The sequence below is a fragment of the Zea mays genome, chromosome 10 (assembly GCF_902167145.1).
Source record: "Zea mays cultivar B73 chromosome 10, Zm-B73-REFERENCE-NAM-5.0, whole genome shotgun sequence".
Taxonomy (NCBI): Eukaryota; Viridiplantae; Streptophyta; class Magnoliopsida; order Poales; family Poaceae; genus Zea; species Zea mays.
The window spans coordinates 118125151-118197239 of NC_050105.1; the positions used below are offsets into that span (position 1 = coordinate 118125151).

The window sequence follows — 72089 nt, forward strand, 5'->3', positions numbered from 1 at the left end:
TGTTGCATCACCATGTACAACAATCATTGAGCAAGTTGATTTGCCTTCTGTGCTCCCCGAAGCACAAGAGGACTCAGAACATAGTAATCATGTTGTACCAAGTGATTCACCAATGTAGCAGCCCCAGAACACAGAAACATTAGTAAACCTCATAAGGTCTCAGAGAACTAGAAGATCTGTGATTTCTGATAATTATGAAGTATCTGAGGCAAAAGAAGCAGAAAACAATGAGATATATGTTTGTGAAGATATAGACATCAAAGGGGATCCCACTACGCATGAAGAAACCATGAGGAGTAAAAATTCATCCAAGTGTCTCTCTGATATGAAATATGAATTAGAATTCATAAAAGTGAATCAAATCTGGGACCTAGAAGTCATTCCAAAAGGAGCCAAAATAATAGGATATAAGTGGGTCTACAAAACTAAGTGTGACTCCAAAGGGAACATAGAGAGATACAAGGCCAGACTTGTGGCTAAAGGGTTCACCCAAAGAGAAGGCATTGATTATAATGAAACCTTCTCGCCCGTCTCGACGAAAGATTTGTTTAGAATAATCATGGCTCTAGTGGCTCATTATGATTTAGAACTCCATCAGATGGATGTTAAGACAACTTTTATTAATGGGGAGTTAGAAGAAAAGGTTTTCATGACACAACCAAAGGGTTTTATCATGCAAGGTAAATAAAGTATGGGATGTCACTTAAGGAAGTCCATTTATGCATTAAAGCAAGATTCCAGACAGTGGTGTCTCAAGTTTGATCAGACTATAAAAAATATGGTTTCAAGGAAAACAATGAAGACAATTACATTTATGCAAAGTTTAAGAATGGAAAGCACATCTTCCTTGTCTTGTATGTTGATGACATACTCTGGCTAGTGGTTAAGAATCTACTAGCTGAAACAAAGAAGTTTCTATCCTTTAATTTTGATATGAAAGACATGGGAGAAGCCTCCTATGTTTTTGGAATAGAAATTCACAGAAATAGAAAAGGGGTATTATGACTCTCACATAAGACATACATAAAAAACATACTAAAGAGGTACGGTATGCACCGGTACAAGGTTTTGCCTGCGCCATAGTCAAGGGTGATAAGTTCGAGAATCGTCAGTGTCCCTAGAATTAGTATGAGAAAGATCAGATGAAATAAGTACCATATGCTTCCGCTATCGAAAGCATTATGTATGCTCAAATTTGTACTCAACCTATCATAGCATTTATCATCGGGATGCTTGACAGATACCAGATGAATTCAGGCATAGAACATTGGAAAGCAGTTAAGAAGGCTTCATGCATAGAACATTGGAAATCAGTTAAGAAGGCTTCGTTACCCGTTGGTCTTGATGTGTAAACTTGTCAAAGTATAGAACCTAGAAAAGTTGAGAATGAGAAAAGTATAGAACAAAGGGGAGAATGTTGAAATGTTCTCTACACCATTTGGTTAACAGAAATCGGGGTCGAGGTAATCCTAACCAACTTCCTAACTATGAGCCCTTGATTGGGGGCCACCCTAACCATGGTTGCAGCCCCCGGTTCATCGACCACCACATTAAATAGAGGATTAGGGCAACTAGGTTAAGCTAATGCTAATCGCTTACCCAAAACCCTAATCCTACATCCACACACAGAGGATCTCATTTCCTAGGCATTTGATGTGACTGGAAGAGCTTCGACGCATGGTGTCGGAGGACTCCAGCGGGCCAACGTCGCCCGTCCTCGACCCTCCTCCACTGCAGATGAACGGCGATGGCAAGCAAGACAACGGTGGTGACCACACTAAGGGGCGCAAATGGGTCAGGTATACCCATCGGATACCGGATACAAATAGTTCAAATACTTGTTTTTTTGGATATAGACACAAATACTTTTATATCGGGACGGATATGGGTAGTACTCGGATAGTACAAATTTAGATTTGGGTCGGATTCAAAGCAAGGACTACCCGGTAAATACCTGTATATTCGGGTCAGATACGGGTGCCCGGGTTTCAGATACCCATTTTCTTTTTTTGTACAATATTTTTATAAAATTATAACCTTTACAAATGAACTCGGATGAAGATAAAGTTGATATGAAAATTGTATTGCTCGAAGAGATCTACAAATTTGTAGCACATCACATTTTTGTTTAAACACATATTCATGTCGAAATTATTGAAATTATGTCCAAATATATACCAAAGTAACAAAATATACATCACATGTGTAAATCCAATACTCCATAGCTTATTAATAGAATATATATCACATGTGTTGGACTATCTTGTGTTATATTAGACTATTTTACGTCAATTGAAAACTATCATGTATTGTGTTAGACTATTCTGTGATTCGAATGTTGTCATTATATTCAAACTATTGTGTTAGACTATTGTATGATCTCAACTTATTGCTATAGTGTCATGTTATGCAATGCTCGTGGTGTAACTATCTTATGCGTAAACCAATTCATACATGTATCTGACAAGTATTCAGTATCCACATGTATCCGACTAAATAATATTCGTATTCGTCACCTATCCGTCCAAATAAATATTCGATCCCTATATCTGTATTCGTCTCATTTCTATTTATTCATACATGTATGCATTAACCTTAAATCCGATTGAAATACATTAGGGTAGGATATAGGATTACTTATTATCTGTTTGTATCCATCTAGTTTTTATCCCTAACCACGCTCCTCCACCGTGCCAAGATCAACCCCCACCACTACAAGGCGCAGGAGCAGACGCCGCCCACCTCACAAACCTTGCCCTTAATCAAGGGTAAGATGGTATGCCTTAATCTCTACTACTCCTTATGTCTTTAGTGTAGGCGTCCACACTTTTTTGTTCTGCCATCGCGCCCTCCGCCTCCCTCCCTGTGCCCGCAGTCCCCGCCGCCGCGCCCGCGGTCCCGTAGTCCCCTCCGCGCCGCGCCCGCCCCGACTCGCGATGCGCAAGCCCGCCGCCGCCACGCTATCCTCGCAAACGCTGACCCTGCGCCATCTGGCCCGCTTGCTCACGCTCCACAGTCATCACTGGCCACCCCGCGCCCCTCCCAAGCTCCGTCGCGTCATCCCCTCATTTCCCCCATAACCCTGTCGATCCGTACGCGAGCAGGAGGACAACGGCCCCGAGCCCGTCCTCATTTGCCTGGAACCCTAGCCATAGCAGGCACCAGGTTGTTGTCCTCCCCGCCGCACCACCACCACGGCCACCGTAGCGACTATGACGAGGGCGACCATCGAGGCCTGTCCGCTGCCACCTGACCAGTATGGTCGCGCGCCCGTCGACCCTGATCTGTACGCCTAACTTTCATGACACCGATGCAACACCCGAGGAGGGCGCCTCGTGGGGGACTCGGACCTCCACCTCTTCGTCGTCTTCCCTGGACAACATCTCCCCTGGACAACACCTCTTCGTCGTCTTCCCTGGACAACTACCACTCTGCGTCGCTCGCCCCAAGGTGGAGCCCCACACCCACCTCAACGGCTCCGTCCGCAACTGCACCCTCCTGTCAGTGCTCCACTCCGCACTGCACCACCTCCACCCCATCTCCCATGGCCTCCCGGTTCTTGATTTCTTTCCCCTTTAGTATGGTAGCTTAGCTCCTCCGAGCAGATCAATCGATGACTTTACCGATAGGGTGTATCCCTGGACAACATCTATTCCGTGCCAGTTATGATTCTGTGACAAAAGTTTGCTAGAAAATTGGTGGCTCCAATCTGATCCCGGACAACTCTTGTTTACCAGTAAGTAAATCTGGTTTTTCTTGCAAACAGGGAGATTGCAGGAGTTATAGCTTTTTTAGATGCAGACTGTGGACATGTGGGCTCGTTGCATTGTAGTAGCGTGAGTGTTTCTTTGCCTGTTTTGACAAAAGATATTTTCTGATGGAGCTTTTAGTTCACAAATCATAGATGACTTGACCTCCTCGAAAATGACCTTATTACTTATACGAGATGATTGAAGATAGGAATCAAAATATGCTTGTAGTTCGATGAACCCAATGAATAATCTATTAAATGGCTGGTTAGTTCAACTAAGATATTACATGTTATAGAGATGCTCTTTTCCCCTTTTTTATTTAATTCACAAAATATTCAGATCTATTAGTGAGACAAATGTTAGCTCATGGTTTAGGGTTTTCTTGTTGCAAATAAGTCGTGGCTCATGAGTTAACAGGTTTCTCTCTTTAGTGCTATCTGTGTTAACATGTGTGGTGCACGATGCCTAAATGCTTGTAGTGCTAAAAACGTGATAGTTCTCCTCCTGATGACATATTTGTGGTTTCCAGAATACGTGTAAATTAAATACAAAGTAGTGATGTGGCGCCTCTGTTGCTGCAATTGCCAAGTGGATGAAACAAATCAGTGTGAGAGTGGTCAAGTCAAGGCCACAACCAACAAAATCGACGGTATGTTTATTTCAATGTACTTGTACCATCTGTTCATATGTTCATAACCTGTTGGCAGTTATTAAAAATGTGAAACATCCTTGTGCTGCTGTATTTAAAATTCCATCTTCTAAAGTCTATAGAAAATTTGGTGTCATTGTATCCTTTTCTCTAGGGGCAACGAAGGGTTTGCGGGATTCTGCTACTGCAAAAGTCAAGCCACACGATGATGCTCCCCTTATCGATGTCCCTGTTCTATCCTTGGATGATCTGATAAAAACACTATTGACTTGGTTCAAGAACCTTGGTAGGTGAAGGTATTTATGGTTGGGTGAAGTAGTAGATAAAAAAGATTTGGACACTGGCATAACTGCAATGACATATTTTAAATAAAAACTAGTCTAAATCGAAGGGGAAAACAATTATTTTTCTTGAATTTTCCATTCGACTCTATCACTTTCTAAATCCCACTGGTTATGTACATGAGCAAGATTTTTATACTTAAAGAAATATTGCTTGCTGTTCTTGAATTTTCAGTAGAATTATTTGGTGATTTGTTCCCTACCGGTTCTAATATTGATTCCATTCTTTCTTTCGGGGAAACTATTGGTTGTGTTGTGTGCTTGTGTGTATTTCTCCTACTTCCAATCGCGTTTTCAATAGCCTAGCTAACTGTTGTTTTGGCAGTGTAATAAATCACAGAGGCTACACCAAAGCTCATTCTTCAGTTCATGGGCCATGGGCGCCAGGGGGCTCACCATATCTCATGTCAAGAGTCATCTCCAGGTTAATTGTTTCACTTATTCATCTATTGCCTGGCATGCACCTGTAGGCATTGACTGATTGTTTTCCCGTTGGAGCCAACAATCGCGTGCAAATAGACTCAAAAGCTTCTAAATTACTAATTCCTCGTTCGCTTTTTTCGATAAACAGATGTACAGAGCTCCGAGGCTTGGCGCAGGAAGAAGAGGTGAGAGATGAAACATGCCCTCGTTTGCTGGCTTCTTCCACTACTAAATTCTTGCTTCCTTTCTTTATTCCTTGGTCATATTTTTAATTGATTTACATGTCAACGACGTGCAGTGTCGTTGAATTATTTATTTAGTATTCAGAGACAAACAAATGTCATGCAATAGTGAACTGACGATTCCAAATATTTTTGTATACAAAGAGGTGACATTGGTGAGAGACTTGGCAAGAATTTAGTAGTGGCCGAACCAATAAAGAGAGAGAAAAGTGAATCTCAATTTGAATGAAATTCCATTGCATTAGTTCACGGATATAGCCGAGCATGCAACTTTCTTAAAGGCATTATTCAGCAAGAAGGGCTTCTCGTGAGCTGTCCTTTTTTCTCTCAAATTATATGTACTCCATGCATTCCAGTTCTCAAATTTGGTGTCTTTTATGGAGCTCATCTCGACTGGCTATATCTTAGAAAGGAAGTAGGGAAAGGATTCGGGAGTCCAATTGTTTTGACAACACCTATTTCAAGATGCTGCTTAAGAAGTCTCAGACATCTTTGAGTAAGTGCGTCTTCCTCACCAGTTGCTTTGATGTCTATGCTTACCCGAGCTTACTGTTTAGGCTTGTCATGTTCCTCTCTGTGAAGAAGTTGGCATGCCATGTTCCTCTCTATGAAGAACAACTTAACTAGAACTATCTGTTTCTCTACAATGTTAACAAATCTTCCCCTGTCCCAGTGTCGAACATAGGAGTTGCACTGAAATTTAAAGAAAACAAAGAATTTTATTTGGGGAAGGTTGAGTGGAAAAAATACTTACATTTTAGATTCATTCTATCTGTATTTTCCCTAGCAATGAGTCCACTTGTTCTTGAACAAAACCTATAACCACGGAGTGAAATGAAGATTATTAGTGAACTAAATTCCTAATAAAGCAATCCTTGGTACTAGAATCACCTTGAGTCAAACTATTTTAAAACTATTTTAAGTATGATCGCTTATATATAAAACAATAATGACTACAATATAAACATGTATTTTATGATAGAACAAAAAACTACGTCCTTTTTCAAATCTTTTCAAATGTGCTATCCTCAAACAATCTTCCCACAACATTATTAACATGTTAACATCTTTTAAGAATTTTTCAAACAAGTTTCCTAAGGTTTTTGCGACAGATAGATTTTGCGATGGTTATCTTGTCTTTAGTCTTTACAGCCCACTAGCTACCAACAACGTCCTGAAAAGATCACGCGCGAGCGTGAGTAGACATCAGATTTTCCTGGTGCTATATCTCGATTAGTGCACAAAAATAAGGATGTGTCCGCTTTCTTTCTCTATTTTACTATTCTTGTGTGGTTTGTCTTTACTTAATTCTGGTGGTATTATCTGATCTAAATGACGTTTTATCCTCTCTCTCTCTCAAAAGGACAGGTGGGCCATGGCCAACTTGCACTACATCTGAACGATTGGCCTTTTTCTGTAGAACTCGGGCACACGGTGCTTGCCTCATCGCCAACTCTTCCTTGTTGTGCTTAGCTTAGGCAATTCGTTTGTTTGTGAACAATTAGTCCCGTGGTAGTCAAGGTTTTCTTACCAGAATTTGTGTCATGTTCTCATTGTGTCACCAGGTTCTCGTGGTGAAGGTGGTATCCTTAGAAATAGTGAAGGTGAACGGTTCATGGAACAATATGCCCCTACTGCAAAAGATCTTGCTTCTCGTGATGTTGTTTCAAGATCAATGACAATGGAAATTAGAGAATGACGTGGTGTAGGTATGTATTCGTGCTAGGTGCCTGTTTTTTTCTTCCTCTGTTTGGAACTTATCTTTTGATCTGATTACTACAGGGCCATTGAAGGACCACATTTATTTGCATCTGAACCATCTGCCGCCTGAGGTTCTCAAAGAAAGGCTCCCTGGTATTTCTGAAACTGCTGCTATTTTTGCTGGTGTTGACGTTACAAAGGAGCCCATTCCAGTTTTGCCTACTGTGCACTACAATATGGGTGGTATCCCAACGAACTACCATGGGGAGGTTTGTATTGAGCATGTAGTAAACAAATATGGGTCAAAACCTGCGTATTGTAATAGAAATATATTATGCTATTCTGCATAACAGGTAGTGGATATCAAGGGTGATAATCCAGATGCTGTTATCCCTGGTCTAATGGCTGCTGGTGAAGCAGCCTGTGCATCTGTCCATGGTGCAAATAGGCTAGGCGCAAATTCACTTCTTGACATAGTTGTTTTGGCAGAGCTTGTGCAAACAGGGTAGCAGATATTTCTAAACCAGGTAGGTTCCTTATATTCATGGGGAGGTATCACGGGACGAAGTCCGCACCGAGGAGAGGGTGCAAAAGGTTGTGGAGAAGGAGGGTATCAATGTGAAGTACTTCTGGGTAGCACGTTGTACCATGTGGAAGACCTTCCCTTTCGCCTTGACGACATACCGTCCAACTATGGTGGCTTCAGGGAGGCTATGAAGGGGCTGGACATCAGAAAGGTGTTGGAGGCGCCCAAGGAGGTCAAGTGCGTGCCCATGAAGAATGTGCTCGAGCCCGGAGACATCCCCACGCTTGCTGAGCTCGGTCTCACTACTCCACCAGGCATGGCACAGGTGAGTCGGCTTCAAGACATAGATCACTTTCTTTTCCTGTAGCATGCTTTTAGATCTTTAGCTAGGTTCACCATCTTGACATTTAGGTCCGAGTTCACTTTATAGTCTATACGTGGTGATGGCTTAAAGCATTCAGTACTTCTAAGTAAATTGTACAGGTACAACTAGAAAGGTTTCTGGCATTCAGTACCATGATGCGTTCTGTCGTTGAACCTGTTTGAGCTGCTGAAGAAGTCTGGTTAGCAGGAGGGCATTGGCCTTGAAGCACGGGACCAAGGCCTCGAGCATGACAGAGAGGGTTTGATTCGTTTTCTTGTGTGATTGTTTGCAAAGAATAATTGATTCTTGAATAGATCATTGTCTGAAATATCTATGTCTAGAGTTCCAGTTATTTTTATTGTTCTGTTAACCTTACCAGTCACTTCTACTCTATTGAATATTTTGTTATGTGATTACAACTCATTTTTTGTACGTGACTAATGGCAAGGAATAACTGATTGTTGAATATTTTATTACCTGAAATAAACTTATTGGTCTGTACTTGTTTATTTGCTCGGAGTTTAGTTGGAATTTTAATGGACTTTATTGTCACTTCAAAAATATCAGGTTGCAGTCATTTGTTGACGAAGGTGAAAGAGAATTGATGCATGAGTAACTCATTGTTTTAGAAGATAAGGTATTGCATTGATCACCTCCCCACTCTGTCCATCCCGCCTCCCCCATGCCGCTCACACCTAACGCTGCTCCACCCCTCCTATCCCATCTGCTCCGCCCCTCCCACGCTCCCCATGCCCACCTCACCGTCATCGGCTTCACCATTGACCACTACGACGACGGGTGCCCCCGCCTCCACGCACACGTTGCGGCAATGGTGGTGGTCGCCTCGCATCACCCTCATCTCCTCCCTTTGCTCCACCATCGCCTCCATCACAGTTGGCGCAGCTAAGGCGTGGTCTGGGGCACCGCTCTTCACCTTGGCTCCTTGATCAAGTTGTTGGAACCTGCACAACAAAAGAGAATCGCCAACCGTTGTCTTTCTATATCTAAAGCCAGGAAGAGTAAAAGTCATTACAGTCTACTTTGTTTTGTTAATTCTGACTGCTGATTGGATCCTACAATGGAATGCCATCCACAGAAAGATATTCACCATTAGAAGAGCTATATAGTCTTATACGTCCACCTTATGTTGATTCACCACACCACCAGAAGTCAAATAATCTTTGTATAGAGATTTTGTTGTGTCTCCCTGACCTCTCTACCCCCAGATCACTACATCTCTTCCTTTGGAGAGAGAACCATCCCTCTAAAGGTGCCTCAGTTATTCCTTCCCCAAACCCCACTTATGTAGGAGCCGCTAGCATTGGGTCTGTTATTTCATTCAATCATTATAGGGAATCAGAAAGTGTGTGATTGGTTTGCCATATGAAAGTTTCCATTCATCTCTTTTCCATTTGCACTCAGTCTTCTTGATTTTCATTCTTCCAGATCACCTCTCATAAAGATGCATGGCCATTTCTGGAGCCGGTGGATGTTGTAACTCTACAACTTCCTGACTATCACAACGTAATGGCTAAACCTGCTAATATAATTTTGTCATTTATCGCTGCAGTTGATTCCTAACAAAGTAATAATTTTGGTTACAAGGGGATATTTTTGTAGGTAGGTGAAAATATTTATCACTAATGTTGTTGTATATCTTTAGTGTTATCCTGGATGTATGAGCAATACAAAATCTTGACAAGGTACACTGACTTTTATCTTGATCCAGTTTGGCCTCCGTTTGCATTATATTGCAAGCACATGTATATAAATATAAGTATATAACTACAATAGACATGAGCCATTATAGTTAGTGGCTTTTCCTTTATCAGTGGAACCTTCTCACCCACTTTTGAGAGTTTTACCATTGAATTAATATAACAGTTTATGTTCAGTTTCTTGAAATACAAGGTTGTGTTCTTAACCTCTATTATCTGTTACATGATTGTATCATTTATTATTTTTTATGTATCACTTCAAATTGTGGAATCCTTGACATGTAGTTGTATATGTTTCTCTGTATTTAGCTTTCAGATTCCAATGGCAGTACTTCAAGTGTTTTCTATTTGTTCAACTAGCAAACTTCTTAGTTCTGTTATGTTTTAGTTCTGTACACTATATTCAAATTTGATACCGAAATGTCTGAAAGCATTTACAGTTGTAACTGTAATTATCTTCACTATCCATTTATATGGTTGTCCGTGACACACATATGTTTTCCATGCCTGAATGTTTTTTAATCTAAGCCTTTTCTATCTCAATCAAAATAATATTTACCATTTACATGTTGCCAACCATATGGGGTTGCTAATTCATTTCCTATGTTGTATTACTTTAGAAATTGGCGCAATTTGGGACTAGACAGCTTATCGCAGTTCTTTTAATTGATCAAAAGCTGTTAAAACATGGAGACGTTTTGGATTTGATTTAACCTCCACTTTTGTGAACTAATGGTTTTGTTTTTTACGTAGATGCACATGGAGACGTTTGTAATGATCATAATAAAAAGGCTCAAGGATGCCAACCTTTTCGTGTCACAAGGAGGGCTCATCATTCTAGCACAGGTTAGTCAGTCAAAACTGTTGTGGCAGCCTCTTCTTCTCATGGTTTCCTTTTGGCCTGTATGAACAATGCTCTCGGCCTCCGGATATATACAACCATTTTTATCTTTTATTTTGGCCTGGCCATGGCCTCTTAGTATCTTATTGATTTGATTGAGGTTTTTGACGAATACAGGGTTGCAGCTTAGCATTACTCTATTTTATTCACCACTGCTCCATATTTCATTTTTTAGTTGTATGAAGTCATCAAGTTGATGGTTTGTTCATGCAGGAAGTTGAGGAGTGTTTACTTAAAGTTGAGCAGTCACCTCCTGAAAGCACATCGAATGCTCTTCAAGTAGCAACTGCAGCTCTTGTAAGAAAGAGCTGCTGGCCCATGCTGATTCAAATATTAGACTTGCCGTGGCATCATGCATATCTGAGATCACACGGATCACAGCGCCAGATGCTCCATATGATGACGATGCAATGAAGGTATAGTCTGCCCTGAATAAAAAGATTTCTGCTGTTCTGTACTTACACGTGTTTTTACTTGGTTTTAGGATGTATTCTCTTTAATTGTGGAGGCCTTCAAGCATCTGGATGACATAGAGAGCCCCTTCTTTGGAAGGAGAACTTCAATTTTTGATACAGTCGCAAAAGTTCGGTCCTGTGTGGTGATGCTAGATCTTGAATGTGACGATTTGATAAATGATATGTTCCATCACTTCTTGAGGACTGTTAAGTAAGAACTATCTTAAATATTCTTACCTTCATCTATTTCTCTTCTTTCTGGATTTCTTGATGCACTAAAACTGTTTTTGCTAAGATATATCTTGGATACATTCTCAAGTTCATTTAAATTTGTCTAGCATAGTTTATATGTCTAAGATTTATTAAGTAACATGAGCATTCGATGGCTCCATTTTTTCCTTGGATCTGTTAAATGAAATCACATAATCTACTTTTGGTCTTATTTGTTTCCAATTTAGATACTAAAACTATATGTGTGTAATTTTGCCAGTCTTACTTAACTGCTAATGTTGAAATTTCAATTCTAAACTCGTCATTGCTCCGCAAGACGCCCAATATTTTATTGAATAATGATAAATGAATCTTTTTTTATTTTGTTCTTAATCTTTGGTTTACTATGTCCTGCTGCTAAATTTGTTAAATAGGCCAGATCTCTTGGTTTCAGAAGTATGTTGTATTTTGTATTATTTCTACAAGTTTTGAACTTTACTATGTCTTAATTCAGTTCTGGGCATTCAGAAGCCATCATATGCTGCATGGAAACAATAATAATGAGATTGGTAATTGAGGAGAGTGAGGATGTCCAACCACAGATTGCTTCATGTCTACTCCAAAATGTTAGAAAAGAAGAAAAGGTATCATCCTTAATTTTTCTCACATCAGCAACATAGATTTATTTACAACTAATTAAGTACTTAGTGTAGGTGTCCACATGCGCGTGTTCTGCCTCCAGAAATCTCGGTCTGCAAACTCTCCATCTCACGCCGAAGCTCGTGAGCGGGAGCGACCACGGCAACGGTGTGGACTGGTGGGCCTTTGGCGTCTTCCTCTACGAGCTCGTCTGCGGCCGCACGCCATTCAAGGGCCACACCAAGGAGGCCACCCTCAAGAACATCCTCTCCAAGCAGACCACTTACCTAGGTTTTAGTTTGTCCGGCTTTGCTCGTCATTTTGTACTTGTTCTTCTCACATATTTGTTCGCTTAGAATTTACTTCAAACTCACGTCCTTTTGGCAATATAACACACATGTACATACGTTATCTATACTACTATATGTTTCCGTTGCAACGCACGGGCACTCACCTAGTCCCTTCTATATTCTCGTGTTTACAATATGTAGAAGAGTATACCAGTTTTCCATTTAATCAAATGTTCGAATTACTAAGTGTACACTGTCCAAGATCCTATAATCTATCATGTACATCTATGGCTACTTCCTAGGAGATTGATGTGCGCGATAACTCCAATGTCGTGAGTCATTGCAACATCAAGGATTAAGACCATGAGACCTCTGATTAGAGGAAGGTGCTGCAATGGTCAGTATCCTCTACTATTGAATTTGCTTAAGCAGGCCTTTGCAGTCAATAAACTGTCCATAACACGATGACACGGTCGTCTTGGCCACACGTCAATTCCTACAGTAAAAAAGATATCAGTAGCCCCGATTTACCTTGTTCTACCGAGTCTAATAATAATATTGTATATGATGTTTGTCAAAAAGACAAAAGTCATCAATTGCCTTATTCTAAATCCAACAGTGTTTCGAGTCATTTTATAGAACTATTCTAATGTTTGAGGAATGCTTCTAAATCTATTGGAGATAAATAGTACTATGTGAGCTTCATTGATGATTAGATTAAACTAGTAACTGATGTGCGCCTCGCGCCTTAGAAAACATTTATGATTTAAGTGACAATGGTAGTATTTTTTTAGACAAGCTATTCATAAATATTTTAGATTGTATATGTATATACAAAAGATTGAATACAGATTCATTACTTGGTTTTGGAACAAAAATTGAAAATGAAGTATTATAATCTCAGTCGAAAAACCACCTTGTAGTACATGATTGGGGCATGCATAGTAACTGTTTTATCGTGCGATCCAGAGTGTGTGTCTAGGTGTTCCAGGAAGCATCACGATGACAGAGAACTCGCCAGTCTCGATCCCCTGCACACGAGAGCAGCCGTACTTCAAGGTGAGCAGTAGGTTCAAGTCAAAATTGAAGGTAGCCAATGGGATGCTGATGGAATCCAAGAAGCTCTGTGTCAACACAACCAACTCCAAGACTGTAACGTTCGTGCCGACTGTATAGCGCGAGCCGAGGGACGAAAAGAACGTATGGAAAGACAGGGAGCTGCCTGAAGCAGCATCCATAGTGTTTTGAGACACATTTGTTACAGTCCGCTAGATGGCGCTCAAGATGGTTGATAAAACTAACGAGGCGATGATGATCGTTGAGAGACGAGATGTATTATAAAAGATCATATCAATAAACAGATACCTGGTGTTGAAGCTGGAACTTTGGACAACATGATACAGTGCTCTTGGAAGCAATTACTAGCGCCATCATCGATCTGTTCGACATGTGGAGTGAGAGTGTCAAGAGGCCTTTGATACGAAGGGCAAAGGAAATCTCTTTTTTGTTTTTGCAGGAAGGAAGAGAAGAAACACCTCCTGTTCCACTATGTACCCATCCTTGTGCAATCGAAGATAAGACCATGTGCCAGCCAGAGTAATCCTATCAGCAGAACTATATTGGATTAATAATGGCTATAGAGTAATGCAATGCAGATGCAAGAGTGTTTTATTCCTTAGAGAATTAACAACAACTTCAATCAAGAGATCAAGTTATTATGAAACTAAATCAATAGAGTTCATTACCTAACAATGTCAGGAAGCCGAAGGCGAAGGCCAAGAAACACCCCGACTTTATTTTGTTCATAGAACTATGTCACATGTAAAACATACAATAGTTTTAAGTGAAATATTTGTAATATAAGTGGCAACAACAGTATTTTTTCAAACAAGCTATTCATATATACTGTAGATTGTATATGTATATACAAAAGATAGAACAACTGGATAAATGCATTAATTGACTCTGGAATAAACAAGATCATCTAAAATAGAGCTTGGTGAATTATGACAAGCACTAGTTGTCCCTGTTTGAATATTTGGAATTGGATTGTTATATTTACGCAAACTTTCTCCAAAGTATTGTTATATATACATACAATTTAGATCTCAGGTGAAGAGCTATTTAAGAAAAAAATGATTGTGAAATAAACTTAGAGAGCATCAACTTCAGCTGCATTAGATAATGTCTTAGGTAGATATAGGCTCTATTGTCCACAATATCATCCAACAAAAATGATAGTTAATGATGTACATGTATGGATTTATGTTGCTATTTTTGTTCCTCATTATTGTTGCAAGCTTAACAATCATTTTCTCAATATTAGGTAGGAACTTTAATTTATGATAGTTAACTCTTCATTTTAGTCGGTTAATCTCCATTGAGTATTGAAGTTTCACATTAGCTTCAGATTGTTCTACTGAGAGCATAATAATGCGAAAAGATATGGCCATTACACAGGACAAAGAACAAAAGAAAAGAATAATGCTCCCTTCACCATAGCATTTAAGTTGACATTAATCTTTACATTGGTTTCGCAAGAAGTTCATAAATAATTGTCTTAACTATTGAATTTTGGATAAGCAGTGCATGACCAAAAAATATTTCCATATATATATTTCGCCTCATCTAGTTATACCTGGTAACATCGTTCAATTGGCCAGATTTTAAACAGGATTGCACAGATGACATCACACCTACACGAGACTATAGAAGGTAAGGAATGAGGACAGGCTTACTGTAGGATCTAGAACACCGGCTAGAGGGGGGGTGAATAGGCGGTTTTGACTAAAATCAAAAACACTAGGTAAATTTAATCAATATAACAAGAGGAATAAATTCCCTAGTGACAATAAGTAAACAATGTATGAGAAACAACTACGGTGATTGAGTACTTGAGGAACAATATGCAAAACACAAATTACTTGCAAGGCAATAAGTAATGCAAGAAGGTAGAGACACCGAAATTTATCCCGTGGTATCGGTGATTTGCCGATCACCCCTAATCCACGTTGAGGTGGACTTCAAGCTCTCACTTGCTCCTCTATCAAGTCACGGCTTGATCTTTGAGCCAAGTGGATAAGAAATCACTCAATACCTCGATTCCACTAATGTCACCTTTGCCGCTCCGGCGAGGTAGGCGCAAACCCCTCACAATCAACACCGCGGCTTCTCCACAATCTTCTTGGAGAGCTCGACGGAGACAATCACCCGAGCCGTCTAGGAGGCGGCAACCTCCAAGAGTAACAAGCCAATGACGCTTGCTCGGTGTACCACCTAGTGCCTCAAGAATCACCAAATGATGCAAATGCACTAGGAACCCTCAATCTCTCACTAGAATGCAATCTCAAGCAAAGAGTGTGAGAGAGTGAGTTGGAGGATCACAAATGAGCTCAATGTGTGCAAGGAATGGCCAAGAGAGCTCTCTCACACGAGCTACCCTTCTATTTATACCCCTCCATCAAAATCCAACCGTTATGTGCAAAAAGCACATGTTCTACGCACACGCGGACGGTCCGTGCCCTAGGGCCGGACGGTCCGCCGTACATATAACGGCTATAATTCCCGTTTGAAAACTGTCAGAACTGTCAGAAAAGGTGGGTCCGGACAGTCCGCCCTCCAAGGCCGGACCGTCCGCGACCTGGCAGCAAGAGGCACCTGAGCCTCGGACCAAGAACAGTTAACACGCGCGGACCGTCCGCCTATAAATCCGGACGGTCCGAGACCTGAGATAGTACTGTCCGGACTAGTCCCCCGGACAGCCCGAAGTACAAATCTACAAAAACACACAGTCCCTGTCCAAAACATGTTTGACACTTGCGGACGGTCCGCCCATCACAGCCGGACGGTCCGCTATAATTCAGGGACTGGCCCGAAACCAGCCTTCTCTGGTCATGACTGCGGACGGTCCGGCCCAAAGGCCCGGACGGTCCGCAGTGCAAAAGAACAAAGTGGCTGCCTAAGTGGTTAGACTTCGGACCCCTCTGGTGGATCGCGGACGGTCCGCCCTCAAGGCCCGGACGGTCTGCGCATCCAACACTTTGCAATTTTCAAACTTGCTTTTGAAAGAACTTTTAACTCACGAAATTTTAAGCGCTGTTAGTCCTCATGCAAATGCAACTACTTGATGCTCTATGAGGCACTAAGCTTTACACAGATCAAAGACATTGACCCCTCTTAATAGTACGGCTATCTAGCCTACTAATCCGGTCAGGTATCTTCTCTAAACTCCTCAAGACCGGCAAAAACAAAACTTATATTATACCTTTGCTTCCATCTGATCCACAACCAATGCTTATGATTCTCCAACATTTGCTGTTCTATGTGGTCCAACCCTGCATTCTTATGTCTCCAAGAACCGTTAGTCCACAAGCAGTTATCATTAATTACCAAAACATCACCAAAGGGGCCTAGATGATTCACAATCTCCCCCTTTTTGGTAATTGATGACAACACTACATAATATATTAAAGAGAAGTTTAGTTTTTCCAAATCTCTCTCATACCTAAGGTATAGGATAGATTTTTGGAGATGAGTTTCATAGGACTTATCTAGATTTGAAGTTCTGTCCGAGAGATAGATAAGTCCCAATAAAAACTCAGTATGTAAGAAAGGCTCCCCCTAAGTGTGTGCAGGATTATTTGAAGCTGAAGATATAACACACATAATATATCGGAGTTTGATGGAGAGTTTCCTACAATCATGGTTATCAAAGCATACAAGAGATGCTCCGTAGATTAAGCGCAGCAATATCCTCGATCAACCACACACAGAGTAATTTGAACTAAAACATAGTTCAACCCACAGAATATTACAGATAATAGTCCACAGACATACAACATAGAGTTAATAGTTCAAGCCAGTTCCAAATGCGTAAGACATAAACTAATGCATGCGACATAAAAAGGTAAATATGCATATGCATGGTCTTAATGTCCACATAGACCACCAACTCCCCCTGAAGCAGACACCTGACAACTTCTCTTCTCATCACTTCTCTCCCCCTTTGGCATCAATTGCCACAAAGGAGAGGCCTCACTGATCACTGGGCGGAGGATGCATGTTGTAGTAGTGAGTGCTGAAAGTGTCAAATAGAGAGGAGAACTGGCCAAAATCCTGCTGGAGTTGCTGCTGCCTCTGACTGATATCATGCATGCTGTCTCTCCAAACCTCCTGGGTATTCCTAGCCTGGCTGGCTCATAGAATTGCACAAAATCCTCAAAGTTATCCTCAGTATAGAGATCCAGCCCAGCAGAAATGGTGCCATAGTTCAGACTGTTGGCAGTGGCAAAGTCAGCAAAAGAGGCAGAATAGCGCTTGAAGCCAGTCATCCAAGTGATAGATTCTTCTTCTATATCAATCTCTGAGGTAGCCAGGAATTGCTTAACAGCCATTTCATTGAAGTCTGTGCGTTGCCCCATGAACTGATACAATCCACACGTTTCAAACTTAGGGATCAGACCCTCCATTACTGATTGACTTAGCAAGAAGGACCAATCAATCACCTGATGCTTATGAAAATTTGTATCCACCAAGGTGCCCCAAAAGACATCAAACTGTAGCTGAGTGTGGAAAAATTGAATATTGGTGTCAGATGGCAGAGTGTACTGGTTCACAGTCCACCTTGAGCAGTACTCAACCATAGAAAACCTTCGCTTTGGATAGGTCCATCCAGAGGTGTCAATGGGATAATCAGGATGGACATGGGGAAAGTCTTCAGTATCCATAGATTCAGTGCCCCCAGCTGAGGATTGGGCCTCTGAATCAGTGGTCGGTGTATAGTCATCATCATCTCCACGAGGGCGCTTTGATTTAAAGCGACCTGCAAGTTTATTGCGGAGACCACCAAAACCACGTGATGAAGACATGTTGATCGAACGTTGCCACAAGCTGTCGGACTGTCCGGGCGCAACGTCACTTCTTCGTCCGCGCACAATCGACAAAGGAGACTATTTGGCAAGTGGAGAGCAAGAGAGAAGGAGCAAGTAACACAAATGACAAGTCTGCGGTCTCTGCCTGTTTTTACTGCCTGTCGCGGACGGTCCGCGCAGGGGCAGCGGACGGTCCGCGCCCTGATGAGTTCAGACGGTCTGCATTGCTGATCGGACTGTCCAGTTCCTGATTCCGCGGACGGTCCGCGGTCCATGGGCGAACGGTCCGCGGCCTGATACTCAGTTTTCCAATGTCTGTCCACTTTCTGATTTTGAATTTCAAATCTGAATTGGTGCTCATAAATGGACATTTCGACCAATCCAAGAGTTAGTGTGCATGCATATTCATATTATGTAATTGAGTTATGCAAATTTTTGCATTAAACTATCTAGAGCAATTTAGAATGAAAAATGCATCAATAATATCAAATAAAAAGCATAAAGAGCATATGTAGAACCGAGATGCAACATGACACATGCGTAATCAACTTCAAGCCACATTTGAGAGATCAATCACATTCATTTCACTTCTTAGAGAACAAAATCTTGTTTCATCCAAAGGCTTTGTAAAAATGTCTGCTAATTGATCATCCGTGCCAATGGAATAAATAGAGATATCTCCCTTGCCAACATGATCTCTTAAGAAGTGATGTCGTATATCAATATGCTTAGTTCTTGAGTGTTGGACCGGATTGGTAGCCAATTTTACCGCACTCTCATTATCACACATGAGAGGCACATTCTTGAAAATAATTCCATAATCTAATAAGGTTTGTTTCATCCATAATAGTTGAGCACAACAATTTCCGGCCGATATATATTCCGCTTCGGCGGTAGAGAGAGCAACCGAATTTTGTTTTTTAGAAGACCATGAAACAAGAGATCTACCAAGAAATTGACAACAACCGGAGGTGCTTTTTCTATCAACTTTGCACCCCGCATAGTCCGAATCCGAATATCCAATTAATTCAAATTGAGCACCTTTGGGGTACCATAGACCAATATTGGGAGTGTACTTCAAATATCTTAGAATTCTTTTAGCGGCTTTCAAGTGAATCTCTCTAGGTGAAGCTTGAAATCGAGCACACATGCATACACTAAACATAACATCGGGCCTAGATGCGGTAATATAAAGCAAACTACCAATTATTGAACGATAAAGTTTTTGATCAACCATAGTACCTCCTTCATCTAAGTCTAGATGACCATTTGTTGCCATTGGAGTCTTGATAGGCTTTGCATTTTCTAATCCAAACTTCTTGAGCATGTCCTTCAAATATTTTGATTGACTTATAAAAATTCCATCTTTCAATTGTTTGATTTGAAGGCTAAGAAAGAAGCTCAATTCTCCTATCATAGACATTTCAAATTCTTTTGACATCATTTTTCCGAATTCCTCGTAAAATAATTCATTAGTAGATCCAAAAATAATATCATCAACATAGATTTGACAAACAAATAAGTCTTTGCCAATTCTTTTAGTGAATAGAGTAGTGTCAACCTTCCCAATTTTGAAGTCTTTGGAAAGCAAGAAATCCCTAAGCCTTTCATACCACGCGCATGGAGCTTGCTTAAGCCCATAAAGAGCTTTAGAAAGCTTGAACACATGGTTAGGTCTTTTGGGGTCCTCAAAACTGGGAGGTTGTTCAACATACACTAGTTCACTAATCTTACCATTTAGAAAAGCACTCTTTACATCCATTTGGTAGAGCTTGATATTATGTGCACAAGCATAAGCAAGAAGAATCTGGATTGCTTCTAATCTTGCCACGGGAGCAAATGTCTCCCCAAAATCCAATCCCTCAATTTGAGTATATCCTTGTGCAACTAATCTTGCCTTGTTTCTTACTACCACACCATCTTCATTGTGCTTGTTGCGAAACACCCATTTTGTACCAATAACATTGTGGTTCTTTGGTCTCTCAACAAGCTCCCAAACTTCATTTCGAGCGAAGTTATTTAATTCTTCATGCATTGCATTCACCCAATCAACATCAAGTAGAGCTTCATCTACACGGTTAGGTTCCATATAAGATACAAAAGAGAAATGTTCACAAAACGAAGCTATGCGAGAGCGAGTTTGAACACCCTTACTAATATCACCCACAATTTGATCAACCGGGTGATCCTTCACAATGGAATGATGAATTCTTGATACCGTTTGATAATTGCTAGTTGAAGCATTAGGAGGAACCGAAAGTCTTGAAGTACCTTGATCATGAGTATCCATGGTTTCATTATGTTGTTGGCTTTGGTGATCTTCCTCATTTAGAGTTGAGGATGAAGGAATGACAACCACACTATTTTCATCATCATCTTCCTTTGGTTTTATTTCACCAATGGCCATTGTTTTCATTGCATTTATCAATTGAGTTCCCCCAACATCATCGAGATTATCACTCTCATCTTGAGACCCATTTGTTTCATCGAATTCAACATCATATGCTTCCTCAATAATACCATGAGTTTTGTTGAAGACTCTATAAGCTTTACTATTTGATGAATATCCAAGAAGAAAACCCTCATCACATTTCTTCTCAAATTTAGAAAGTCGGTTTCCCTTTTTCAAAATATAACATTTGCAACCGAATACTCTAAAATAAGAGATATTTGGCTTTCTACCAATGAGCAATTCATATGGAGTTTTCTTCAAAAGCTTATGACAATATAGTCTATTTGATGAATGACAAGCGGTATTTATTGCCTCGGCCCAATAAGAATCCGATATACTATATTCCGCTAACATAGACCTAGTCATATCAATGAGAGTTCTATTCTTTCTTTCAACAATACCGTTTTGTTCCGGGGTATATTTGGAAGAGAATTCATGTTTAATACCCTTGTCATCACAATATTCATTAATTCTCGCATTTTTGAATTCCGACCCATTATCACTTCTAACCTTTTTGATGTCGAAATCAAATTGATTTTGAGCCAATATAGCAAATGACTTGAATGTTTCAAACACATTAGATTTGTCTCGAAGAAAATAAACCCAAGTAAATCTTGAATAGTCATCCACAATCACAAGACAATAAGAATTACCACCAATACTTACAAAAGATGTGGGCCCAAATAAATCCATGTGAAGTAATTCCAAAGGTCGATGGGTGGACATTTGACTTTTATTTGGATGAGTGTTTGCCACTTGCTTCCCGGCTTGACAAGAGCTACACAATTTGTTCTTCTCAAACTTCACATCTTTTAAGCCGCGAACTAAGTCATGCTTGGTTAACCGATTGAGTTGCTTCATTCCAACATGACCAAGTCTTCTATGCCATAACCAACCTAGTGAAGCTTTTGAGAATAGGCAAGTTGTGAGCTTTGCCTCATTAGATGAGAAATCAACAAGATAAAGATTTTCATGTCTAAAACCTTTAAACTTAAGATTGCTACCATCAACACTAGAGATAATAACATCTTCAACCGTGAAATTGCAACGAAATCCTAAATCACATAATTGAGCTACGGAAAGTAAATTAAAATTCAAAGACTCAACCAAGAGCACATTTGATATAGAATGATCATTTGAAATAGCAATTTTACCCAAACCTTTAACCTTTCCTTTGCAATTATCTCCAAATATGATACTATCATAATTTGAGCAATCTTCCTCACTCATTTGGGTAAACATTTTCATATCTCCGGTCATGTGTTGAGTGCATCCACTATCTAACACCCAATGATTCCCTCCCGCCTTGTAGTTTACCTACAAAAGGAAATCAATCTCTTTTAGGTACCCAAACTTGCTTGGGTCCTTGGATGTTAGTGACCAAGGTCTTTGGCACCCAAATAGCTTTCTTTTTGTTTCCAACAATTGAAGTACCAACAAATTTAGCATGAACACCTTTTGCATTATGAGAAAGGACATAACAATGCTCAAAACAAGTGGAGGATACTTTTTTGAACTTGGGACAATTTTTCCTAACATGTCCCTTTTTGTGACACTTCTGACACACTTTGTCACATTCTTTCACAAACAATGTCTTTTGCTTTACAAAAGCATTCTTTCCTTTCTTGGGAACATATCCAAGACCTTCACGGTTAAGAGAGCATCGTTGACTTCCCAATATGAAATTCAATTTGGCCTTACCACCATATGCCTTTTCTAGATCATGAGTTAGAGTGTTTACTCTATCTACTAACACTTCATTCTCAACAATAATTTTTGATTCATCAAGAGCAATGTTATCATTGAGAGAAATTTTGCATTTATCACAAATAGGGTTAGTAGATAGTGGTTCACTTGTAAGACTATCAAGTAAGTCACAAGTGACTCCAATATCCTTAGTGACCACCTTAACTTCATGCACAATAGATGATTTTTGAGCATCCGCAAGCTTCTCACAATTTTCTTTTAGGTCATTGTGAGAGGTCTTGAGCTCCTCAAAAGACACTTGGAGGTTTTTATACAATTCCTTCAAGGTCTTAAATTTTTCTTTTTCTTTGTGCATGTAGTCATCGGCCTCACCTAACATTCTAACAAGATCATCATATGAATAGCCATCATCATCAACATCATCGATATCATCATCATCTTTTATATCATTTAAATCGGTGATGATTTTTACCTTAGCATCTCCCTTTGCCATGAGACAATGGGGGGATGAGAAGAGTGAGGGAGCTTCCTTTATGGCAATTCCGGCATTAAGCTTGGATGAGGTGTCATCATCAACATCATCCGAGCTATCATCTGAGTCCCATTCAACTAAGTAGGCTTTGCCATCTTTCTTCTTGTTAAAGTATTTCTTTTTCTTCTTGTCACTTTCATCTTTGCCCTTCTTCTTCTTGCTTGGGCAATTCATGGCAATGTGACCTGGTTCCCCACACTCAAAACACTTTCTATCATTGAAAGCATTTCTTCTAGATGTTTGACCTCTTCTAGGTTGACCTCTCTTCATCTTCATGAATTTATTGAATTTCCTTACAAATAGAGCCATATCACCATCACTCTCACTTTCATTTTCTTCATCATTACTATCTTCCTTTTCAATTGCCTTTGAGGCCTTAGCTTTGAGAGCAATTGATTCATTTTTCACCTTCTTTGCCAAACTTAAAGCATCGGCTTGCGACTTCTTAAATATATCTTGAGTGAGAATTTCTCCCAATACTTCGGTTGGAGAAGTTGTAGATAGATCACTCCTTACTAATATTGTCACAATGGTCTCATATTTCTCCGGAAGTGATCTAAGGAACTTGTGAGTGAAATCCACATCCGGTACATTAAAACCAAGTCCCTTGAGTTCATTTACTATCTCATTTAACCGATTGAACATATCGGATACACTCTCATCTTCTTTCATAATAAATTGCTCAAACTTCCCTTTGCACACATATAGTTTGGCACTCTTCACAATTGTAGTTCCTTCATGAATTTCCATTAGCTTAATCCAAATCTCATGAGCGGTTGTGAGATTCTTGATACGATTGAACTCATTTATATCAAGAGCATCATAAAAGAAATTCATGGCTTGATCATTTGTGAGGATATTCTCATTATCACTAACGGATGGTTCATCTTCTTTCAACACAACAAATCCATCCCTGACAATTGGCCAAATTTTTCCACCCATTGCTCTAAGATGCATTGACATTCTTATTTTCCAACAGTCATAATTATTCCCATCAAAATGTGGTGGCTTCCCAATGTGCACATTGTTGTTACTAGCCATTTTGTTCCACTCCGGGATGATTAGATCCACAAACAATGGAGTCCTCGGCTCTGATACCACTTGTAGGATCTAGAACACCGGCTAGAGGGGGGGTGAATAGGCGGTTTTGACTAAAATCAAAAACACTGGGTAAATTTAATCAATATAACAAGAGGAATAAATTCCCTAGTGACAATAAGTAAACAATGTATGAGAAACAACTACGGTGACTGAATACTTGAGAAACAATATGCAAAACACTAATTACTTGCAAGGCAATAAGTAATGCAAGAAGGTAGAGACACCGAAATTTATCCCGTGGTATCGGTGATTTGCCGATCACCCCTAATCCATGTTGAGGTGGACTTCAAGCTCTCACTTGCTCCTCTATCAAGTCATGGCTTGATCTTTGAGCCAAGTGGACAAGAAATCACTCAATACCTCGATTCCACTAATGTCACCTTTGCCGCTCCGGCGAGGTAGGCGCAAACCCCTCACAATCAACATCGCGGCTTCTCCACAATCTTCTTGGAGAGCTCGACGGAGACAATCACCCGAGCCGTCTAGGAGGCGGCAACCTCCAAGAGTAACAAGCCAATGACGCTTGCTCGGTGTACCACCTAGTGCCTCAAGAATCACCAAATGATGCAAATGCACTAGGAACCCTCAATCTCTCACTAGAATGCAATCTCAAGCAAAGAGTGTGAGAGAGTGAGTTGGAGGATCACAAATGAGCTCAATGTGTGCAAGGAATGGCCAAGAGAACTCTCTCACACGAGCTACCCTTCTATTTATACCCCTCCATCAAAATCCAACCGTTATGTGCAAAAAGCACATGTTCTACGCACATGCGGACGGTCCGCGCCCTATGGCCGGACGGTCCGCCGTACATATAACGGCTATAATTCCCATTTGAAAACTGTCAGAACTGTCAGAAAAGGTGGGTCCGGACAGTCCGCCCTCCAAGGCCGGACCGTCCGCGACCTGGCAGCAAGAGACACCTGAGCCTCGGACCAAGAACAGTTAACACGCGCGGACCGTCCGCCTATAAATCCAGACGGTCCGAGACCTGAGATAGTACTGTCCGGACTAGTCCCCCGGACAGTCCGAAGTACAAATCTACAAAAACACATAGTCTTTGTCCAAAACATGTTTGACACTTGCGGATGGTCCGCCCATCACAGCCGGACGGTCCGCGCTATAATTCAGGGACTGGCCCGAAACCAGCCTTCTCTGGTCATGACTGCGGACGGTCCGGCCCAAAGGCCCGGACGGTCCGCAGTGCAAAAGAACAAAGTGGCTGCCTAAGTGGTTAGACTTCGAACCCCTCTGGTGGATCGCGGACGGTCCGCCCTCAAGGCCCGGACGGTCCGCGCATCCAACACTTTGCAATTTTCAAACTTGCTTTTGAAAGAACTTTTAACTCACGAAATTTTAAGCGCTGTTAGTCCTCATGCAAATGCAACTACTTGATGCTCTATGAGGCACTAAGCTTTACACAGATCAAAGACATTGACCCCTCTTAATAGTACGGCTATCTAGCCTACTAATCCGGTCAGGTATCTTCTCTAAACTCCTCAAGACCGGCAAAAACAAAACTTATATTATACCTTTGCTTCCATCTGATCCACAACCAATGCTTATGATTCTCCAACATTTGCTGTTCTATGTGGTCCAACCCTGCATTCTTATGTCTCCAAGAACCGTTAGTCCACAAGCAGTTATCATTAATTACCAAAACATCACCAAAGGGGCCTAGATGATTCACACTTACTTCACTTTTTTTGTAAGGGGAGCTGACTTGAGGCGATGGAGATGTGTGCGACACTACCTCATAGACCTGCAGAGAGAAGAGGTGAGGACAGAGAGGATTAGTGTGATTATAATATCAAGTTCAATCAGGTTCAGACTGTCACTTATACTTGTTTGACCTGGATTCCTGATCAATTCCTAATTGTCCAAAGTCTAAAGTTTGAAACTGAGGGTACAAAATCGTTAATTAAATTAACTTTAAACTTTGAAGGAAAACAAAGGGAACATGATATAGACATGTGTATACCTGCGATTCAGCAAATGGAGACCGGCGACTAATGTCGAAGACGTTCATGGTTGCGCCGCCAGAGCAAGGACAAGGAGAGGGGAGGAGCGGTGATATACTTTTGTGGACGATGTAGACCTCGCCGCTCGAATCCATGAATCGCGTCAGTCCGATAAGGGATCCGGACGTGGGATGAGGCGATGCACGTAGACTCATCAGGAACAGAAGTGGCTCACCGGAGAGGCGCCAGAGGAGCCGGTGAGGTTCGTGGCATCTACAGGCGGAGCAATGCAGCCTCAGGATGTTTTCCCCCTTGCTCGTTCGTCTTCCGGACATCACAGGTTGGGGTGGAGCGGGGTGGACGAAAGGAACCTAAGAGAGTGCACACCAGCAAGATCAGCCTCATCAATTGTGCCGCAATGGAGGAAAGTCGCGTCCTCGAAGAGGGGGCAGCATGGACGAGCGCTTCGGCGACATCCGTGTCAGCCTCGTCAATTTAGAGACCTCGCACCACTGGGGCTTCTTGGTGAGGAAGGAGATAGGAAGGGCGGCGATATGGGCGGGGCACCTCTGGAGGTTGCCGGTGACCCTGTGCTTGAAGCCCGAGGGCGGGTTGACCTGCCACCCCGCTACCTCCTTCTGCAGGACGCGGCGTAGAGCTGTGCCGGCACGCGGCTGAGAGCACCGGACACCAGAGCGCTGGAGCCAGAAGCAGGAAGGACACGGCGACGCGGCATGAAGATTCGCGGTCGTGGAGACGACCGAACGGGGGCACGCAACGACATGGCTACTTTGCTAGGGAGGAGGGGGCACGGAGCGTCGACCATCTCCACCGGCGCGGGGGGAGGGAGACGGTGGAGTTGCTGGCACCGTGGTCCGTGGTGGGAGCTAATGGGAGCTCTGGGGCCTTTCTCTGATATGGAAGCTTCGCGGGCGTCGCAGAACGGAGAAGGGTAGGATGCTTCGCCGTACGTCGATGCGTGATCTGACGGCTGCAATTTTAGACGGTGACGTGGATAGGCTAGGGAGCGCCGTTTTGGACCGGCTTTGTTATATAGGAAATGCTTATGAATTTATCCTTTAAGTCTAAAATCATTCGTAGATTGGTTAAATTCTAAAACCTTGTTTTTTAATACTATGATCCGCGGGGGAGTATGTTAGTAAACAATTAAACATAGAGTGGGTTGGTATACTTAAGACGTCGTCCATGTGGGAGAGTGTTAGTTGACTAGTAAATATAGAGTTTGTTGGTATAGTTAAGTCCTTGATCCGGTGCTTAACGGCACATCGGATGATCACCAAGAACATCAAAGAATTCAGAAGCAACCATTAACTTCTCGTCCAAATTGGATTAAAACATAAAAGTTTACAATAATATGTGAAGTGTTTTTTACTTCGAATGTAGAACCATTAGTAGGATGTGTATTGCCTGATTGCATTGGTTTACGTCAATATCCTCATTTGCTTCTGGAAGCATACAAACATTGGTTGGGAAAATATAAAACTGATTAATCTTATAATTACTTTCCTTTCCTTTGCTTGTGAAGTCATGCAACTTGGAGCTGCAAGTAGCTGTAATGATGGACCGTCTTGCCTTTGCCTCCATCTCCAAACAAACTTGAGAGGTGGACGGGGATGGGCTCCCTGGATTTCTATAAGAAAAAGCCGACCTCGTCCCTTGCATTGTGCAACTCAGGAGCAAACAAACTTGTCAAGTTCTCCCGTTGATATCTCGATCATCTTCCGAGTTCCGATACACTCCCTCTCGTCATGCATCTCCTCGCCGTTCTTTGTGGCGTCATTTTCTCCCTGCTACAGCTGCACACTCCTACACGCTCGGCAGCGACAGATACGCTCTCGCGCGGTGGTTCGCTGGCCGGAGACGAGACGCTTGTCTCCAGCAACGGCAAGTTCGCGCTCGGCTTCTTCGAGACCAAGAGCGACAATTCCACGCACAACGCCTCAAACTCGTATCTTGGAATATGGTTCCACAAAGTCCCCAGGCTGACGCCCGTGTGGAGCGCCAACGGGGACAATCCGGTCTCCAGCACTGCTTCGCCGGAGCTCATGATCTCCGACGACGGCAACCTGGTCATCATAGCCGCCACCGGCACCAAGGTCTGGTCTACCCAGGCCAACATCACGGCCAACATCTCCGTCGTCGCTGTTCTGCTGGCCGACGGGAACCTTGTCCTGCGGAGCTCCACCAACTCCTCGGACGTATTCTGGCAGAGCTTCGACCACCCAACCGACACCCTGCTGCCCGGTGCGAAGCTGGGCAGAAACAAGGCCACCGGCCTGGACCGCCGCTTCGTTTCAAGAAGGAATTCGAACGACCAAGCTCCAGGCGTTTACTCCATCGGCCTAGCTCCTGACGGCGTTGACGAGAGCATGAGGCTGTCGTGGAGATCCTCTACGGAGTACTGGTCCTCCGGCGAGTGGAACGGCAGGTACTTCAACGGGATACCGGAGATGTCGGATCCCTCCTACTGCAACTACATGTTCGTCAGCAGTGGCCCAGAGTTCTACTTCTCCTACACCTTGGTAAACGAGAGCACGGCGTTTCAGGTCGTGCTGGACGTCTCTGGCCAGTGGATGGTGCGCGTGTGGGACTGGGACAGAAACGACTGGATCACGTTCAGCTACTCTCCGAGAAGCAAATGCGACGTCTACGCTGTCTGTGGAGCCTACGCGGTCTGCTCTAGCAACGCAGACCCGGTGTGCTCCTGCATGAAGGGCTTCTCTGTGAGGTCGCCTGAGGACTGGGAAATGGAGGACAGGACTGGCGGGTGCATCAGAGACACTCCATTGGACTGCAACGCCACAAGCATGGCAGATAGGTTCTATCCCATGCCATTTAGTAGGCTGCCCAGCAATGGCATGGGTATACAGAACGCTACGAGCGCGAAATCGTGTGAGGGGTCTTGTTTGAGTAGCTGCTCTTGCACTGCATATTCCTACGGCCAAGGCGGTTGCTCTCTGTGGCACGACGATCTAACCAATGTAGCACCTGACGACACTGGGGAGACTCTCTACCTTCGTCTCGCCGCGAAAGAGGTGCAGAGCTGGAAACACCATAGACATGGAATGGTCATCGGTGTTGCTGTGGGTGTAAGCGCTGTCACTGCCACCCTAGTGTTCATCTTCCTGATCTGGAGACGAAGCAGTAGGCGGTCTAGTCATCCGGCGGACAGTGACCAGGGTGGCATTGGGATCATCGCGTTCAGGTACGCTGATATAAAACGCGCAACTAACAATTTCACAGAGAAGCTAGGCACGGGTGGCTTCGGCTCCGTATTTAAGGGGTGCCTCGGTGAGTCGGTCGCCATCGCCGTGAAGAGGCTAGACGGCGCCCACCAGGGAGAGAAGCAGTTCAGGTCCGAGGTGAGCTCAATAGGCATCATCCAGCATGTCAACTTGGTTAAGCTCGTCGGGTTCTGCTGCGAAGGTGACAGGAGACTCCTTGTCTACGAGCACATGCCGAACCGTTCCCTCGACGTCCACCTATTCCACCAGAGCGCGCATGGCAGTGGCACCACCGGTTTGCGCTGGGACATCAGGTATCAGATAGCTCTCGGTGTGGCCAGAGGCCTAGCGTACCTGCACCATAGCTGCCAAGATTGCATCATACACTGTGATATCAAACCGCAGAACATACTTCTCGACGCGTCCTTCGTTCCGAAGATCGCGGATTTCGGAATGGCCAAGTTTCTCGGGAGGGATTTCAGCCGCGTCCTGACTACGATGAGAGGAACTGTTGGGTACCTCGCCCCTGAATGGATCAGCGGAACAGCCATCACATCGAAGGTCGATGTGTACAGCTACGGGATGGTTTTGCTGGAAATCGTATCGGGAAGGAGGAACGCCGGCAGAGAAGCTTCCACCGACGATGACTGTTGCCATGCCAAGTGTTGCTTCCCTGTGCAGGTCGTGGACAAGCTTCTCAATGGAGGTGTTGAAAGCGTTGTGGATGCAAGCTTGGGCGGCGATGTCAACCTAGACGACGTTGAAAGAGTCTGCAGAGTTGCTTGTTGGTGCGTCCAGGATAATGAGTATGATCGCCCTACAATGGTTGAGGTAGTGCAGTTTCTCGAGGGCTTGTCTGAGCCTGATATGCCTCCCATGCCAAGATTGCTTCATGCTATCGCTGGTGGCTCGCCTTGATGTTGTATTGCTAAGCTTTAGAAGTACTTCATGCTATCGCCCTACAAAAGTCAGTATACAACTCTCTGCAGCATGCAGTCTCCACACCACACAGTTCGAAGTCTGTTTTATCTTCCACAGTCGACCGAAGCCTATGCTCAGTTCTTGCTTCTTTGAGTTCTCAGCGTTATTTCACAATCTACAGGTTCAGCTGACCAATGACAATGGGAGATATATTTGGGTTCTTCAGTGTTTTCTTTCTAACATACCTTATTAACAGCTTATTGGTCACCAATAGATTCATAGAGGATACACATCGTAATGAATTTTTTTTTGAACTAATGGCACAAAGGTTGTACCCGTTGCTATTAATAGAGAAGAAATAGTACAAGGAAAAGTGAGCTCTCCCACAGAAGCGCGGGACAAACGCCCGACCAAATTCATTCAGAGTACATATCTAATGCACATGGAAGATTGGTGCACATGGTGCACATATTAAATCATCACCACTAATTTTAGATTTAACGTCTCTAGTTGTTTGGTATATTTTGCTAAGGACACCCTCCAACGTGGTGGTGTGTAGTGGTGGAAGGTGTTATTTGTAAATTGAATGATCAACTAGAGACGTTAGATTTAAAATGAGTGGTGGTGATTTAATATGTGCCCCATGCGCACCAATCCTTCATGTGCACCGGATATGTCATCATTCAAGAAACTCTAAAAAATTACACGGTAGGGAGGATCGCTTGCAGTTGCTTGGCTCCCGCGTCGGTCCAAAGTCTGGCCTCCTCCTTGATCACCGACAAAAGAGACGGCACATCTCGTTCCATCCATTGAAAGGTGCGCGAGTTTTCCTTTCTATATTTCCCAGACCACGAGGAGAATTAGGGAGCATACCCCTTTTCTAGGCGTCCCAGGCAAGTAGCCGACCATGAACCACCAAACTCTTACCGACTTTGAGGTCTTCCAGGATGCGGTGCGGAGGTGTTCGAGAGACAGCCAACCTGCAGTGGCCTCCCATGTCCTCCTAGAGAATGAGAGAAACGACATTCAACAATGAGGTGTTGGGCAGTCTCCGGCATGCGCCTGCACAAGACGCAGCAAGGGTTGTGCAGCCATCCACGGGTTTGTAGTTTGTCCGAAGTCCAAATCCTTGCATTTCAAAGGTGCCCAAGGTTTATAGAGAATCGTCTTGAAGTTAACATCGTAGCACCCCACGAACTGTGCTCTGTAGGCCGATGCTGTTGCGTAGGAACATGTGCTATTGAAGGGCCACATCAACATGCCTTCCGTGTTCAGGGTGAGAGCTCCACCGATTGCACTATCGTCTAGAGCTCCACGAGTCCTCTTAGGCCATGTTCGGTTGATAGGTTTTTAAACCCCAAAGGGATTCTACCCATAGAGGGATTGAGTGAATCCCTCCCATATCACTCAATCCCTTTCTAGATAGATTCCTCTAGGGGTTTAATCCCTGTCTTACAAAACTTGTTCGGTTGTTGAAGGGATAAAGCAAGAAACAATACCGGCCTGTTATTTTTCTTATGGGCTTCCACTCCAAATCTAGTTAGACACTCGGATGTACTCCGTTTTATAAATGCATGAAATAAAAACTCAGCAATCAAGTGAAGAGTAATCTCAATATAATACTATAGAACGATGAATAATTACATAATATTAGGAAACATGAGCTAGTGACATCACCCCATTTCACAGTGTACATGATCTTGCTCTAAAATAGTAAGATAACATATATCAGTATTTGACATGCAGTTTTTGTCACCATGAAGACATCCTTATTACAACAAGCACAATAATCTCATGGTCTGTTAACACTAATAAGTTGAAAAATATTACATCTCTAGTGTACTGAACATGACGAGATCATGGATCCAAAGGACAAGTACATAAAATCGTTGAGAAAAGGTCTTCAATACATTAATTAGAATGATACTTAGATAATATAAACAAAGAAGACATTCTTCCTCGGAAGACGGGAGCTACTTCATGCATGACTCAAACCCTGTAACGGTTATAAAAAGAAAAATGACATTGTAAATACCTGTCGATAACTATAATCTATTTAAGCGAGGTGAATATTCAATGTATTGCTTTAAAAATAATCAGCATATTGACTAAAACATCTTGTAAAAAGATGTTGTATATTGACAACTCATGGTTGTAGAAATGAGATGGTGCAGGTCACTAATTGAAACAACATAAAAATGGCAAGATCCAGATTCATATTTTTATGGTAGACAAAAATAGTTTGATGTCAAAATGTTAGTGAGATGCATGTGCCAATATGGGCAATTCTGAATTCCAATATGGGTGAATCTAGATGCTACTATGGTCGGCTATGTTAAAACTATATTGGTAACTATTGCATTGTTTTGTGTAGTGATCTCTGATGTTGCAACAATCAACTATTTTGGGAGTTGAGTAGAAACAAATTGCAATGGACAATCTTATGGTTTCAACTAATACAGTACACGACTAGAATCATCGTACACAAACACACAATTAATGAAAACATGAGAGACCTCATGACATGAGTCTGGGATGGCATAAACAGTGCACCAAGCAAGAAATAGCTTCACATAGTTGTATATCCAAGACTACAATTCTAGAGTCTATGTACAGAACTTGTGGTGTAGAGTTGTTGAAGACAAATATCTACAGATGCTTAATAAAACATTTCAGGCCTAAATATGCACAACTAGGAACAACTATGAAACAATTCTCACCCCTAGAAAAGATGCTAAATCCAGTGTTCCTGTAAAAGACAAGTACTTACAAGTATGCATCTATTTTACTTTGTATTAAAATATTAAACATGACAAATAAAACACCTATTTGATTCAACATCGTGAAGCCTTTTTTCCTCCTATCTGTTTATAATTGTATGTTCTCTTGGAATAATCTTTCAAGAGCTGTAAATACTGAAAGCATGAATAGAAATTCCAGGCTAATACTTCCATACCTCCAAAAGTGTAAATACTCGAATTGGTGCAGGGATAATCTAGAAATATAATAGGTTTTTGTTAGGAAAACATCTAGACACGTACAATAGTGAAATAAACACTGTAGAAAACCAACTCGAACTGGTGCAGGGATATTTTTTCACGGTAAAATTCAAGTCACTACAAAAAACTCAGTAAACTCTAAACAACGCAAAGAAGTAAGAGCAAAACTAGAATATGCATATACTCTAGTAGTCCAATCTGCTGAATGGAGGCTAAAATAAGTTAATAATGAAGGTATATGTTATCATGAAAAAGAATCAAAGAGCCATTCACCTTAATTCAATGAATACTGAGATATGCAAATAGTATGGGCAAGTATGAATATGCAAATAGTGAGATTGAAACAGACAATTCCAGATTATGAATATGTTGTAACCTTAGCTTAATAGTTTAATAAATTTAAGAGCTTATCAACTATATGTTTGTAGTAGTATTATATCACTCCTTGTCGAGTACTACATAGTCCTCTGTGTATCACAATATATACAAAAAAATGGCCATGGGGGACATGTTCAATTAGCTACTAGTTTGATTGATGAGCCACATCGTGAATTAAAGCGATACAGCAGAGATGTTATTTTGATCCATCGGCCGGACTGCTAGCTAGTTTGAGTACTGGCCCAAGAAACCAAGAACTTTTGAGCAATCTGCATCGACCCAAAAAACCCCAGCACTAAGTTTTGTAGTTCATGAGAAAGGAGTTAGAGGTGGAGGACGTGAGTACCAGCTAGAAGCAGCCAACGAAGGAATAGCGCCGGTCAACCAGTTATCGTTCCCCTTGTGGATGTCGATCAGCCGGTGAAGATGCCACTGGCAGATCTCGTGTCATAGCCACCGGTTAGCCTTTGTGGATCTTGTGTAGCCGGTAAATCTTGTGGATCTTGTCGATGTTACGTTGCTGCAGCCGCCTCCATCTCGTAGTTGCCGGAGCTACCTCCGTTTGTAGCCCGTCGCCGTCGCAGCCGCCTCGCGCGCCGCCAGCATGGTTTCTTTCCACGCCAAAGGGACGAGGCTTGTTTCCCGGTGGGGATGAGGTGGAAATGGTCGGGGTGGGCCGGGATTGATGGTCGAGCGGGCTTAAACGAATGCTGCTAATGTGTGGGCGGGGATTTCATCCAGGGGGGTCCGATCCAAGAGGGTTTCTTTCCAATCCAGATCGTTCCCGGCCCAAACGAACAAGGCCTTAGGTGGCCGACAGTGGATATCCTCCGTAGGTTAATGCTTCTCGCCCATTCATGGTCGGTTAATGCTTCCTTGAGCGATAATTTGCGTCTGCATGATGCCTCGAAGATGCTCTCGAAGATGCTGGGTGAGATGCCTTTTGGGCGTCGACCTTGGGCCCAAGCATTGTGCCAAAAGGAATTTTTTTCGTCATCCCCAATTTTAATTTTTCTAGCTGCCGCGAAGGATAAATAGTCAGTCTTGTTACAAGGCGTTTCAAGCTCCACCCAGGGGGCGTCTGGATTTGCCCATTCTAGCCAAAGCCACCGCAGCCAAAGTGCTCTAGCAAACCTATCGATGTCAAGAACTCCTAGGCCGCCAAGGTTTGTCATATGTGTAACTGTTGTCTAGTTGACTTTACATTTTCCGCCCAATAGACTTTCCCCTGCCTAGAGAAACCTTCTCCTTAGTTTGTCAATATTCTGTAGCACACCCTTAGAGACATTAAGTATGTTTAGCGTGTGCAACGGCTGTGAGGAGAGCACTGATTTTGTTAGGATAAGTCTTCCAACATGGGTAATGTTGCGTCCTTTCTGGGTTGTCATCTTGCTTTGTACCTTGTCCATCATGTATTGGAAGTCCACTTTCCTTAATCTGTGAATTGTCAAAGGTAGGTCAAGATACTTGATTGGGAAGTGCGCTCTAGCTGTGGGCAAATTGTGCATTGTTTCATCAAGGTTCACATCGTTGCATCTAATGGCCAGGAACGACCATTTCTGAATATTCGAGCATAGACCAGATGCTTGCCCAAAGCGTCGTAGCATGTAAGCCAAGGCATCTAACTCACTTTTGATGGGCTTTAATGAAGACGACTGTGTCATCTGCGTACATTGAAGTTCAAAGTCGTGTCGTGTTATTGGAAATTCGAGATAGCGCTCCAGCCTGAATTGCTAGGACAAAGAGTAGAGGCGAAAGGGGGTCTCCTTGCCTCAAGCCCCTTCTATGGATGAACGATTGCCCCGGAATTTCATTGAGTAGCATTTGGGACGAGGTTGTTGACAACACCGATGCAATACAATTTCTCCATCTAGCAGGGAAGCCAAGATGGGTTAAAAGGAGTAGAAGATAGTCCCATACTCCCATCTGACAGAGTCAAAAGCTTTAGAAGTCTAGCTTGATGAGAAGCATTGAAGATCTATTTTGGTGGAATCTCCACGCTAAGCTCCGGACGTAAAGGAAATTGCCATGGATGCTTCTACCCTTGATGAAGGCACTTTGACATTTTGATATGATGCCTACCGTTACCGGGTCAGCCTGAGCGAGAGTAGCTCCATAAAAAGCTTAGCCACACTATGAATTAGGTTGATTGGTCTGAAGTCCTCAATTGTTTTTGCATCCTCCTTCTTCGGTAGCAGGATGATGTTTGCCGTGTTGAGTAGGTCATCGAAGTTTTGGAATCTCTGGCTATGAAGACAATGCATTACTGCCAAAAGATCACCCTCGATGATGGGCCAGCCGCTTTTATAAAAAGCGCTCGTGTGAAGCCGTCGGACCCTGGTGCCTTATCATAGGGCAATTGTCTAATTGCTTGCGCAAACTCACTCTCGCTAAAAGGAGCGTCTAGGTGAGCGAGGTTGACATTTTCAAAATTCATGACGTCCTAGTTTAAGTCGTGCAGCCTCACCCGAGGCGACCCTAGCAAGGTGGCGAAATGGGTCTGAACTCTGAACAATGTTGGCTTTATCAACATGGGATGTTGCCCAACTGCCCCTGATAGTAAGCGCCGCACAAAGTTCTTTCTTTTTCTTCCATTCACCTTGGCGTGGAAGAACTTGGTGTTTGCATCTCCCAGCTTTAGGTTTGTTACCCTGTCTTTTTCGTGCTCTCAATAATGGTCAATGCCATGGCGCGCTTCTTTAAGGGGTGTTTGGTTTCTTTAAGGGGTGTTTGGTTTATAGAGACTAAACTTTAGTCCCTCCACTTTATTCTATTTTAGTTCATAAATTGTTAAATAGGGAAACTAAAATAGAGTTTTAGTTTCTATATTTAGTAATTTAAGGACTAAAATGGAATAAAATGGAGGGACTAAAAATTAGTCCCTAGAAACCAAACACCCCCTTAGTCTAGCACGCAAGAGTCTTTCAGCTGATGAAAGATCCCTCCTTTCTTGCGCGGTCTCGAGCTGCAGCATCATGTCTAACGCCATATGGAGTTTAAGCTTTGCGTCTAAAATTATGGAACGCCATATAGTGTGGCTGTTTGGTTCAGCTTCTGGGCGGCTTCTGGCCGCCAGAAGCTGAAGCTGAAACCAAACGCCCAACTTCTGGCGCGGCTTCTGGGCGAAGCGATTGGGTAAGAAGCCGCCCGCCCACTTACCTCGCGAAGCGCCGCTCAGTTGGCTTTCGTCCGAAGCCGCGCGCAGTTAGCCTAGGGTTCCCTCGCACGCTCCTCCGCCGCCGCCGCGAACCGAACGGAGCGCCGCCGGTCCGCACCACACGCATCGCCGCCGGTGTACGCAGGTACGGATCCCTCCTCCCTATGACGTCTGCACCGTCTTCTCCTCGCATTGCCGCGTTTCCTTCACCCTTTTCCTCTGTCTGTATGGTTGCCGCAGTGACGCCGACGTCCTTGCTCCGTCCTCAAGGTTCCGCGTCGTCCCAACCATCGCGTCTGCATCTTCGTAAGGTACGGTCTACCTGGAGTCCATCGTTACCCACCCCTCTGCGTGATGTCGTGTTGCTAGGGTTCATCCTCGATCCCGCGACACCCCTTCCCCTCATGTCCAGTAGGTCCACTGTCATCAACCACGTACTAACAGAACATTTTTCTTCATTTCCGCCTACAGATTGTCGTATCACTTCGAGTTGAAGGTGTTCGGTTCCAAGATCATCTGGGATTCGACGACTTCGGTTGCAACCTCCAGTCAAGCAAAGGTACCGTGCCACTCAATTTGTTGATGACTTATTTGTCACCATACATGCTGTGTATCTGTTCCAATAACATGGATCCATGGCTTGTTTTAGTTCATTCTTTGTCAGTACACCTGAACAATGAGTCCACGGTTAGGATAAGAGAACACAAACATTGTTTATGGGGGGATGTTATTTTTCAATACAGAACAGATTACCAATTATTGTTCCCGGTTAACTCCAATCCATTGATATGTTGTATCCCTCATATTAAGGGTTCAGGGATACCCTCCATGATTGCCAACCTCATTATCTTTATGATTCTATATTTAACCCAAATTTGGTAGAGTATCTGAATGGATGTAAGTTAACTGTCGTACTGTCTAGTTCACTAACCACCTTAATCCACATCAGATGGATTCAGCAGACTCCATAGCCGACAAGGCAATTGGAAGGATGCAAGAGATTGCGGACAAGATTTTTTGCGTAGCTCGTGAAACTATTCGTCCAGGACGCGGGTTGACCTCATTTGAGGCAACCAAATTACGTGTAGCATTGGAGGACATTGCTTGCATGCTTGAGCAAGACTCTCTGGTGTTGCAAGAAAAATTGGACAACGTGAACAACGTAAACAACCCTGCGGACAGGAGCTATGAACCGTCTGCCTTGTCCTCACCACCCCCAGCTGACGTGTACCTTAGTCCGGATTGGGACTTTGCTGAGCACTTTGCAAACTTCTGGGGTGTTGAATATGACTCGGACCAAATGCCATCGTTTAGTGACAATGAAGTTTAACTTCGATCATGTTACAGTAAGGTGTTAGTAGTTCGACTGGGATAGATCAGGCTTTTGGTAAATGCGACTTTGAAAACTGTTAGTTGTGCTTTTGTGTTGAGCAGCACTTTCATTTCGTCACTCCCTTTATGTAATTATGACAGATGAATGTGAACGGTTATGGTACTACTTTTATTTCAGTATGGTCAGTTCCCTGTTTATTTTGTTGTCGTAGTTACTGAAACTTGAATACGTTTTTTCAATCGTGTACACTTTTTGTCAGTAGATGGACAAGTCTGGCAAAGTCATAGCTAAGTGGGATAGTAGAGCAACCAAAATTTACACAGAAATATGTGTAGAAGAGGTGAATGCACGGAACAGGCCACAACAATTCCTAAACGCCGAAGGGTATGCTAACCTGATAAGAAAGTTTAAGGAACGCACTGGTCGCACGTACACAAGGGATCAAATGAAGAATAGGTGGGATTCGTTGAAGAGAATGTTTACCCAGTGGAAAACTCTTAATGAAAGGGCTACAGGTCTTGGTCGAGACCCTCATACTGGTTCAATCAGTGCGCCAGATGAGTGGTGGGCCAAGCAAAATGAAGTAAGTAGATCTTTTTTTTCCTAGACTAACAATAGTATTGGCCATCTAAAACTAGGAACTACCATTTGGTGCAGGCAATGCCAGGTTGTATTATGTTCAAAACAGCCCCCTAGAGAATGAGGACGAGCTAAAGGTTATATTTGGACCCATTGTCTGCACAAATGAAAGAACCCTTGTTCCTGGCGTCGAGGATGCTAATTCATCTTCTGATGATCATTTGCAAGCCACTTTAGGTGGGGGTGAAAACAGCACACCTGATCCATGTTCAAATGCGACTGGGAAGCGTAAGGTGCGGCATGATTCTCCTAAACCAAAGAAGAAAAAGGATTCGAGGGAAGAGTACATGAAACGGCTTGTCGAGGCTTTTGAGTCACGTTCAAGGACCACTAACAAGTCCATAACCTCTAATGAGACCGACCCTGTGCGTATAGAGGTGAGTGCGCAGTTGCAACAAGTGATCGATGATGGATCACCAGAAGGCAGTGACCTCCATTTGTTTGCCACTCATCTGTTCACTTCGAAAAAGTATAGAGACATATTTTCTGCACTGAAGACATCAGAAGGGAGGAACGCTTGGCTGCGCCATGCATTTGAGATAGATGTTAAAAAGTCCACCTAGATGATGCTGGTCCGACAACAGAGGCTTATGTTGAGTGTTATGTTAGTTGTGTCTGCTTAATGAGTCATGTCGTGTCAGTTTTCGTACGTATCATTTTCGCTTTCAAACAATTTTCCAAATATTCGAGTTGAACATGTATTTGAATAATCAGAGTTGTAAGTTTGTGACCAATGTGAATCTGTGAACTTCATATGCTTGTAAACTGCTCGGCTTCTTTATTATGTGTTTTATAAAGTGTGGTTGCATATGAATTTGTGGCTGTTGGTTGTGTCCATGCAGATGTGTGACCCTTATGAACACACATCTGATGATGAAATGGATGCACACACATCTGATGATGAAGTGGATGCACACACATCTGATGATGAAACAGATGGAGAAATGCTTGTTGCTCTATATGCTGTAGACATTTGGGGCAGGCATTTCAGTCAGGCTCCTAGAAGAACATTGGTCGAATCTGGTATTCAATGGGTTCAGAGAACGTTGGAGATTAGTAACGACTGTTTTGACATGTTTCGCATGCGAAGAACTGTTTTTAGACGATTGCATGACACGTTGGTACAAAATTATGGTCTGCTTCCAAGCCGGGGTGTCAGTACTATGGAAGCTCTTGGCATATTCTTGTGGGCATGTGGGGGTCCACAATCGTTTAGGCAGATCAGAAATAAATTTGGTCACTCATTGGAAACAATTAGCCGCAAGTATAGTGATGTCCTTAATGCACTTTATAAGATGTCGTCTGACATAATCAAGCCGAAAGACCCACATTTCGTCGAGATTCATCATCGTTTGCGAGAGGCGAGGTTTTGGCCACACTTCAAGGATTGCATAGGCGCAATAAATGGTAGTCACTTTCCAGCGGCAGTCCCGGCTTCGGAACAAGCGAAATATATTGGCCGACACGGTTACACGTCGCAGAATGTAATGGCCGTATGTGACTTCGATATGAGGTTCACATTTGTTGTGACAGGATGGCCAGGTTCCGTACATGACACAAGAGTACTACAGGATACTTTAATAACTTATGAGGACAGGTTCCCCCATCCACCGGAAGGTATGTAAATATGTTGTATATTTGTAGAATACAGTACTATTTTATGTCATATGTACGTAACATTTGTATTTTGTGTTTGTGCAGGTAAATACTATCTTGTCGATTCAGGTTATCCAAATAGAAAGGGGTACCTTGCAACTTATAAGGGTCAGAAGTACCACATTACGGAATGGCAAAATGCGAGGCAACCTATTGGGAGCAAAGAAGTATTCAACTATGCGCACTCATCTCTACGAAATGTTATTGAGCGATCATTTGGGGTGCTCAAAATGAAGTGGAGAATTCTATTAAGTCTCCCTTCATTTTCGCTTGAGAAACAATCGAAGATAATTATTGCATGTATGACATTGCATAACTTCATTAGAGATAGTGCTCTACATGATAGAGATTTTGATGAAGTAGGACCTAATAGCCTAAGTCATGATGTACCTGCAGGTGAGAGTAGTACTAGTACATCTGATGAGTTAGACATGAGTGATTTTCGAGATGCAATTGCCAATGCATTAGTGTCGTAGTTAACTTAGTGATTGTAATAGTACTTATGATGTAATCAACTCCACTAATTATTGTGTAATGACCTTTATCTGCGTTATGGCTTTCATTTTATCGTTTGTTCGAACAGAATCTGCAATATGAGAATCTGATTATCCAAACACGTAGATTCTGACGAACAGCTTTTCTGCACAGCTGGCGAACCAAACAGCTAAATTCTAACCACCAGCTTTTCCCAACAGCCAGCTTTTCCCCACAGCCAGCTTTTCAGATAAGCTGGCCAGAAAAAAGCCGAACCAAACACGCTTAGTGTTATGTGAAAAAGCCTCATTCGACGCAGGTTGAGGTTTCGATTGTTTTTGTCCGGTGCTCGGTAGATTAAAGTTATAGTCACCAAGAACGAGCCACTTGCGACCCTCGTTTGGCCTTATTATTCGTCTTAACTCTCGAAGGAACGTTGGTTTATGACTGTCGCGTGTCTGGCTGTACACAGTCGTGATGAGAAATGAAGTGTTGGAATTCTTTAGCTCGACGTCCGCTGAGACCGAGAAGCGTTTGATAGTAATATTGGTGACCTCAACATAATCCACGTTCCTCATTAGCAGGATTTCCCCCTTGGCCATGTTCGTTTGATCCCAAAACCATAGGGATTGAGGGGGATTGGAAAGGATTGGAGAGGATTTTGACTTGTAGGGGATTTAATCCCCCTCAATCCCTATGGATTGGCACAAAACGAACATGGCCTTAGTCACGTCTGCTGGTTTATAAGAATAATTTTTAAGCTTGTACCAACCAAGGAAACCGGCCAGCGTGGTGCTGATGCTTGCCAACTGCAGACAGGTCAAATGGCAATTGTCCGCAGAGAAAAATTCATGCACTGCAATGCATTAAAGTGCACTAAAGTCTTGACTCATGGTAAAGCAGCATTCTCTCATTTTTGTCGTGGTTGAACGTCAACTCTATTTACACCCTGAGGAGACAACTAGACTTTAATCAAGGTTTTCCAACCTGCCTTTGAGAGAAGCCTACCTTTCCACCCTGCCAGCCTTTTATTAAAATTTTATCAAGTAGTGGTTGAACGTCAACTCTTTTTACATTCCTGAAGTAAAGAGGTAGACCAAGATACTTCCATGAGAATTTTGAATATTTGTTAGGGAACACTTCCATCAGATTTGGCCATAGAGTCTGAGGGTAGCGAATCGAGAAAATTTCAGTTTTATCGAAATTGATCTTCAGCCCTCAACACCCTTCAAAAACTTCCAGATCCTTTTTAGGACTTTCAAGTCCTCCTTATCTGCTCTAACAAACACTCTTACATCATCTGCATACAACGAACAATGCAGTTTTGACTCTTTTGGCAGAACCCGCCCTAGAAGCCCGGAATCTATCGCCATCTTGATAGTCTGCTGTAAAGTGTCCATTGCTAAGATAAACAGAAACGGGGATAGAGGATCACCCTGACGCACGCCATGCATGTGCTTATTTGCATTTGTTTGTTGACCATTGATGATACTTTTAGAAGAAGAAGAACCTAAGATTGTGATGATCCAATCTCTTCGCTTCTGTGTCCTGGAGCTCTCAAGACATCTAAAAGATATGCCCAATTGATGGAATTGAAATATTTTGATATGTCAAGCTTGACAAAAAAAGTTGGCTGATGGTTCCTATGGAGCTTCCATAACACTTTTTGGATGAACACGTTTTGGGCAGTGGAGACGATCTCATTCATTCTCGGCGCAAGTCTATTTGCCAAAATCTTGGTTATTATTTTCATGAAACTGTTGATGAGGCTGATCGATCTAAACAGGTCAATCCTTTCAGAAACCTCTCTTTTTGGTAAAAGAATGAATTGACTCATTAACTAGGTGCAGGTTTTTACATTTGTGATGCTAGAAATCATTAATTGCTCTCGATAGGTCGTCTCTAATCAGCTCGAAACAACACTTGTTGAAGAGCCCAATCAAACCATATGGCCTAGGGCCTTTTTCAGAATGCAGCCCTATAACCACATTTTTAATCTCATTATCATTGATCATATAATCTAGATCTGATAACTCAAAAGGATTGTATCCTAAGTTGTCCCATCGAATGATGCTTTGTCTAGTACCCCTGCCAATGACTTCAATGAAGTTGTTGGGGACTTGTTCTTAAATGCTATGAGTTAAGAACAATGCAACACAAAAATAGGTTAATGATTAATGACCTTCGTCCTTCGAAGCATTATTTCCCTTAGGATATAACGATCTTTGGACGAAGGTCATGAAGGACGTACCTTCATCATCATAGTATATGTTAATGAAAGAAGAAGCATATGGAACATGAGAAATAACATGAATAATCATATGACATCATTAATATATCTTTTTTGTATCATCATGGATGAACAAGAACAATATTGAATTATATTTGTGCCTTCGGCTTGATAGAAGGCAAAAGTCCAAGCGTGACGCACGAGCGAATACAAGTCAGCGTGAACAGTACGGGGATACTGTTCATCTATTTATAGGCACAGGGTGCAGCCTGTGTAAAATTACATCCATGCACTAGATAGCCATTTCCCCTTTAAGTCGGTTCCTTTTTCTGTCGCTGAGCCGAAGCTCCCCTGCGCGTAGCTTCGGAGCTACATCAACCTTTGTCTCGACCATGCTTTTCATGTTGTGTACAGTTTTATTCCGAGTCCGAAGGTTCCTGTACATATATTACACTTGGAAAACATTGTTAAATCATGTTTTTGAGGACCTTCGGAAGACGAAGGCCCCCAACAGAAGTGATGTTGAGCCTCATGCAATTTATATTCCTAACTAGTGAGAAGTCTATCACCTTGATCAAGCAATCTGTTATTTGACATCAAGTGAAAAAATTTGGTGTTAGCTTCTCCCAAACGCACCCAGGCTAGTCTCGAGTGTTGTCTATCTCTTGCCTTCTAGATTGCCACTAGCTCGAGGATTTTGACTTTTAGCTTTCTTCTGAACTCTAACTTGTCATCAGAGAGCCGTCTAGATTCTGCGCCTTCTCGAGAAGGGTAAGGATGGTCTGAATGATTGCCAATTGCACTTTAATATTGCCTATTGTCTTTCGTCTCTAGATCTTTAGAGCTTTAGCCGTGCAGGTCATCTTCACATGCAACCGAAGGATGGCGTCTTTGGAGTTAACTCTAGACGTCCAGGCTTGCTGAACCACCTCATTGAACCCTTAAATCTTTGTCCAAAAAGCTTTGAATCTAAAACCCCTATAGAAGCTAAAGGCGGATTGACCTTGCATTACTAAAGGACAGTGATTCAAGATCATGGTCCCAATGGCCTGCAGATCGGCCTTGGGGTAGATATCATGCCACTCCGTTGTCGCTAAAAATTTGCTAATCCTAGACATCATAGGGTCGTCTTGTTCATTTGTCCATGTGAAAAATTTACCATTGAGGTCAAGCTATAAAAGCTGAAGAGAGTCAATAGTGTAGTTGAAATGTCTTATCACTCTTTTGTTGATTGACCCTTTGTTTTTCTCCCTCGCTCTCCTTATCATGTTGAAATCACCTAGAATCAATCATTTAGGCTTCATATTACGGATATTGCGCAGCTCGACCAAGAAATTCATTTTCTTGTGAGGTTCATATACTCCTATGAGGTCCCACACCATGTCCTCTATGCGGGTTGTTGGTGCCATGAGGTAGTAGGGGTGGAATCGAGTCACTACTCGATCAAGTAGCGAGCCTAGCTTGGCTCGCTCATCTAGCGAGTCTGAAAAGTGGGTTTGGCTTGACTCGCTGGGTCGCGCTGGCTCGCGAGCCTAACTATAAGTGTAAACTCACCCTCTAAATTGTGACACAATCTAAAGAATAATTTAAGTTACATATTTTAAATTAGTAAATAAATATATTATAATAAAATATATATAATCGGTAAGTTTTGTACAGTAATATCAAATAACATAAACTAATGTCTATTTAGTACTAACAATATATGCTAAATAGGAATTTATGTAATAAATTGTTGTTAGGTCGAGTCATGAGCCAGCTCGCGAGATACAGCGAGCCAAGCTAAGTTGGCTCACTCTTTTCATGAGCCACAAAAGCAGGCTTCGCTCGGGCTCGTTCTGAACACCTAGTCGCTAGCTCCGAGCCTGAGTCAGCTCGTCGAGCTTGAGCTTTTTTCCAAGCCTAGCATGCGGTGTGTTGAATATTGATGAGTTGACGATGGGAATGCACCATGCATTACAATATAATACTAAGTTTTGATACTCGTTTCAGTCTACCAGTGATATGCGACCTCTTGAAAAGTAAATTAAGGATATGTCTCATTATCAGCATGCATCACAATATGATTTTGTGGTTCCAGAACCAACTAGGAAGACTTTACTTCACCAACTATGTTGTGCAATCAGTCCTTAGGTGCAAGCGTGCAAGCAAGCTTTTTTATCCGTTAGATCATGATCCAACTGTATGTCATATATAACACTTAGACCCTTCCACCTCTAGCTCGAATTACTTTATAAACCCCCCTAACAAACCACAGTTGCGTCTATGATTGGATCATGATCTAATGGATTAGGAGGCTCACTTGCACGTTTGCATCTAGAGATTGCTTGCATAACAGTCGTTGCCACAAAAAGATGTGTTTACTTACATATATATCAACAAATATACACTGGTACACTACTCTCATTCCATCAAGCATCCCTGAATCTCGTGTACCTAAGATTAGAAACAAGTGTACGAGAGTTATCGATATGGTAAACCTCGACAAGCAACTTAACTAAACTATCTGAACTACAGTTCAATTAATCAATAAATTTAAATATGGATAATATACCATCAAATTCTTCATAAGTTCAAATACACACTACCGGAAACGCCTTCTTTGTCGAGTGCTCCGAGATTTACCGAGTGCAAAATGTCGAGCACTCGGCAAAGAATACTTTGTCGAGTGCCACTCTAAGCGAAAAACTGCACTCGACAAAGATCGCCTGTGTCGAGTGTAAACCACTCGGCATACAAAGACGCTCGACAAAGACGTATTTGACGAGTGTCCGACTCTCGGCACAACGACGCAGTCGGCAAAGCACCGTCAGCGACCATCTATAGTTGACGATCAATAACTATGTTGAGTGCCAGGAACGGACACTCAGCAAAGTTATGACTTTGCTAAGTGTCACCTACAGACACTCGGCAAAGAAAGTTTGTACATGACTTTATTTCTACCCACACATCCTAAGGAGAGAGAGTAAGGATTGCAGCCACATTACTCATTTTAAGTGCATAAGCATATTCAAACTAACCCAAACATAAATCAAAGGGTACAATGGCATGATATGATCGATGAAGTTTGATTATTTTGATCTGTGTTTACTCAACACTAGACAACTCATTATGTCAGATGAAATGAAAAACACAATGAAACTATCTGTGTACAGAAAAGAATGTAACCCAAGATGTGGGGGACAGATATCCCCCGGGTCCACTAGAAGAAGTAAAAGACCTCACGAAAGGCCCAAGGGCCCAATAAATCGTAAGGTCATTCTTTCGTGGGCCTGGGGAGGGACAATCAGCAAAGCGGATTGACATGAGGCCGGATTAGTGCAAGCCCGGACGGCCCACAGCGTCGAGCGAGCGACCACAACAGAGATCCGACTTTCCCGCACTGGAGCCCCCATGCAACGGAGCCATGCGAGGATAGGTCGGCAGAACTATAGGGAGATTGTTGGGGACTTGTTCTCAAATGCTATGAATTAAGAACAAGGCAACACAAAATGTCAAATATTACTATCCTTCGTCCTCCGAAGCATTATTTCCCTAAGGGTATAATGGTTTTCGGACGAAGGTTACGAAGGACATACCTTCATCAGCATAAAATATAATAATGAAGAAGGAATCATATGAAACACATAAGATAACATAAACAGTTATGTATTATTGACAATTCATTTCTATTTTATTATGATAGAAAAATGGAAATGATATCAAATTACAAATGTACCTTCAGTTCGTGAGAAGGTAAAAGTACAAGTGTGACGCAAAAGCCAATGCCAAATCAGCGTGAACAGTACGGGGATACTGTTCACCTATTTATAGGCACGGGTCGCAGCTCATGCAAAATTACATTAATGCCCTTTACGTTTATCAATAACTCTATGATAATTCTTCGAGGTCTAATCTGGTTTTTCATCTTTAAGTCGGTTTCCTTTTCCGCCGTTCTCCCGAAGCTCTTCTACACACAGCTTCAGCTCTGCGCCAACCTTCGTGTTCCTTGTGCTTCTTCATACTGTGGCTCTGATCCAAGTCCGAAGATACCTGTTAATGTACTTTACTCCAGAAATATTGTTAAATCATGTTTTTGAGGACCTTCGGAAGCCGAAGGCCCCCAACAGTAGCCCCTCGCAATATTAATTTGTTAGAATAATAAATTCAGATTATGAAATAGACGAAGGCTATGAGCCGAAGGTCCGAAAAAACACCTTCCTCTTGCTAGAATAGCAACAGTCATTGGCAAATGGGACCCTCCAGTCTCCGACATAATGGGTTTATAAATAGGGGCTCGCCACGATTTATTTGGCACGCTCTCCTGCCATCTGCTTTGCCTGCTCAAAAAGCTTTCTGCCCACAAATATTTGGTTTTCTCCTTAGTTTTAAGCTTCGGAAACGAGAGGCAAGAATTCCGAAGAGATGTCTGAGGAGAAGAAGGTTGCTGCCGAAATGAAGCTGAGCCTTTCTGAAGAGATGCATCTGGGCTTTCTTGAGTCAATAGCGAAGACGAACACGGAGAAGATTACAAGGGAGATTTTAGAAGGTTTATCTGAAGATACTGGTGATAGTGACAGTTATGACGCAGATAGTGGAGGTGAAGATTCCGAAGATCGGCCATGGCGACCAAGCCATTCAGTCTTCGGGAAATCAACTATCGGGCAAAGTCACCTTGAAAACATGAGGGGGAGATATTTTCGGGATATGTCTATTGTAAGAGCAGATGCCGGAGAAAAAACTGTGCCGACTCCCGGAGATGATGAAGTTGTTATTTTCCGAAGCTTTCTGAAAGCTGGGCTACGATTCCCTCTAAGCAGATTCGTGGTAGAAGTTCTGAAAATATATCAGGTTTATCTTCATCAACTTACCCCTGAAGCAATAATGAGAATGGGAATCTTCGTCTGGGCTGTGAAGAGTCAAGGCCTAGAGCCAAGTGCGAAAAGTTTTTGCAATATTCATGAATTGTTATACGAAACGAAACCCTGGGGTAAAGAGCAATATCATAACAACTTTGGTTGCTACAACTTCGGTGCTCGCTCTGGGTCAAGCTGCCCCGTGCCCACCTTTCGTAAGAGATGGCCCGGAGAATGGATGAAAGAATGGTTCTATGTAAAAAACGATTTGAAGGTTCGAGAGGATATTAAGGATGTCATCATGTGCCCCATCTGGCAGCGCTTCGGACTCCGGAAACCGAAGGTAGAAATGGATGAAGCAGCCGAAGAATGCCAACGGGCCTTCGGCGTAGTCTGCTCCTTTATTGGGACAAGGGATTTGATACAAGAACACATTGCCTTCAGAGTATGGCCTCTTGCAGATAATTGGGAAATGCCGAAAGAAACTGTTAAAGAAACTGACGAAGGTGGGCTAGTCAGGCTGAAGTATACATTCAAGTATGGAGACAAATTCGTTGAACCAGATGATGATTGGTTAAAGAGCATTGAAACTGTAAGTGATGAATTGCTTGGGGCATATTCGAAGGCCGAAGATACTGCAATGTCAGCAGCCTTCGGAGGCCGAAGAAAGAAAAGACTGAACCAAGTTTTTGATGCAATTGGGTTCGTGTACCACAACTACCATTATCCAGTGCGGGGGCAGAAAAGGAAAGGTACAGTTTCTGCGAAAGAAACTGCTTCAGCTGCTCCTAGCGAGCCAGCGCCAAAGAGAAAAGGGTGAAAGTTCTCACACACCGGCCACGTTACATTGAACTAGCCATAGTGCCTAAATTCGGCAGTGAAACATCTTCAGCCCCCAAAGCTAAGGAATCAACTCCGTTGCCAGTAGCCAAAGAGCTGGCCGAAGTGCCAACAACAAAAGAATTGGAAGAACCAAAGACTCTGTTACCAGAAACCAAAGAGCTGGCCGAAGCGCCATCGACAAAAAAGATGGAAGAAGCAAAAGCATCAACTGAGGGAGCGAAAATATCAGAAATTTTAAGTCCTTCAGAAGAAATTATAGCAGCAAAAATTAAAAAGGGGCCAACAGTGACCCCAAAAAGAAAAAGAATGGTTAATGTGTTAGATGTTTTGGAAACAATTAAACTTCCAAGCACAACCCCAAAGAAGACTGCTGAAACTTCTGAGGCGCTTGCTGAAGTATCCGTTGCTGAGGCTCCGAAGCAACAGACTGAAGTTGGAACTGGGCCTTCAGAACCAACCAAGGTAATACCTTTGGAAGCAGAAGAAGCAAAAATTGCAAGGGCAACTGAAGAAATGAAAATGTCGGAGCCTACTTTGGTCGAAAAAATTGATACTGCTGTCCCCGAAGCAACTTCCAAAATATACGATTATATTGTGCGTCATGCTTTGGGGAAAAAGTTATCGGAAGAAGAAGTTTTTGAAGCTAATCACTATGCCAAAGAATTGAAATATCCGAAGGGGGCACTAGTTTTCAATGGGACGGACGAAGAGGATTTCCTATACTGCCTCCCAGACAATAAAGAATTATCCGTCTGTCGGGAGATGTCTAGAAGTATGGGGTTTCCGAAGCTCGAGGCTGGATTATGTGCTATGACGAAGGAGGATCTTGCGGATAGTCTTGCGTACAATAGCCTGAAGGTATGGAAATTGGATGTTTACAAATTTTATAATTCGTAACTCATTCTTTTATTCTTATACCTACCTTTTTTACATATAGGGTTTAATTTTAAGCAACGCATTGAGAGCACAAAAGAGTGCCGAAGATGAGAGCTATGAAATTGCATTCAACAACCTACGATCAGAAGTTATTAAACTGAGAAATGAAGCTCTGGAAAAGGATAAAATTCTGCTTACATTGGTGGACAAGGTAAAAAAGGACGAAGCTACCTCAAAGGCCCAGGCCGAAACCCAAAGACGTGAAATTAAAGATCTTCAGAAACAGCTAGCTAGAGCTAAAGAAGAGCGTATACTTGAAGAAACAAGACGCGAGCTTAGCGATCAACTGGCCAATCATTTAGAGATGAGTGTTAAAGAGCTTCGTGCGTCCTAGAGGAAATGTTATGTTAAATCCATAGAGTGCGTCAAAAAGATAAAATCTAGCTTCGCCAGCGTTGGCGCATTCTCTAGTGAAGAGAATTTTTCAAGAGGCAATCCCGAAGGTCCAATGGAATGGATCAGTCACGAAGCAGAAGCATTCGAGGAAATCCTGAATAGCCGCGGTGATATGTGCGCTTTTTCGGGTGCTAGAGGAGTTGCTACTGTTTTGGAGAGGAAAGGCTGTGAGCATGTAAAATCCTTAGCTCAGTCCGAAGCTGCCTTGTCCTCCGAAGACATCAAAGACCCCTCGGCCGAAGCAAGCATGGTTGGTGGGAAATTCTTTACTGATATCTGGGATAACGGCGGCCGAGAATTGGCGCAAGAAATTATTCAAAGGAGTGAAAAAGGCATCCACGATGCTAGGAAAATAGCGGAAGCTACCGAGAAAAGTACAGAGCCCGAAGGGCAAATAGGTATTAATTAGTGGTTTTTATCATGCTGTAATTTTTAATTCCAGACTCTGCTCTCGGTTTGTAATAGTAATATAGTCGTATCTTTTCTTCCCTTAGAACCTGCTGAGGCATCTCCGGGCCCCCACCCGAAGGGGGACGATGAAATTAGAAAAATGGCCGAAGCCATTATGGACAAGATTGTCAACCAACTATTGAACGAAGCTGCAGAGATAGTACTTAAAGAGGATTGAATGCTATTGTAGAAACATTTGAAACGTAAAAATGTGTAATATATTGTAACTTTGAATGTAATATATAGTCTATTTATAATTTAATTCTTTACGATGCATGAAACTTTGCATACATACCATTTTTTGAGCCTTCGGCGAAAAAACACCTTCCCTTCTTTTCATGCTTCGTGAAGAAAATCTTTTCTATATCACAAGAATTTGTTTACTTCTCTGATAAAAACATCCAAGCTTCGTGAACTATTCTCCGAAGCTATAAAAAAGTTTTGTGTTGCCTCTCCAATGAGGCTACTCTTCATCTCGATTCGTCTTGTGCCTTAGCACGATTTTCTCTTTTCCAAAATATGTTCCGAAGATTAACACTGTATCCCCTTCTTGTTCCAGATGCAGTATGCTGTATGATGCTTATGTTATGCAAAAATGATGTGATGATGTTATGTTGTGCAAAATGATTTTTGTGTCGCAGATACATATCCCTGTAATAAAGCACACATACTTTTTATATCAGCGCTGACTTTTCGCTGTAAGCCTCCCTTAGGAGCTTCTTCGCCTTTTACTTTCAGCGGAATCAGCGTTTATTTTTCGCTGTAAGCCTCCCTTAGGAGCTTCTTCGCCTTTTACTTTCAGCGGAATCAGCGTTTATTTTTCGTTGTAAGCCTCCCTTAGGAGCTTCTTCGCCTTTTACTTTCAGCGGAATCAGCGTTTATTTTTCGCTGTAGGGTTAGAAAACTTACACTGCGCTCCCTTAGGAACGACTTTTTACTGTTTCGAACAATTTGTACTGTGTCCGTTAGATCAAATTTTTGATAATACAAAGGTCCTCCAAATCAGTATAAGTTCGTATGCTTCGGCAACTCAAGCCTATGGAAAAAACATATTTTTATTATGGTAAAAAACGAAAGTATTACAAGGAATTGAAATTCAATAAAAGACATTTAAACTCTTCATAATTGTTCCTTATTGACAAAAGGGTAATAGTGAATGTAGAAAATGCAAAAGAACTGCTGTTGAGGTAGGATATTTGTCAATAAATGTGCTTCGACTCTGGCACAGTGCTGTTGACTGTGCGAGCTTCGGACTCCTCTCTGAAATCCCTCTGAAGATGATTGTGCTGACTCCCTTCTGGCTGTTGTCCTCGCTGGGTCGGCGGTGGCGGTGGAGGCTGCTGCCAAGATGCTTGGGGTTGGCTCGCCGAAGCAACAGAAGCTGCCGTGTGGTTGCCTACATATTCTGGAATATAAGGTGAGTGATACGAAACAGTATGCATGACCTGCTTCGGCTGACTCTGTTGCGCTGCTGCTTCCGCTATTTCCTTCTGCTTCTGGATGGTAACATGGCACATCCTGGTAGTATGGCCTTTGTCTTCACCACAGAATAGGCAATATATTTTTCTTGGCTGGTCTCCAAACCTTCCCCCGAAGCCCCTGGCGCCTCTGCCCCTTGGCGCTGGCGGCCGAAAAGAACTCTGCTGTTGGGCCGAAGCTTGTGAAGAGTGTTGTGGCCTTTGCTGCTGGCTCCCTCGATCATCAGTTTGAGCAGAATTATGGATTGACCTAACATGCCTCGGGTGAAATCTTCCTCCGAAGCCCCTGGTCATTTCAGAGAACCTGAATGCTTCCTCCCTTCTTTGGCGGAAGTCATTGTCAGCTCGAATGTATTCGTCCATCTTCTGGAGCAGCTTCTCCAACGTTTGTGGTGGCTTCCTGGCAAAGTACTGCGCTGATGGTCCCGGCCGAAGCCCCTTAATCATGGCCTCAATGACAATTTCATTGGGCACTGTTGGCGCTTGTGCCCTTAGGCGCAGAAACCTCCGGACATACGCCTGAAGGTACTCTTCATGGTCCTGGGTACACTGGAGGAGAGCCTGAGTAGTGACTGGCTTCGTCTGAAACCCTTGGAAGCTAGTTATCAGCATATCCTTCAATTTCTGCCAAGAAGTGATTGTCCCTGGCCGAAGAGAAGAGTACCAAGTCTGAGCAACGCTCCTGACGGCCATGACAAAAGATTTTGCCATGACTGCCGTATTGCCACCATACGAAGATATGGTTGCTTCATAGCTCATTAGGAATTGCTTCGGGTCTGTGTGACCGTCATACATGGGGAGCTGGGGTGGCTTGTAAGACTGTGGCCATGGTGTAGCCTGCAATTCTGTTGAGAGAGGAGAAGCATCATCAAAAGCAAAGTTTCCATGATGGAAATCTTCATACCAGTCATCCTCATTGTGGAAGCCTTCCTGATGAAGCTCTCTGCGTGGAGGCCTTCGGCTTTGATCATCTTGAACAAGATGACGAACCTCTTCAGAAGCTTCGTCTATCTGTCTCTGAAGATCAGCTAGACGAGCCATCTTCTCCTTCTTGCGTTGCACCTGTTGCTGAAGGATCTCCAGGTTTTGGATCTCCTGATCCAGGTCATCCTCCAGAGGTGTTGGACTAACAGCCTTCCTCTTCTGGCTTCGGGCCTCTCTAAGAGAAAGGACATCCTGATTGGGATCCAGCGGCTGTAAAGTACCAGCCCCTGTCGCTGAAGCTTTTTTCGGCGGCATGACGAAGGTGATGCTTGCCGAAGGTGTTCAAAGCTCAAGAAATGGAAGTGAGTTCACCGGAGGTGGGCGCCAATGTTGGGGACTTGTTCTCAAATGCTATGAATTAAGAACAAGGCAACACAAAATGTTAAATATTACTATCCTTCGTCCTTCGAAGCATTATTTCCCTAAGGGTATAATGGTTTTCGGACGAAGGTTACGAAGGACATACCTTCATCAGCATAAAATATAATAATGAAGAAGGAATCATATGAAACACATAAGATAACATAAACGGTTATGTATTATTGACAATTCATTTCTATTTTATTATGATAGAAAAATGGAAATGATATCAAATTACAAATGTACCTTCAGTTCGTGAGAAGGTAAAAGTACAAGTGTGACGCAAAAGCCAATGCCAAATCAGCGTGAACAGTACGGGGATACTGTTCACCTATTTATAGGCACGGGTCGCAGCCCATGCAAAATTACATTAATGCCCTTTACGTTTATCAATAACTCTATGATAATTCTTCGAGGTCTAATCTGGTTTTTCATCTTTAAGTCGGTTTCCTTTTCCGCTGTTCTCCCGAAGCTCTTCTACACACAGCTTCGGCTCTGCGCCAACCTTCGTGTTCCTTGTGCTTCTTCATACTGTGGCTCTGATCCAAGTCCGAAGATACCTGTTAATGTACTTTACTCCAGAAATATTGTTAAATCATGTTTTTGAGGACCTTCGGAAGCCGAAGGCCCCCAACAGAGATAAACTAAAACAGTTCACTATCTTTTAGCTACACATTGTTATCATATCCACGTGTATTGCCCCATGGTCGAGTATATAAGGTCTAGGGGGCACCCCTTCAGAACGATCGACCCTATTACTCAGCCACCCACCTCAACTCTCTGCATTCTCAATTCAGAGAGCTCTCTTGTAACCTCATTCACCAAGCATACTCACCAGGACGTAGGGTGTTATGCATCTCTAAGCGGCCCGAACCTGTAAACATTGTCCACTATCCCTCATGCATCTGGCACGAACCATTTTGCTACAGTCGTCGACACCGTCCTACTCCCAAAAACACCTCGAGGGGCAACCCCGGGTGTGTGGTCGGACCCAAAACACCGATAGCTGGCGCGCCAGGTAGGGGGTGTGTCGACGATCCAAGCTAGCTCAATGGCCGTCACCTTCCACAGCAAGATCACCCTCCGTCCCGGATCCGTATTCTGCTTCGGAACAATCTCATCCGTAGCAGATGAAGAGGGAACTCTACACCGCATTGCAGATCCGCCGAAAAAGAAGTCTCCTCCAACAAACTCCGAAGATATCAGAGAAGTTCTCCGGGAAAAGATCGCCTTCAGAAAGTCAGGGGCCGAGAGCCCGCTGACCCGGAGAACTCCACTGTCTACTTCCCCGACAAAAGAATGGACACAGATCGCGAGGAAGAAGGAGACCAAGGGGAAGCAAATTGTTCTTTCTGTTCCTCCGCCCTCAAAGGAGAATGGAAAGAAGGTCGCCACGACAGCAGCACCATTCTATCCCGACGTCCTCTTCATCGGGAGAGTGGAGTCGCCTCCCGTCTCCGACGACGAGCCAACCGCACCCGGAGAAGAACCACCTCAACGAGAATCCCGCCGACGGAGAAACCGGCGCAGGAACATTCGACGACATCACGCGGCCGGAGAATGGGATCCGGAGCAACCTGTCTCACGGGACGAGGTCTCGGAGATAGGAGAAACTCCGGAGGAACGAGTCTTCAGAGAACGAAGGAACTCCCGACGACGTGATCGCCACCGGGCTCAGGAACAAGCCGAGCAAGATGCAAGGCAACGCCGGGAGAATCCATTCTTCGGGCGCAACCTGAATCCCGACTTCGCCCGAGCCATGAACACGCCGAGCGAAGTTGGAGGAGTACTAGCTCGGATAGCTGATGGACTCCCTCGGACTCCCGACGCCAAGGGCTATCGATGACTGTTCACCCAGGCAGCCAACCATCTTCTATCGCTTGCTCACCCGCCGAACGATCTACGACACGCCATCAACAGTCGCCGAGACGTGCGAAGCTCCATCAATGCTTCGCATGAACGACGGCACAAGAACGAGATCCGCCGCCGGGAGGAGTACGACAGGGATCATGGCATCCCAGCTCGGAGCCAGGCCACCAGAACTGAGTCGGCAACGGCCTCGACTGGCGGTACCACCCGGGGACGGTCGAGGAACCACAAGAACTACTCCCCTCCCCGGGATAGACATCATCCACGACGACAGGAGGACACGTGTGGAGTGTCTGCTCTTACTCCACGCCTTAGGGCCATCCAATGGCCTCCTAACTTCAAGGTATCCAATGTCGACAAATATGAACCTAAGCAGGATCCAGGGGGCTGGCTAGCCGTCTACACCACCACTGCTCGAGCTGCCGGGGCGTCCGAAGACGTGATGACCGCGTACTTACCCATTGTCCTCGGGCAAGACGCGCTGCAATGGCTGCGACATCTACCCCAACACTGCATCGACAACTGGGGCGACTTCAGTCGACGCTTCACCGCCAACTTCCAGTCCCTCACCGACAAACCGGCGCAACCATGGGACCTGAAATCCATCAAGCACCGAGGGGACGAAACTCTCCGGTCGTACCTTAAAAGGTTCTAGACCATGAGAAATCGTATCCCCAAGGTCACGGAGGCGGCCGTGATCGAGGACTTCTACAGAGGATCCAACGACTCGGCTTTCGTCCGAGCCATATTACAGAAGGCGCCGACTACCTCCGAGGAGCTATTTCGGGAAGCCGACCTCTACATCACCGCCGACGAGCGAGCCCAGGACCTCATCTGAGGAGCGAAGCCCGCACCGGCAGCACCACGACGCGACGCGAACCAGCAGCCCGACAAACGCTGGGAGAAGAGACCTCGCGAAGAAGTACACGCCGCTGGACCACCAGCCTCTCGCGCCCGGGGAGGACCTCGCGGAGGCGAGCGCACGCTGGACGACATCCTCGACGCCCAGTGCCCGTACCACAAGGACATGCGCCACACTCTTCGGAACTGCTGGGACTTCAAGCATTTCGTCGGGCACGGCCGACCCTTCCAACCTCTACCTCCTCCGCCGCCGAGGGGAGGACCAGAAGAACCACGACAACCCCAGCAGCAGGAGGAGGGAGGAGGAGGAGCTTTCTCGCGCGTTGACAGGGAGGTCAACGTCATCTTCGGCGGACACGGATCGCAGGAGAACAGAAGACAACAAAAGCTCAACGATCGCCAGATACTGGTGGCGACCACCGGTCCTCCCGCCCCGTACCGGTGGTCAGAGCACCCGATTACTTTCACCCGGACGGATCAATGGCTCAACTTCGACCACCCAGGCAAATACCCGCTCCTCGTCGATCCGGTGATCCGAGAGAGCAGGGTGAAGAAGGTGTTGGTGGACGGGGGGAGCAGCATCAACGTCACCTTCCCCCGAACACTCTAAGGCTTGGGAGTTCACCTCAAAGAGCTCCACGAGTCGGACACTCCCTTCTTCGGCATCGTGCCGACTGAAGGGGAATACCCGCTGGGCCACATCTACATGCCCGTCACCTTCGGAACTCTGGAGAACTACAGGACCGAGTTCCTGAGGTTCGAAGTGGTGAACTTCGACTGCGGGTACAACGCCATCATCGGGAGGCCGGGATTGGCCAAATTCATGGCCATTCCTCATTACACGTACATGATACTGAAGATGCCAGGACCACAAGGAATCATAACTATGCGCGCCGACTTCCAAGGCGCCGCAGAGTGTTTCCGAGTGGCCATCCAAGCGGCCCTCACCACCAAGTCGTCGACAATTTCTTCAACACAGGCGAACTCTAAGCCTGAGGAGGACCTTGCAGTACCGGCAAACGAAGCTCAGGCCGCGTCCTCTATGCGGCCGACTGAAGAAACTAAAAGGATCAACCTGGGGTTCGCTGATGAACGCAAGACTGCCATCATCAGCTCCAGCCTGGACGACAAATAGGAAAGCGCGCTCGTCCAGTTTCTGCAAGATAACCGAGATGTATTCGCATGGAAACCTGCGGATATGCCGGGAGTCCCAAGAGAACTGGCCGAGCACAAACTGAAGGTCTATCCCTAGGCAAGGCCGATTCGGCAAAAACTACGTCGTTTCACACCCGACAAGAGAGAGGCCATTCGCGCCGAGTTAGCTCTCTTGGTCGCGGCTGGATTTATTAGAGAGGTGTTACACCCTGAGTGGTTAGCCAACCCTGTTCTTGTACTCAAAAAGAATAAAGTGGATTGGCGCATGTGCGTCGACTATACTGATCTCGACAAGCACTGTCCGAAGGATCCCTTCGGGCTCCCATGGATAGATCAGGTGGTGGACTCCACCGCTGGATGTTCTGTGCTGTCTTTCCTGGATTGCTATTCTGGATACCATCAGATTAGTTTGGCAAAGGAAGACGAGGAAAAAACAGCGTTCATCACTCCGTTTGGTGCTTTCTGTTATACCTCCATGTCGTTCGGTCTCAAAAACGCTGGAGCAACTTATCAGAGAGCTATTCAAACATGCTTAGCCGATCACTGGGGCAAGCATGTGGAGGCCTACGTGGATGATGTGGCAATCAAAACGGAGAACTCGGAAAACTTCATCGAAGACTTACAGCTGGTTTTCAACAGTCTGAGGCGGTATCGATGGAAGCTTAATCCCGAAAAATGTGTTTTTGGGGTACCAGCAGGAAAGTTACTCGGGTTTATTGTCAGCCACCAAGGAATTGAGGCTAATCCGGATAAGATTGAAGCTATCATGAAGATGGAAGCACCTCGATCACAAAAGAAGGTTCAGCGACTTACTGGATGTATGGCAGCTCTGAGCAGATTTATATCCAGGCTGGGGGAAAAAGGTTTACCATTTTACAAGCTACTCAAGAAGATGGATAAGTTTCAGTGGACTTCAGAGGCACAGGAAGCTCTAGATGCACTGAAGAAATTCTTGACAACACCACCAGTACTGAAGCCACCACGACGAGCTACGTCAACTCAACCAGTTGAAGATCTGTTACTGTATATCTCTTGCACGACTCACGTGGTAAGCACCGCGTTGGTAGTCGAGCGAGCAGAAGAAGGACATGCCTACCCAGTGCAACATCCTGTTTACTTCATCAGTGAAGTTCTGGGTCCCTCGAAGAAAAAGTATCCTCAAGTTCAGAAGCTATTATATGCAGTACTTCTAACTGCCCGCAAGCTACGTCACTACTTTGATGACCACAAAGTCATAGTAGTCACTGGTTTTCCGATAGGGGATATTCTTCACAACAAGGAAGCCATTGGCCGAATAGCCAAGTGGGCTTGTGAGCTGGGATCTCATGACATCGAGTTCCGACCTCGCACTGCCATCAAAACTCAAGCACTGGTTGATTTCGTATCAGAGTGGACTGAACAGCAAGTACCAGATAACCCAGAGACTGCAGAAGTATGGCAAATGTATTTTGATGGCTCGCTGAAGCTGTAGGGAGCAGGAGCGGGAATTCTCTTCGCCGCACCTAGAGGCGAGCACCTCAAATATGCCCTCCAGTTGCTGTTTCCGACCTCCAACAATGCAGCCGAGTATGAAGCTCTGATCCATGGATTGAACATCGCCATATCATTGGGCATCAAGAGACTGATGGTATACGGAGACTCTCTGGTAGTCATCAGCCAGATAAACAAGGAGTGAGATTGTTCAAGCGATTCAATGGGAAAGTACTACACTGTCGTCCGAAAGCTAGAAGATAAATTTGAGGGTCTGGAATTTCATCATGTAGAAAGAGATCGGAACACGGCAGCCGATGTGTTGTCCAAGCTAGGATCCAGTCGAACTCAGGTCCCACCTGGAGTCTTTGTACAAGAAATACTACAGCCGAGCATCTCAATGGATCAAGCAGAAGAGTGTAATATTATAAATCAACCCGAGTCAGATTCTGATGACTAGAGAAGGCCAATCATCAGGTATATAAAGAATGAAGAGGAACCAGATGATAAAAATGCAGCTGAGCGCATTGCTAGACAGTCGGCTCACTACACACTCATTGGGGAGACATTATACAGAAGGGGTGCATCAGGCGTCCTCATGAAGTGCATTCTCTCATCTATTGGGAAGCGACTTCTGGAGGAGGTCCATGCCGGGCAATGTGGAATACATGCGGCGTCCAAGACACTAGTCGAGAAGGTTTTCAGGTCAGGATTCTATTGGCCAACAGCGAAGAGTGATGCAGCCGAGTTAGTTCAGAGGTGCGAAGCTTGCCAGTACTTGTCAAAGCAACAACATCTACCAGCACAGCAACTGCAGACCATACCAGTGACTTGGCCCTTTGCGTGCTGAGGACTGGATATGATTGGACCCATCAAGAAAGCTCAAGGAGGATACACTCATGTACTGGTAGCCATCGACAAATTCACTAAATGGATAGAATTCAAACCCATTGCCTCTTTGACCTCAGCTAAGGCCGTGGAATTCATACAAGACATAATATTCAGATTCGGGATATCAAACAACATCATAACTGACCTAGGATCCAACTTCACAAGTTCAGAGTTCTTCGACTTTTGCGAGCAAAAAAGCATTCAGATCAAGTATGCTTCTGTAGCACATCCAAGAGCCAACGGGCAGGTTGAGCGAGCCAACGGGATGATACTGGAGGCACTCAGGAAAAAGGTCTTCGATAAGAATGAAAAGTTCGCAGGAAAATGGATAAGAGAATTGCCCTATGTCGTCTGGAGCCTAAGACTCCAGCCTAGCCGAGCTCTGCATGGAAACACTCCTTTCTTCATGGTCTATGGGTCAGAGGCAGTATTACCAGCCGACCTCAAGTTCGGAGCGCCAAGGTTGATCTTCGAAAACATAGCAGAAGTCGAAGCCACCAGGCTGGAGGACATTGATGTACTCGAGGAAGAACGGCTGAATGCAGTAATCCAATCAGCACGATACCAGCAGACTCTAAGGCGCTATCACGACAAGGCCGTGCGGCAGCGATCCTTCTCAGTAGGAGATCTCGTCCTCCGCCGAATTCTAACGGGGGAGGGACGACACAAGTTATCGCCCTTATGGGAAGGACCCTTCATAGTAGCAGAAGTCACTCGGCCAGGATCATATCGTCTCACTCAGATGGACGGCACAGAAGTCGGGAACTCCTGGAATATAGAACACCTCAGGAAATTTTATCCCTAGCTGTACTTCAAAAGCTATCGGGACGACGATGTACTCTGTAAAATGGAAATATGTCATCAATAAAAAAGGGCTTCAAAGATACTCAGTTTGTTCATGATTGACTTGCATTCTTACTTAACTCGGGGTGACCACTATGCCCTGCTAACGGAGCAATCGGCTTAAGTCGGCAACGACTTAAGGCGGTGCAACATGCTCACGCTTACTTAACTCGGGGTGACCACTATGCCCTGCTAACGGAGCAATCGGCTTAAGTCGGCAACGACTTAAGGCGGTGCAACATGCTCGCGCTTACTTAACTCGGGGTGACCACTATGCCCTGCTAACGGAGCAATCGGCTTAAGTCGGCAACGACTTAAGGCGGTGCAACATGCTCGCGCTTACTTAACTCGGGGTGACCACTATGCCCTGCTAATGGAGCAATCGGCTTAAGTCGGCAACGACTTAAGGCGGTGCAACATGCTCGCGCTTACTTAACTCGGGGTGACCACTATGCCCTGCTAACGGAGCAATCGGCTTAAGTCGGCAACGACTTAAGGCGGTGCAACATGCTCGCGCTTACTTAACTCGGGGTGACCACTATGCCCTGCCAACAGAGCAATTGGCTAAAGTCAGCAGCGACTTAAGCCAGTGCAACATGACTGAAACAATATGAGAATAACAATGTCGTTCAAGTACTGAAATGACGTCCTCTAACAAATGTCTGACCATGCTAACCGCGCGCTCAAAGCACGCAAAATGTTTCTCTATTTTGTGATATTTTTCTCAGGAGCAATCGATGAGGAAGGGCGACTCGAGGAATCAGGGGCAGCATTCACGTCAGCCCTTATATCTTCGGGAACAACCACGCCGGGTCTCCTCATCAAGATTCGCCCCGCCCGAATGGCCTTATCCATGGCTCTGTCGCGCTGGGCTCTGAGAGTAACGGAAGTTTCTTCGGCAACCTTGGCAGCCAGCCGAGCAGTTTCTAACTCCTGGGCGATGGATTTCTTGGAAGCTTAGAGTTCTTTGATAGTAGCGTCCTTCGCTGATATCAACTGCTTGAGCCGGGTCACCTCATCCGTAGATTCCTGCAGCTTACAGCGTTGGTTGTCTAACTCTTCCATGGTGAAGCGATGACTCCTCTCCAGGATGGTCAGCGAGTTGCTAGAATCGCGATACAATCTGTCGAGACTATCACGAGAAGCAGCAAGGATATGTTTTTCTTCCTGCAAACAAAAGTCAACTTCCTCAAACATCAAGCAGATAATAGGAGCACAACAAGGCAAGGCACAGTTTCATAAGTCACCTTTTCAGAGTTAAGCTGAGCGTGAAGGGAAAAGATCAGTGCATTGGCGTCATCTAAGGCAGCAGAGACCTGAGCATGTTCAGTCTGACTTTGAGAATACTTTTCTTCAAAGTCAGAGCACCGCTGGACCAATTTAGCCTGATCTCGAGAATGTTTTTCTTCAAGAGTGGAAATCTGCTGAGTCATACCTAGCAGGAGACAACCAAACAAAGAGGGTCAGAATGTAAAGCAGTTTAATAGTGAAGACAAAGAGAAGCAAAAAGGCACTAACCAGCGTTGGTCGCCTCCAAGTCAGAGACACGATGTTGAAGTAACACTGGATTCCAACGTGCAAGAGACAAAGCTACTTCTGGAACAGGAGCACCCTGTAACCTCAGCTGGCTAGCCATTCCGTCCACCAAAGCCTGATAAGGAGAGCAGATGAGTGTAATGACAGCAGTTCATGCGGTGTAAAAATCAAGCTGAAGTATACCACAGTACCTGGAGGTTGGAAAAGAACGAAGGGATCCCCAAATCATGAGAGATCAATTGATGACCGGGCGTAAGGTTGCCACCCGAAGCAGCTTGCAACGAACCAGCCGGAACCAACTCAGTGCCATCAACAGAGCCCACAACTTGGTCAGCGGGGACGCTGCCCTCTACGGCGACCCCCTGGTCCAAAGCTTGGGCTACCACCATGCAGCCGGAGTGCGGAGGTGATCCCGCATGAACGTCCATGGAAGTATAGGAGGGAGACCCCGCTCAGACACCCTCGGGGGCTGGGTCATAGTTTGCACTGCCCACTTGAGCCGGATCATCCCCGGCAGCACCCTCGGGGGCTGGGCAGTGGCTTACACTTCCCACCCGAACCAAGTCATCCCCGGCGACATCCTCGGGGGCTGGGCATGTGTCAACACCATCCTTGGGGTCCAAGTTCTCTGTGGTAGCCACCTCTAAGGCTGATGGGTCCTCAGTTACTTCCATGGGACCAGGACGATCCAAGCCAGTCTCCTGACCCTCGAGATCGCGCTCTAAGGTCGATGAGGCACGGGATGACCTCAACCCAGCATCAAGCATATCAACACAAACCTCCATCACACCATCATCTGCTGGCTCTGATAACAAATCCTCTGGAACCATATCCTCAAGAGTCTGACCAAAATTCGCCAGGGACAATTCTTGCAGACCAATGAGAGCAGACAAAGCAGGAGAAGGAACTCCACTACTTTCACCACTAGCGATGAACTGCCGACTGTTTTTCTGAGTCAAAGGAACTTCATCCTCTTCCTCCCCGTCGTCCTCATTAGCAACACAGGCAGCACCCCCATTGGGATCAGCAACAGATGGAGCACCCACATTGGGATCAGCAGCAGATCGGGCACACCCATTGGGATCAGCGTCAATAAATTCAGTCACAGGCACTTCTTCAGCAGCAGGAACCGAAGTATCAACATCCCGATCCAAACTGGATACTCGCCGGAGGCGTCTCTTTTTCTTTTTCTGCTCTTCAGCAGAAGAATCAGGTTGATTGGCTCGGCAAGGGCGCCTCGGGCAAGTACTAGCAGGCTTCTGAATATCCAAGGTCGTATCAGCCTCTGGGAGGGGCGCCACCACCGATGTCCCAGCAGGAGCAGCATCAGAAGAGTCCTCAGCCAGCAAATCAAGCATAGCACTTATCTCTGCATCGCTAGGATTCAGGGGCACCTCAAAATGGACCTGCCGTTCATCATCAGGAATCTCCCCGAGTGAGGCAACCAAGGCACTAACTTCTTCAGCAGAGGGCCGCACTCTAAGGCCCAAACTGCCATCAGTGACAGGTGGATTTGACACAAAAAGAGTGAAGGCTTTGGGAGGAGGCAAGTTCCAGGCTGAGTATGCCACTGGGGCACCAACATTTGACACCTTGCCTCTAAGGATCATCTCAAGTCGGTTCACCAAGTCTAAAGAGGGAATTCTTCTGTTGGTAACCCGAGTTGAGTCGGCTAGGCCTCGATACAGATAAGCCGGGTATGCCCTGTCTTTCAACGGCTGAATATTCTTGAAGACAAAATCAGCAACCACAGCTTCAGCAGTCAGGCCCCTCTCCTTCAGCAATCCAACTTCAGCTAGCAAAGCACCTGCCTCAGCTACCTCCTGATCCGTGGGGAACTCGGTCCAGCTTGGGGTGCGAACGTCCGGCTGTCTTCCCGACCGAGGGGGGAGAGAGTTTCCATAATTCTCAACAATGAACCACTCCAAGCGACATCCCTTAATACTGTCTTTGAGAGGGATTTCAAGATACTCAGTCTTCCTCCCGTGGCGCATCTCCAAGCTAGCACCCCCAACCAACTGATGTTGTCCCCCGGCCATCCCAGGGCGACAGTGATACAAGTACTTCCACAACCCAAAATGTGGCAGCACGCCAAGAAAGGCTTCGCATAAATGAACAAAAATGGAAATTTGCAGGATAGAATTGGGATTCAGATGGGTCAAGTTAAGATGGTAGAAATCAAGGAGGCCGCGAAAAAAGGGAGAAATGGGAAGACCGAGGCCGCGGAGAAGGAAAGGAGCGTAAATCACGGACTCATGGGTATCCTCAGTCGGGACAGTAACCCCATGGCAAATCCGCCAAGAACAGAGTTCCCTCGGGGGAAGAACCCCGATGGACACGAGGTGGAGAAGTTCGGGCTCGGAGATGACAGACATGTGGTTACCTGCGAAAGGAAACTGGCTGTTGGGGTCGATCGGAGGAATCACCGCGGTAGACGAACTCGAGGTTTTCCTCTTGGGCGCCATCTCGATTCTACCGGCGAGTAGAGTGGGAGGCGAATTGCAGAGAGGATTCGGAAGCGAGAAAGCAAGAACTAGGGCATGGAAAGCAGAGGCGGCTAAAAGCGCAGCACTTATGGGATATTCCCGAGCCAGATACCGTTTCAAAAAGTGCCCAGTCAGCACCCGGCGGTTATTTCCAAAACACCGGTGTGCCACGTCATCACCCGGCAGTTATTTCCAGAACACCGGTGCGCCACATTATCACTCGGCTATTATCCTCAAGGTGGCCCACACAGCCCGCTATCGCTCGGCGTCACCTCTAAAACGCTGACGTCGCCCTCAAGTCACTCGGCGTTACCTCTAAAACGCTGGCGTCGCCCTCAAGTCACTCGGCGTTACCTCTAAAACGCTGATGTCGCCCTCAAGTCGCTCGGTGTTACATCTAAAACGCTGACGTCGTCTTCAGTCGCTCGGCGTTACCTCTAAAACGCTGACGTCGCCCTCAAGTCACTCGACGTTACCTCTAAAACGCTGATGTCGCCCTCAAGTCGCTCGGCGTTACATCTAAAACGCTGACGTCGTCTTCAGTCGCTCGGCGTTACCTCTAAAACGCTGATGTCGCCCTCAAGTCGCTCGGCGTTACATCTAAAACTCCGACATTGTCTTCAGTCACTCGGCAGTTACCTCTAACACGCCGACGTCGTCTTCAAGTCACTCGACAGTTATCTCTAAAACTCTGACATCATCTACAAGTCGCTCGGCAGCTACCCCTAAAAGCATCGATATGATGCCCGAGTTATTCACTTACTATTCCAAGGGAATCAACTTCACGAAAAAGGTGGGAAGAGGAATGTTTCAAGAACTTTGAGTTATGAATATCAACGAGCAACCATCACAGAGAAGCCAACATCATTTCTTCATTAAAGGGAAGATATCATACTTACAAATCAACTCATTATGAGTTGATACTTCCCTACTACTACTACTACTACATTATATTATACTACTACTACTACAACTACACTACACTATACTACTCTACACTACTAAATACTACTACATTATTCTAACTATACTATACTAACATCTAATGACCAGTGGCATCTAGCCACTGGCCCTGCTGCTGCCGCCCCTGTTGCTGCCCTTGCTGCTGCCGCCGCCACCGCTGCCGCCCCTGCTGCTGTCGCCGTCGCCATCCTTGCTGCCGCTGCCGTCACCGTCACCGCCGCCACCGCCTCCGTCATCGTCATCGTCGTCGTCCTCGCCGTCGCCGCCACCGTCCTCCTCGGACGAGTCCTCCTCATCCGAGGAGTACTCCGACTCATTCGAGCCCTCGAGCCCGGAGCGCTCGACGGCCCGGATGTACGTCCAGACCTCCGCCGCGAGCCCCTGGGAGTCGTCTGAGTCGTCAGACGACTCACGCAGGGGGATGGGAGCCGGAGACCCCTCAGACTCAGAGGAGAACTCCTCCTCTGAGTACTCCGAGTCACCAAAATCCTCCGATGGAGGAGTTGGCTCACGCTTGCGCTTGTTGTTCTTGCCCATGGTGGAAGCGAAAGGGAGAGAAGAAAAGCAAGCAACAGAGAACAGCAAGAGATGTGAAAAAGCCGGAGAGACAACGACATTATTTATAGAAGGAGAAGGCAACCGCTCACCTCCAACCACGGTCACTGAACAGTCGCAAAGCATTCAATAAGCACTTCAACCCGTCTGAAGACACGTCAGGCGGCTGACGCCGTTTCACGCAGCACAACACCCATTGGGACTCCAGTCAACAGCGCAGATGGCATGATTACACCCGCCGTCACATCACATTACTACTCAGAAGCAGCCGGCTAAAACACTCAGCGTACCAAGCCGTCCCTTGCCCACACCCATTGGGGGGGGGACGCCCAGGAATTATCAGTATATTTTTCAAAACTGTCACATCTGTGCAGGGCGTGCAATGAATACCTCAAGACAAAAATGAGATATCAGTAAGGAACAGAGGAAAGCCAAATATAGCCGAGGAAGTACAGAATCTGACCAGCAGAAGCGACGTGAAGACTAGACAGGGAACGTCCATCAAATGTCCAACCAGCCGCAGAGCAAATAAATTGCACCACCTAGCAAGATATGGATGGATTGTGAACTCGGCTGCAAAAGACAAAATACATGCTGACCTCTGAAGCATAATATTGATGACATAATGCTGACCTCCAAAGCATAATGCGGATGGCATCATGCCGATTTTCACAGGCAGAAAGGATAATCTTCAACAAAAAGACACCAAAGGAAGACCTTCGAATGGATTATCCTCAAAAATCCACTTGAAGGTCGGGGGCTACACCCATTGGGTGCACCTTCGGTGCACCCCATGGATCACCATTTCAGGCCGAGATAGTGCTGACTTCTAAGGCATGGGACAAGATAAAAGACAAGGCTGACCCTCAACCAAAGCACAAGAGTAAGATGAAAGTAATTTCTGATGAAGACCTTTGAGTAGATTATTTTCCAAAATCTACTCGAAGCTCGGGGGCTACACCCATTGGGTGCACCTCCGGTGCACCCAATGAAGTTCAGGGTCCTACAAGATGAAATGTCGACCTCTAAGGCATAAGCACGAAACAAAGCTTCAGTTTATGAGTGATCAAAGCATGAGGAAACAGTAAGAAATCGTTTTCCCCAAATTACCTGCAAGCTGGACCTGGGATCTTTGGGCTGATTACCTCAAAATCAACCCAAAGATCGGGGGCTTGTGGGGGACAGATATCCCCCGGGTCCACTAGAAGAAGTAAAAGACCTCACGAAAGGCCCAAGGGCCCAATAAATCGTAAGGTCATTCTTTCGTGGGCCTGGGGAGGGACAATCAGCAAAGCGGATCGACATGAGGCCAGATTAGTGCAAGCCCGGACGGCCCACAACGTCGAGCGAGTGACCACAACAGAGATCCGACTTTCCCGCGCTGGAGCCCCCATGCAACGGAGCCATGCGAGGATAGGTCGGCAGAACTATAGGGAGATAAACTAAAACAGTTCACTATCTTTTAGCTACACATTGTTATCATATCCACGTGTATTGCCCCACGGTCGAGTATATAAGGCCTAGGGGGCACCCCTTCAGAACGATCGACCCTATTACTCAGCCATCCACCTCAACTCTCTGCATTCTCAATTCAGAGAGCTCTCTTGTAACCTCATTCACCAAGCATACTCACCAGGACGTAGGGTGTTACGCATCTCTAAGCGGCCCGAACCTGTAAACAGTGTCCACTATCCCTCGTGCATCTGGCACGAACCATTTTGCTATAGTCGTCGACACCGTCCTACTCCCAAAAACACCTCGAGGGGCAACCCCGGGTGTGCGGTCGGACCCAAAACACCGACACAAGACTCAGAACATATCCATAAATAAAAATCATTCAAAATTTATATCTAACAACAAAAACATTCAAAATCATGAACAATACAATAGTAAGCAGCTAGCACCACCCTACTGGTAACCTAATACATAGTGCAATTATGTTTTGAAATAGTCTGAGAAGTGGTATCTTTATGTGTAGCATGAACTTCGGGTGGCATGTGGTGTGTTGAATACTGACAAATTGACGATAGGAATGCACCTCCCATCACAATATTTATGACAACACAATATAATACCAAGTTTAAATACTTTGTTCAGTCTACCAATGACATGACACCACTTGACAAGTACATTAAGGATATGTGTATCACTACCAGCATTCATCACAAATTCACAATAGTATTATGTAGTTCTAGAACCAGTTAGGAAGAATTTACTTGTGTTGTTGTGTGTTACATGATCCCTGATCCTCTACGGATTTCTCTTGTTCTCATAGATCCTACAAGATTGTGCTACCACAGACACCATCATACTTGTTCAAGCACTTGTCAGTAGCGGCAAGCTCGTCTCAAGTATGCACCTGACTTCTTCTAGACAGATACTAAATCCTCCAACAACAGATTGGACTGTTGGGTTGCAAATGGTGACAACCTACTCACCAATCACACCACATTTGTGCTCCAAATCTCAGATAACAGAAACATTATCAACTTGAATCAAGCCACCAAATTTCACTATATCAGCCTTTAGTATCGGTCGAAAAAACACTATATTACCAAATTCTCAGTCAGGATTAAAGATCTCATTCTTGATGTTGGTCTAGTACTAAAGAACTCTTAAGTACCGGTTTGTAGATGCAATTAGTAATAAACGGTCTAAAACATCAGAAAATAAACCCAATATTCTTACACACACACGTCGTAAGTCACACGATTTTCGTGTGAAATATACGCAGGTGTGATGCTAGAATTTAAACTCATGTGTTCTCTACTTACCACTATATTATAGAGCTCTTCATGACTAGGAAGGAGACAAATTCCTTTTATTTTAGGGTTAATTAGAAATATGCCACTCCAATTTTGGAAAGTTAGAGTACTAGAAAGTTAGAGTACTGGCTGATAATAAAAACTAACTGGTAGTAAAGAGTCATTTAGTATCGGTTTTTATCAACAAATTGTACTAAAGGCTCTTCCAACTTTAGTACCGATTGATGTTATCAACCAGTACTGAAGTAGATTTTGATTAGATCCATCAACCAGTAATAATATGTGCTTTATACACTAGTAGAAAAGAGCTCTAAGCCTGCGATGGGGTCTAATTTTTATAAACGGTTTCAGTTATCGCGTGCTAATGATATAATACAGGTTGTCCCGATCCTAGAACCGCTAGTGGAAATAGGTTTTCACAGGCGGTTTGGTTAATAAAACCGCTAGTGGAAATCGTCCATTTCCACTGGCGGTTTGTGTAAGGAATCGTCAGTGGAGATGAGATTTCTAATGGCGGTTTAGTAACTTGATTTATGATGGTGGTGTTGACAATGCACTCATCAAGGGGAAAATTGTGAACACATGGTTGACTTGTCCCTTGTGATTCAGGTTGATGATGAGTGATTGTCAAAGTGGGTAGTACTTTGGTGTAGTCGGTGATTATGTGTTGTGCAACCATGTCTATCGGCTTGGTGTATAGGTGTGGAGCATAGGGACGGTGGTCGATGGCGAAGGTCATGCGGCTTCGTGTCGATGGACTAGGAGCGATGAAGGATGAATGTTGGGACTTGTCAAGGCACCATATAAGTCAGGTTACTAGCCATGGTGGCTGACACATGGGACACGCATCGACACGAGGACGTGGCAGAGCGGACTGTGTCACCTACGTTGTCGTGAATCGGCGGGACACATGTCTAGGACGTGGGGGGTGTGCATGTGGTGCCCTACTCACGACGATTTGATGGTTAAGCCTCAAAAAACACCCAACACTACGGATGGCAGGTTTCGACCGAGTTTGGGCCTCAAAACATGGTGATGTGGTTCCGGTGGGAATTGGAGGTGGCATGTGGCGTCATCGCGAAGGGTGCGTCGAGATGAAGCAACTTCATGTGGAGCACTTGGCCGTCAGACCAAAATCCTAGGAGCTGGTCCGTTTCACCCGAGTTAAGTGGATGAGCTCTATGTATCTAGAGGTAGTTTAGACTAGTGGAATAACCCTCTATAAATAGATGGGTGGGCTGTTGTGGATCTCTTTGGCTATCGCTCTTTTGGCTAGCTCATTTGTGTTTAGAAAACCCTAGTTTCGTTCTCTAATTTTTGCAATAGTTTAGCCTAAGATCCACAAATGATTTTAACTCCACGTGTGCGTTTTTGTAATCTTCACCTCATCATTCAAAGAAAGGGTGGCCAAATCCACCCACATGGTTTGTTGAATAATGTGCTCAGTTTTGTCTTCGATACAGTTTTGATTCGATTTTGTTCTCGCTCTCTTTCCTTTGCTTTTCTTTTTGGATTGTGGAAGAACCTTTGAGTTCTTAAGTTGTGATTGTTGTTGGGGATTCTTGGGAGGTGAGACACACTCTTTGGATCACTGTATTCGTCCAGTTGATGCAGTTTTTAGTTGTGATCAAATCTGAACTCGTTTTGAAAACACCAACTAAACCTCGTCTAATATGTGTTTTCTGGTCTGCGATTGATTTACAAATCCATTTAAGTTCAAAATTTATGGAGACCTTGTAAACTCATTTTTTAAAGTGTGTGTAAAATTTCAGCTCAATCTGTAACACTCCAAAATCACATTCTGAATAAATTAGGAAACTCATTTCATGATTTAAATAAATATGTTTTCAAATAGTAGATTACCTAAAAGATTATTATGTGAACTATCCTTTGTGTTAAAGATCTATTCTCCAAAAAAGAATTAAGTTAAATTATCTCTTAATATAGAGTTTACATAAGAAATTATATTCTTTTAAATAAATATGTGAAGATTGTAGATTTACTTTATTATACTTCTAAAATGTGGCTATGTGTTTGAATTGTTTTCTTTAATAATTATTATTGTAAAACATCTTATATGAATTATTCCTATTGACTTTCATTTGCTTAAATGGATAAATTAATTAATAAAAATGCTTTACATAAATCATGTTGAGTTTTTGTTTGTTACAATTTATGCTTTAAATAGAAAATTTAACATAGCTCTAAATTAGACTTGAATTTTAAATTTAAAATAGAAAGCATAAATTAGAAATATAAGATAAAATAATGGATTGATGTATGTTTGGTTGGTTTGTTTATACACGACGTTCTTTAGGTAAAGTCGATACAAATTAAGATATCACAATAAGATATTTAAGAAAACACTCCTTTCAGCTCGCATATAACACTCAAAAAATTACTTTAAAATTTTAAATAAAAATATATTCTAAGATTTATTTAAATTGAAGGTCTAATATGATTAGTATAAATTAACAACAATATTATTGAAATAAAAGAGATAAGTTAGAGTTCCTAACAAATAGGATATGATTGTAACAGATAAGTACCACATTAGATATGTCATGTAACCACCCACCTAATATAGGATTGTAATAGATAAGTACCATATTAGATCTGTCAGGTAACAGATTTGATTTCGAGTTTGTTAGAGTTCCTAAAAGATAGGATATGATTGTAACAGATAAGTACAAGATTAGATCTATCATGTAACCACCCACCTCCCAGCCTATGTAAATACATGCCATTATAACTGAAAGAGAAATATGGTCAAACCTTTTCCTAAATGATTTTGGTGGTTGAATTGCCCAACACAAATAATTGGACTAACTAGTTTGCTCTAGATTATAAGTTCTACAGATGCCAAAGGTTCAACACAAACCAATATAAAGTCCAAGAAAGGGTTCAAATAGAGAGGAGCAAAACCAACCGAAGGCTGCCCTGGTCTGGCGCACCGGACAGTGTCCGGTGCACCAGGGTGAACAACTCTGAACTGCTCAGCTTCGGGTTTCTGGAAATGCCACTCCGTTATAATTCACCGGACTGTCTGGTGTGACATGCGGAGCAACGGCTATAGCACCAACGATCAACTGCAAAAGTGTACAGTAACAGTGAATAGTGCGGACTGCACGCGCAGAAGTCAGAGCAGGCGCCAGAAGGCGCACCGGACAGTGAACAGTGACTGTCCGGTGCACCACCGGACTGTCCGGTGGCCTCAATTGTCAGAGCTCCAAATGTCGAACCCTAACGGTTGGGTGACGTGGCTGGCGCACCCGATAGTGTCCGGTGGCGCACCGGACTGTCCGGTGCGCCCATCGACAGCAGCCCCTCCCAACAGCTACTTTGGTGGTTGGGGCTATAAATACCCCCCAACCACCACACTTCAAGGTATCCAAGTTTTCAGCCAACACATTCAATACAAGAGCTAGTGCATTCATTACAAGACACAATTAGATTGAATCAAAGTCTCTCCAAGTCCCAATTCCATTCAAAGCAATTAGTGACTAGAAGAGAGAGTTTTGCCCGTGTTCTTTGAGCTCTTGTGCTTGGA

General features: G+C 44.2%; 1 protein-coding gene and 2 pseudogenes across 2 annotated transcripts; all 3 read left to right on the forward strand.

The window, feature by feature from the left end:
• The first annotated feature begins 6958 nt into the window (after positions 1-6958).
• On the forward strand, positions 6959-7631 carry LOC103641632 (Succinate dehydrogenase pseudogene; annotated as a pseudogene). The gene is made up of 3 exons (NR_163880.1): positions 6959-7116; positions 7190-7377; positions 7462-7631. The product of NR_163880.1 is annotated as a Succinate dehydrogenase pseudogene (transcript).
• Positions 7632-27559: 19928 nt separating this feature from the next.
• On the forward strand, positions 27560-30109 carry LOC103642745 (G-type lectin S-receptor-like serine/threonine-protein kinase At2g19130). The gene has a single exon (XM_008665942.2). It carries the CDS (start codon positions 27601-27603, stop codon positions 29992-29994), a length of 2394 nt encoding a protein of 797 aa, XP_008664164.1. The 5' UTR covers positions 27560-27600; the 3' UTR covers positions 29995-30109.
• Positions 30110-38126: 8017 nt separating this feature from the next.
• Positions 38127-39187, forward strand: LOC118473586 (L10-interacting MYB domain-containing protein-like; annotated as a pseudogene).
• The last annotated feature ends 32902 nt before the right edge of the window (positions 39188-72089 follow it).

What these genes read in the sequence shown, in the direction of transcription:
- LOC103642745 (XM_008665942.2), top strand. Translation starts at nt 27,601, where the DNA reads ATGCATCTCCTCGCCGTTCTTTGTGGCGTCATTTTCTCCCTGCTACAG.